The sequence below is a fragment of the Cinclus cinclus genome, chromosome 6 (assembly GCF_963662255.1).
Source record: "Cinclus cinclus chromosome 6, bCinCin1.1, whole genome shotgun sequence".
Lineage (NCBI taxonomy): Eukaryota > Metazoa > Chordata > Aves > Passeriformes > Cinclidae > Cinclus > Cinclus cinclus.
This window is the reverse complement of record NC_085051.1, coordinates 16,324,780-16,394,279: the sequence shown is the minus strand read 5'-3', so window position 1 is coordinate 16,394,279 and position 69,500 is coordinate 16,324,780. Positions and strand designations below refer to the sequence as shown.

At 48.7% G+C, this 69,500-nt stretch overlaps 2 protein-coding genes across 2 annotated transcripts in view; both read left to right on the top strand.

The window, feature by feature from the left end:
* The window catches only part of SYT8 (synaptotagmin 8), a 2,778-nt gene extending 1,165 nt beyond the window's left edge, over positions 1-1,613 (top strand). Inside the window, exons 4-8 of the mRNA XM_062494598.1 lie at positions 1-100; positions 293-460; positions 653-770; positions 1,158-1,291; positions 1,380-1,613. The exon at positions 1-100 is cut by the window's left edge and continues 68 nt beyond it. Coding sequence (XP_062350582.1) covers positions 1-100; positions 293-460; positions 653-770; positions 1,158-1,291; positions 1,380-1,613 — 754 coding nt within the window. The remainder of the gene's footprint in view (positions 101-292; positions 461-652; positions 771-1,157; positions 1,292-1,379) is intronic.
* Positions 1,614-17,245: 15,632 nt separating this feature from the next.
* LSP1 (lymphocyte specific protein 1) lies at positions 17,246-65,621 on the top strand. The gene is made up of 11 exons (XM_062494442.1): positions 17,246-17,374; positions 41,798-41,950; positions 44,071-44,160; positions 47,423-47,606; positions 48,547-48,678; positions 51,733-51,776; positions 51,950-52,031; positions 52,375-52,515; positions 53,134-53,214; positions 54,075-54,189; positions 63,861-65,621. The coding sequence occupies exons 1-10, from the start codon at positions 17,295-17,297 to the stop codon at positions 54,162-54,164; spliced, it is 1,077 nt and encodes a 358-aa protein (XP_062350426.1). The 5' UTR covers positions 17,246-17,294; the 3' UTR covers positions 54,165-54,189; positions 63,861-65,621.
* Positions 65,622-69,500: the final 3,879 nt, after the last annotated feature.

The following is a 69,500-nucleotide window of genomic DNA, read 5'->3' as shown; positions in this document are numbered from 1 at the left end:
TGTGATTGTCTACCTAACGTCTGATATGAGGAAGAGATATGAGACTAAGGTTTACCGCAAAACCCTGAACCCCATCTTCAACGAGAGCTTCATTTTCCAGGTACAAACCAAAGCCAATGATGTTTTTTTGGTCCCATCAAGAGTGTTGCATAGACACTGCTCCCTGGGCAAAAACCTCTCCAGACAGGGAGATGCTTGTGCAATCAGGACTGGGAATGTGAGAGAGGAATACCCTCACGGGGCAGGTCTGCCACTGAGGAGTGAGTCCAGGCTTTTGGGTCCTCCCCTGCAGGTACCCCAGGCTGAGGTGTCTGAATCCACACTGGTGATGCAGATCTATGATTTCAACCGCTTTGCCAAGCATGACGTCATTGGTGAGGTCCGGCTGCCCCTGGCTAGCGTCAACCTGCACCATGTCATCGAGCAGTGGAGTGACCTGGCAGTGGCCAGTAAAGTGGAGGTTGGTCCTGGTGGGTGGGAAACTGTTGGGAGGGATGTGCTCTTGCTTGGCTTCCACCACCCCAAGAAGCAAGCCCTTAGGGGCAAGCATGAGAGTTGGGGGGGCTTGGGAAACCTGGAGCCAGCCTGGTGCTCCAGCCTCAGGTGAGATGGCTCCTCTGGCTGGTACTAATTACTGGCATGTCTCCATCAGGAAGAACATCTGGGTGAGATCTGCTTCTCGCTGCGCTACGTCCCCAGCACTGGCAAGCTGACAGTGCTCATCCTGGAAGCCAAGCAGCTGAAGCGGATGGACTCCAATGGACTCTCAGGTCAGTGGGGGCTGCTTGTGCAGGCCTTCCTACTCCTGCCCAGGCCTCAGGGGTGGCACCAAGGGCTGCAAAGCCTTGAAAACTCTTAGTGTTAAGACCTGCCTCCTGCTGCCACATATTCAGCCCTTGGCTGACTCCCAGTCTCCCCCAGCACAGATACTCCAGCTTTGGGCAGTTCTGGAGATATCTCCCAGGAGGAGATGTCATGGCTGGATTGTACAGGGAGCATGGCAGGAGCAAGTGAGCTCTGAGGTGGCTGTCTCACCATGCAGAGTGACAAGTGGGATGCCATGGTCTCCTTGGGAATGGCTCAGGAAAGCTGTTTTGTAGCTGAGTTCTTCAGTCAAAAACTGTCACTTGTGCCAGGTGTGCCCTCTCTCTCTTTAGATCCTTTTGTCAAGGTGCATCTCATACTGAACAGGAAGAAATGGAAGAAAAAAAGGACAAGTGTGAAGAAAAACACCTTAAGCCCTTACTTCAATGAGGTGTTTGTTTTTGAGGTGCCTTTCAGTCAGATCCAGGTGGGTTTCTCTGAAGTGCCCAGGGCTGAACAGGTCCCCACTGCAGCAAACCCCTTCCCACTGACCCTCTTTCTTGTGTCCCTTCCAGAATGTGGACGTGGTCATCTCCGTCTGGGATCATGACAAAGTGACCAAGAATGAGCCCATTGGCAAACTCTTCCTGGGCTGCCGAGCCACAGGCAACCAGCTGCGGCACTGGTCTGACATGCTGTCCAACCCACGCTGGCCCCTTGCCCAGTGGCACATCCTGCAGCCCCCAGAGGTGGTGGACAAAGCCCTGGGACTGAAGTCCCACCTCAAGCTGCCCCTGCACTCCAGATAGTGGGGGTCTCCTTCTCCACCCAGGGAGCAGGATGGTCGGCTTGTAGAGGAGTGAGAGGCTTCTGCTCAGCAAGATCTAGACATGTTGGTCCCAGCTCATTGTCAGCAAAGAGGGGACTGGGACTCCTGGGCAAGACACGATCTGGCTGCTAGTGCAACTTATGCTCTGTGTAATGCCTGGGACAGGGCAGCTTGGCATTCCAGCAAGGCTGGACATGGAGCAGAGGGTGCTAGAGGGGATGGCACGGGCACAGGAACCAGCTCATCCCAAATGCTCATGGGCTGTGGGAGGAAATAGACAGAACTTCAGGCTCATGCAAAACAGAGTCCATTGATATTTATAAAGCAGAGGGTTAACATGCTGGTGGCACGGGTGGGAAGTTTCTTTAGGTGTGAGTAACTTGACAAGAAGTGTGTTCTTGGAAAGGCTTCATGTGTTCTGTGAAGGCTTTTAAACAAGACCAAGGTATTGAAGAATGTAAGAGGCTTGAGAGAAGGAATACAAGTGGATGAGGAAGGTGTTGGAGATGTAAGACTAGCTCTTTAGCACCTCTGCACTAAATGTGTGCTCTGCGTCCTGGCTAGAGGCTAAATGAGAAGCAATGTGACTTCACACTTAGCTCATTCTCAGCCCATGATGATTTGTGCACACGAAGGTGTGACTCAGGCTCTGGGACTCACCAGTGACCCTCCCCATGGACCACACGGATGAAGATGCACAGTGTCAGCTCCATTCACCTCACGTGGTCCTACAGGAGTCCTACAGGCACAGCAGCAAGGTTTGCACCTCTGGCACCTGGAGGTCTTGCCAGGGTGCAGGGGCTGAGGCTCTTGCTTTCACACTCTGATCACACCACCCTGGTAAAGGCTGGCTTGCAGCCCTCAAGTCACTTCTGGGAAGGTTTCATGTTTAATCTGGGAAATTTTTTGTGTCCACATGTCCTGCCCCACCCTGCTTTGTGGGGCCTTGGTGTGGGGGCTACGTAAGTAAAGATCTCTCCGAGAAGGATGAGGGCATGGGAGTGATGCCCCTACATGCCCTTGAGTGTGCTGCAGTTTGGGGTGACTCCAGAGCAGTTACTCTGAGCCATCTGCAGGAGGAAACTCCCTGCACTGGGCTAGAGGAGGAGGGAATTGCTCCTGTTCTAAAATGCTTCTGCTACAAAGCAGCCACAGAACACAAGATCTGGGCTCATGCTGTGGAATTTTGGCCCTCAAGACAAAAGTCTTTTCACCACAGGGAGCTGCAGGCACGGTGCTAATAGCTATTGCCTGGGCTCTGGAGGCGAGAGAGCCTGGCACGTTAATGAAAAGCTATTAATATTAAAAAGCAGTTAATCTGTGATTACCCAGAGCTCCACAGAGTGACTATCCAAGAGTTAAACAAACATGAAGCTGAGGAAGATTATGAAAAGTCTCGGTAGAGATTAATGACCTGAGCTTAACCATAAAAAGCTGCTGCTGTGTCTGCCTCCTGATGAATATTCTCCAGGCTTCGCTGTGGCCATGAGGAGGGGAGAAATGACAGGGTGGTTTTGAGATGACTGTAACAAGTGAAGTGTGGCTTCTGCTGGGGAAACAGCATCTGCTGGCAGCCGCTAACGAGATGGAGGAGAAAATCAGTCACCTGAGAAAGACTTGTAAAGGGATGTTTTAAAGCCTCAGCCTTCAGTCTCAACTTTAGAATCAGCCTAGAAAAGGCTGTGCAGAAGGGAACATCACTGAATTGGGTTTGGGGTTCCAAATCTATTGCCAAGTTGGTTGTTGATGATGCTGTTGTGGTGATTTAGGGCCATGCAGCACCCAGAAAGGGCTTTTGGAGGTGTTTGGAACAGGCAGTTCTTCCTTGTGTGTGTGTGTATATGTGCTTTGTCCAGTGCCCCCATTTTAAAGTCATAGCCTCGAGGTTCACTGCATAATTTATGAGGATGGGCATAAAAGTATGTGCATATTAGTCCCAAAACAGATGTAGTTGAAGGAGGTGCAGAGACAGCCCCACCATGAGAAAAGTTACTCCCCACACCAGTGCCTGCCCCTTCTCTCTGCAGCTTTGGCCTTGCTCAGTGCTGGTGAGCAGAGCTGGAGAAGGAAGCCCATGATGCTTTTAGGAGAAAGGCTGGGGAATGTGGGTGTGAGCACCCAGCTGGGCTGGCTCTGGGTAACCTGGAGTGAGCCTTTGTGCAGTAAAACTCAGCAAACTGAGTTGTTTGCTCAGGAGGGAGAGGCGAGCAGGCGGGGATGTTCTCCACCCAGCTCCAGCTTTTAATGCACCGCCAAGGCTGCTTTTTCCCTCCGTCGTCATTTCTCCTTCTCAGTAAGCCTTGTGTGCTTACAGCATGGCTTTGAACACACTCCTCCCCTGGCAGGATCCTCTTAGTACCTGCTGGCAGCTGTTTGAAGCAGGGCTGGTGGATCTGGGCTTCATTTCATGCCTTATTTCACCCCAAATGAGCACAGCCTGTTGGCAGGAAGGCAGACAGCCCTGTCTTGTGTGAAAGCCATCTCCTTTTCACCTCCCTGTGGCCTTCGCAGGGCTGGCTGTCCCTCATCCATCAAAGACAGATGCCTGAGCATCTACTGCTTTGCCAATGCTCCTCCACCACTCGGAGGGTGGAAGATGTGGCAAGAAGAGAAGTAAAGGAGGGGGAAAACCAGCTCGTCCTCAGCTTGTGTCTGTGCTGTATTCCCGTGCCTGCATCTAGAGGGCAGGGCAGTACGTGCTCTGGGCTGTGTCTCTGTCATCTGGTCTGTAGCCCCCATTAGAGCCTCACCAGCCAAGACTTCTTCTGGAGATGGAGCCTGTGTTCAAGAGGGAGAGAAAGCAGAGATGCTGTGCAAGCCCTTTCCCGTGGCTGCACAGCCCTTGGTAGCCATATGGCAATACTGGAGGTGTCTGAGTGCCTTTTTCCAGGAGGCAGGAGCCAGCCCTTGCTTGATCCTGCACCACAGGGGCAAAGAGGGTTTTGCTAGTAGTTACAGGGGGGCAAAAGCAGGTACCCAAACCATGCAAGGTGTCCAGGTGGTGGATGGGGAGTTTGTCTCTGCATTTAATTAGCAGCTTTGCAGATCAGTGGCAAGGCAAAAAGCAGGGCTTGGGCCAAGCAGAGGTCTGTTAAAAGAGATGAGAAGCAATGAAAATTGAGATGTTTGCTTCTTATTAGCATTTATAATCATTTACATCCAGATCCAAGACTTCTGACCTCCAGAAGTCCCTCCCAAAGTGAATTATTCCCTCATTCAGTAATTTTTTTTGTTTTGTTACTTGTCCCTGCACTCAAGGAAATCAAATGGGAGGGCTGCACAAGGAGAAGGTTGAGCCTCATATGTGCTTGTCACCAGTCGTCTGCAGTGAGACAAAAATGATTATGGGCTGTCATCGTTCGGCCTGGGTATGGGCTGGCTGTCATCCAGCCACAGATTTTTTGGCTAGTCTTAAGAGTTTTTGAGAGCTGGAGAGCATCTAGGCTCCTCTCGCTAGGAGTAAGCATGCCTGCTTTATAAATATTCCTTAGCTAGCATCTTTATGCCTTGCAATTTTATGGGCAAAATGTGTACTTCTGTCATGCATGGCCTTATTTTTTAAAAGCTTCAGCTCCTGGATCCTTATCCTTAGTTCCCTTTCTATATCCTCTTTCTCCTACCCTTTTCTCTTTCTTTTTCCTTCTCCCTTTACTCAGCCCCTTTCCCCTGCTCTGGCTGCTGCTGGGGTTCTGGACTGTTCCTACCCCAAGGTTGGGCTTGTTTTGCTTCTGGATACAGAAATATTGTTTGGACTACTTTACATCTCAACGCACCTTGCCCTGCCATGGACAGGAAGGGAGGGGTAGAAACCTCAGAGAGTCCAGTCTGAGAAACAGGAATAATAATGGGTGCACAGAGGTGCTTCCCAAAGTTCCAATTTGAACTTTGTGGGAAGACCTGGAAAAAGCAAACTTTCCACTTTTTCATATTTCAGGTCTAGGTAGGATGGAACCAAAGGAGAAGCAGCATGAGGATTTCACAGTTTTCATGCTGCTGGGCAAAAACTGCTCCCTGAAGAAGTTTGGCATTCCAGGTGAATGGGTACCCATCAGTGATGACTTGTTGCATGTCAGCAAGATGGGAAATTCTCATCCAGCTTTGCTGACTTCACAGAGAGGTGATGAAACCCCTGCAGGCACTTATTGCCACTCAATTTGAGCAGAAACAAGCACAGAGCCAGGAAGAGGAGTTTAACTGAGCTGAAAAGAGGCTTTGACCTGCAAACAACCCAACCCCTATCGTATTTTACATTCTGTGAGCAGCATCTGGGAAGATGGTGGGTTTGCAAACAACTGTTTCATCACCCTGCTCATGAACGTGGACACTACAGATGTCCCTGTCTGAGCCTGAAAAGCTCCGTGTGGGAAATGGGTGCTTTGAGTTGTGAATCAGTCATTGCTGACTTAGTAAAAGAAACACTGCCCCCTTGGATGAGCCAGGGAAGAGCCCAGTACCCGTGAAAGAGGTGACTGTCTCATGTGGAAACCTGCCCAGTTGGCATCTGGTTTTGCCCTGGATAGAGAGCACTTTCCTCTTAACTTTTACATACAAATCAAAGCAATTTAGACATAGAAGCCTGAATCTTGGCATGAAGAACCTTAAAGTCCAGTTAAAACACTTGGCTTTGATGTTCACTCTGGATTTGACAAAGGATGTGTTCATACCTGCAAAGGCCTCTGCTGAAGGTTTCTCTGCTTTGGATGCACTCTTCCCACACCACCCCCAACTTCTGCACGTGTGCTAAACTCAGGTCTGCCTTCATAAAAAGAAATTCATGTCTCAGACAGTCTGTGAATTAATTGGCTTTGGGGATGTTCTTGAGAGACACTCAGTGGGGCTGGGTGTTGAATTTTCCTGGCGCAGCCCTTTCCTACTCTGAGCTCATCTCCTCTGTTGCCCAATCTGAATGAGAAGCACCTCCAGAAGAGCTTCCAGAGGCCCATCTCCTTGCAGCTGTCTTCTCCCAAGGCTTTCTCAATGTGTGCAGGTAGGTGAGGCTGCTACGGGTCTTTGCAGATGACAGCTTTTTTTTTTTTTTTTTTTTTGTAAAATGAGGTGTCTGGGCTCACACAGCATTTACAAAAAGCCAGTGTGCTTGGAATGGATAAATTCTGGAGAATCATTCCTTGCATGGTTTGTAGAGGAATTGCTGATCTTGGGGAGAGAAGAGCTTTGTGATTTATCAGTGTTTCTTGAGCTCTGTGACTTTTTTTTTTTAATGAACATCATGTTCTTGCTGCTGCTTTGTCTTGGCACGGAGAGCCTGAAAGACCTTTTGAGAGCAAAGACATGTTTCAGCCATACTCATTTGAGCACACAGAGGTCTCAGCTTGTTCCCCAGACACGTTCTGGGTCATACCCTGGTCTTAACCAGGCTTTGAGGATGTGCATGTACATGAAGGATTGTGATCAGGTGTTGGGTCACTTCAGTAATACTATCCAGGGGTAAGCTGGGTGGAAATTCCAGAGGGATCACCTCCTGTACACATTAAAAGCTGAAGGCCTGGGCACAGACCAGAGCTGGTCAGAGGTGTTCACTTTACAGGGGGCTGCCAACTCAGCCTGGGCTCATGGAGGGAGGGCCACACTGTGGAGGAGTCCAAGGCTTCTGGTCCTGGGCAGAAGTGAGAAAAGCTCCTGAGAGGAGTGAGATTTGTGCCCAGAGAACTGAGTGACCCTAACCCACATGGCTATGAACACAGACTCTCCATCACTGGAGACTAAAGCCCCTGTGTGCTACCATGGTCAGAAGGGACTTCATTGAGAGGTATTTTCTTGTTTTTACCCTCTCCCTGAAGCCTCTCTTCACTCCTTTGTATTTTCATTTTGAAATGCCACCCTTCCTCCAGGTTCTAGCTTTCAGTGAGCTGCAAACTCTTCCAGAAGCCCACACGGAAGAGTGTCCCTTTGGAGTGGAAGGGATCATTAAAATACCTTGTTTCTCTTCAAGGTCAGTGTTTATATTAAAAGCAGCCATATATGACTACTTATGTGTGTCCACAGGGAGTTGTTCTGTTCCTATAGGCACTTGTCCAAGTTGGTGAGTATAAAAGTGAAGTGTATGAAGAGAAGGGTGGGGATGTGGTGTCCATAGTACTGCAGTGTGGCAAGATACCCTGGTCACTCTTCTTAGCATCATCAGCAGGAGGCAACAACTGCTTCAGCAAGATTGGTCTGCGTGTCTCCTTGCTCATGCAGCTGGAGAGATGAGTTTTTGTGGTCTCACCAGTCCTTTCCTTTATACTGTTTGGCAGATGGAAGAGGCTGAGAGCAGAGGGGCAGTCCACAACATGGGGTCTCTGATGAAGGCCCACAGATCCAGTCCCTCACCTGCCTTCTCCAGCAGAATCCCCTTCAAGGCCAAGCTCTCCTGTCACTTGTCCCTCCTTTTGCTGCTGTCACGGAGCTCTGAGCCCGATTTCAGCCCCCTGTATCACATGGTGACTGCATAACTGACTGCATCCACCTGGGGACACTTCAGGCACATGATGATGATGCCCTTGGGCTCCAAACCCACCCATGTTCCTTGACTCCCTGTCAAGGAAGATAGCACAGAGCTAAATGGATGGGGTGGCTGCACTGGTTGGCAGCCGCCCTGAACAGGAAAAGCCAAAAACCTCAATCCCATTTCATGGGCAAATGAGATAACTGTAGCTCTGGGATATAGGACAGCACTGGCACAAAGATGTGAAAGTGAATGGCCTTCCTTTGTAGAGTTCCTGGGGACTGGTGTCAGCAGAAGTAGAGAAATGGTGGAGCTCTTTTAGGGACCCACTGGAGGGCAGGATGGGAGCCATGTGCTTTGCTTTGGTGTGATGTGATTTTGGGGAAGCAAAGGGAAGTCAAATATGGGTTTCCCCAGTGATCTTGCCTGAACTTTTACCATGATCACAATTGCTGCTGAGTAGCATGCTTCTGTTTTGCTAACAGTGTCATCCTTAGAAATAAGGCATCGTATCATCTGGTGTTGCGTCACTCCATAGTGCCTGTCCACTTAATGCTTGTGGGATGTTGAAGAGGAGGCAAAGTATAAATGTGTAGGAGGGTGTCATGAAGGACAGCATGCATGGATTCTTCAGCCTTATCCTTCCAAAACGTGGTGATTCCGTGGAGGAGCCTGGCCCAAAAGAGCCACACCTGAGTCCCTAAAACATTGTGCAGAGCCTCCTGTGTGACAGGTCTTCCCTTTGTCTGACCTCACAGGATGGTGGAAGTGCTCTGGGAATGGTGGCCCACACCCATGGTACATTCTTCTAGCTCAGGTGGGGGAGATGAGGGAAGGAACAAGAAGATGCTCCACAGGAACCTGCCCAAATATGAACACTGTATCCATTCCTGGCCCCTGCCTAATTGCATCACTAATACCTAATATTCAGAGTTCAGAGCCAAGCACCTCTTTGAAGGATGTGCCTAGAGCTTCCTTATGTTTTCCTTGACCTTTTCTGCAAGGAACTTGTTCTTTCATCACTCAAACACTTATATAATTCCCTTGGAAACTTCTGTCTTTCCTAATGTTAACCATGGCCTCTAACTTTGACACAGATTTGTTTTTCCATTCTTCCTTCTCCTCACTGGGTTTCTTCCTCATGTCATTTAAGTCCAGTGCTTCTTTCTTTTTCTGGGAGAACTGGCCTACAGCTTAACCCCAGTGCAAGGCAACTCCATGGAAAGCCTTCTGCAGGCTTGGGGGCTCAACCTTCTGCTCATCCTATTGCCACAACTCACCATCCACTCCTCCCATATCCTACAAATACTTTTGTACTTCTGTTGGTCAATATTTCATTCATGGGACTTCTTTCTTTGAATTTCATTCTTCCACTATATCAGGCCAACACTTTCCTGTCAGAAGGTGATAACCACACACTTGAAATTCTGAGCAGATCTCTTTTGCTGTGCTCCGTGCCTGGACTGCAGGGGGTCCAGAATGCCTTCATCTCGCAGAGCTGAAGGAAACTCCCTGGTGGTGGGGAATTTTGAATGGAGAACTCCCCCAGTTTTGATTCCTTCACCAAGAGCTGAGCGGCTCTCTGGGGGACTGATGGGCCAGCAGAAGCCAGAATGTGTAGGTGCAGCATTTCAAAGGGATATATCCAAATTGGACCCAGCCTTGCCCATGCTATGGCTTTCTCCCTCCTCCATCTGCTACCATGGCAAACCCCTGCAAGACACCAGCCCCGTACCAAGGACTTGCTCATCCTTCAGCAGCATCTGCAGCACTACTTGTGTGGTGCTGAGGGTGGTGAAACAGGAAGCCTGCAGCAAGGGATTTGCCACTATCTATATAATGTCTGGGAGGTGCCTGGAAAATATTGTCAGGGCCATGTCTGAACCAGACTAAAAAACCCCGGCTGGAAGAGGAGGGAGCGCCTGGCCTGGGGGAGGAGAGCAGGAGCTGTTTGGGTCCCTGTCTCCATGGGATCCCCTACACACACAAAATACATGTGCTGTGACCAGGGCTGGGGAATATTTCCAGCCACGTTTCCACCTGCTTCTCCTTCAGATCCATGGAGATATGGGTCTGGGTCATCCCACAGAGGGGATTACCCTTCTTGCTGTCTCCACTGCCTCTGCCCAGCCCCTGGCTGGATTTGAGGCTTGAGGCTGCCTGCAGCAGATCCATAGCTTGTTTTTCAAAAAGATCTGAGTTGTGTTGGAATATTTGACACAAGAAAGAGCTGCAACTATTTCCTCTGTGAGGGAAATAATTCAGATTAAAGAAGCATGCTAGTGCTAGATGGCTTATTCAGGCATTGTTCTTGCATATGATGCTGGCAGTGGATATTTGGGGCACAAGCTCTTTCTCCTCTTCCTTCTTGAAGGACAGAGTTGCTCCCAAGCCCTTGAAGGCAAATTGAGTCATGCCCTTGTCCATGGACAAGGCACTCTGTGTATCCAAGGGGAAATTTTAATCAGAGGCTTTGCAGATGGATGGCTATGTGCAGGGAGCCTGGGCTCCCCACAGATTTGAAGCCGTATCTATTGTGACTGGTTGGTGGCAGGAGAACAGAGAGGAAGGTTCCCTCCTTAGTACTTCTGAGGAAAAACACCTCCCCAGCTCCTCCAGATCCCACGGGTAGATGTTCTCCTCCTCCCCTTCCCTCCTTCCCTGCGGGCTGCCCTCTCCTGTTTTCCTGCTGGCCTGGCCTGCCCCAGCCAAGGGAGGTGCACAGGGGACTCTTGCACATCATTGGTCTGAGAAGGTCTCCATGCCCTTAAAGAGAAGGTGGATTTTCTGCTGAGCCACCCGAGAAGCCCTTTTATACCTCCTTACTCAGCCAGCTGCCTGCGGCTCGTCTGTCCATCCTGTCCAGCCAGCACGACGCTGATTTTCTCCAGACTTGGGTGAGCCTTTTTGCCTATCTCCTAATGACCCAGCTTGCTCTTCGGGAGTGATGGGGGAGCAGATTTACTCACCTGAGTGCTAAGGAGATAAATACCAGGTGGGGGTGGCCTGCTGGGAGAAACAGGGGTGCTAATAACACTTTCTCCATCTTTTGCTTGTTGGAGAGGGTCCGTGCATTGGAAAGGCTCACTCTGTCTCTTGCAGTGAGCTTTTTTTCTTTTTTATTTCATGCTTTCCCCCGTCTTTGGCTAGTTTTGCTCTCAGCTTCAGCGGTGAGGGCAAGCGGAGCCTAATGTTGACATCCTCGGGGCCACAGTATTCAGGATCCTTGCCTGCGGTGACTCGGCTACGCTCCCTACTTACACCCCTTCCTCCAGCTCCCTACCCGGCCCTCGCAGCGCCTTCCTCCCCAAAAACACCCTCGGACAGGCACCGACATCCAAATTTACGGTGTCTTCCCCGCGGAGCAGGCGATGCAAAGCCCCCGTCGCGGGCAGCGAGCCGCAGCCCGGCGTTGTGCCCTTGGCTCCCCGGCGTCGCTGCGGCCGAAGCGGGAGCGTGTGTGCGGGGCAGGGATGTCAGGGATGTCAGGGATGTAAAAATAGCCGGCGTTCCTCGGCCGCCCCGGCCCGCAGCTGCGGCTCCGCCACCTGCGGCCGCTTGCGCCCCGCATCGCCGCGACCGCCCGAGTCACGGGGCTGGCACCGGGAAAGGCTGCCGTCCCAGGAGACAGCTGCAGCTCCTTCTGCAGCTCCCTGGCCATTTTTAGAAACACTTTCCCTTCCCCCCCACCCCCCTCCCCCCCAATCCCCTCCTCTCTGAAGTAATGTGATGGGCCCGCACATTTTCCAGGATAAAGTTTCCTTGGCCCTGCAAGCTGTGCCTCCTGCCTCGGGCGTGAGCCCCCGTTAACACTTCCCCTCCTGGCAGAACCTCCCGGGTCTGCGTTTTGGGGCCCTGTCTGCTCTGCAAAGGACGGGCGTAGGAGATACAAGCAGCAGATATTGCCCTGCTAGAAAAGTAAAATTCTATTTATGTGGAAATCATTTACGGAGAAGCAAACTTCCTTAATAAACTGCATTGTACGTGTAAAATTTCCACTTATAGCAAACGCAAGGAATCGTCTGGGGAATTATTTTGTGCCTGTATCAACTCAACCACAACTTCCAACCCTGCTCCACACCACCTGTGCTGATGTTGCTGCAACAGGCTCCCTTTTCCTATAGAATGAGTGCTTACACTGGCAGCAGCATCCTCTGAAGTCCTTCCTTGTCACCTGGGGTCACGGCCAGCCCTTTGCAGGCTTTGGGATATTTCTTGTTTATGAAGTGGAGGTTGAAGGTAGAATGGCAAAGTGAAGCAGTAAACTGAAAATAGTTTCTGCCTTTTCTTCCTTCATTGAATAAAATGGTTTCCTGGGGGTCAGACAAGAAACAAATCTGCAGGAATCATTGCCACAAATCTCTCTTTTTCTGGTTCAACCCCATGTGGTGTTTTCCAGAAATCCCTTGATGCTGTGGTTTATGTTACTATGAGGAAATGTTTGCCTCTCATCTACAAACTGCAGCCTAGTTCCCTGTATGATGAAAAATTGGTGAAGTTGGGAAATAAGAACAGACCTGTTCCTCTTTTTATTTTCAAGAGGAGTCTTGCTTTGTTTTTAAACCCAAGAAAGTGACCACAAGCATGAATAGTTGTAACTTTTTTTCTTGGTTTTCATTTCAGGCTCACAACCATCTAAACCAAGATGTCTGAGTAAGTTCCCATTTTTCTGTCTCTAATATATTATTGGAATTTAAAAACTTTTGTTCAACCACCAACTTCTATGCTTGTTAAGATTCTTCTGCTTGTTTCCAGTTAGAATCCTAACTAACTGCCTTTTCTTCCTCTTTCCCCTTTCTCTTCCTTAATTTCCTTGTCCATGTGCTTTTCCTGAACAGTGAAGAGGTAAGTGTATTTTGCTGAGATTTTTCCTTCAGCAATGTTTATGGCAACAGTCTTGGCTTCACCATTCCTCCCTAGGAAAATCAGCTGCTGTGTGTGTGTGTGTGTGTGTGTGTGTGTGTGTGTGTGAAGAATGGTTCATGATTATTTTCTTGCTGACTCCTCCTGGTAAACACGGGAAGGAGAAGAAAAATCCATTTTGAAAGACTTTGTTTTGCCCCCTGGCTTGGAGTTAGATGCTTTTTTCCCCTCCATTCCTGGCTCCCCAGCCGGCCACGAGATGGTGCTGGGAAGGCAGAGCTGCCTCTCCTCCATCATCCATCCACCATCCCGCCCTTGGCCTAGCATCCTCTCCTGCTTCCCCACATCTAGCCCTTCATTTTCTACCCACCGAGCACTGACAAATCCCTTCTCAAAGGCAATCCAAGGAGACCTGGGTCCAGGGGAGTGTGAGCAGGGTGGAGGTTGTATTCTTAGCAAGTTTTCCTTGGCTTCTGGCAGAGCCAGGTGGGGCTGGGGGAGTCTGGAGAAATGCAGGGGAAGGTGTGGGAGGATTGTTCGTGGCTTTGTCACTCCACATTTCCTCTTAGCAAATTGCTCCATCCTTCATTTCTGCTTGGCATCTCCCCATATGTCTGAGACACCACAAGCTCCAGCTTGTTCTCACTAAGAGAAAAGAGGATGTCGGGGACACATAGAAATGCCACAAAATGGTGCTGAAATCCAACATGTTCTTCTACTCCCCATCAAACCTAGACCTCCCAGAAAAAGCTGGGAGGACACTCTTTGCTAAGGTACCAGTTTTCAGATAGAGAATAAGCTGTGGACTAACAGCTCTCAAGGGATCTGATTACTCTGGTTAGTAGTGTGCTGCATCTCTGAGCTGGGTGCCTTTTTTCTGCAGAGCCCTCCAGCCCTGTCAGGAGGGCCTTGGCACCATTTACATATGTGAGACCTGTCAGATTTTGTCACATTTCACTCTGCACATCCTTATCCACTTCCTCCACTACGCAGCACAGACCCACACCCAAGCACTGCTTTCTACTCCATGCCCCTCAGCATATCAGATGTGTTTCCCCTGGGGGAGCCCAGCTAAGCCATGCCCAGTATCCAGGGTGAAATGCTCAGGAAACAGCTGAAATGCAGAAGTTGTGGGGCTTTTTTAAACAGGAGTCCTGCTGTTGCTGCTGGTCCAACATAAGGACAGAAGGGCAGCCTGTGGTCATGTCTGTCCAGCTGTGATGAACCCCTGCTTCAGCATCACTTGTACTGGGTCTTTTCAGCTCCAAGAAATTACACAGCCTTCATGGTTTCACCTGCTTGGCTGTCCTTGTCACCAGAGTGTGAGAAGGACACGTGTCCTAGACTGCTCAGAAAGCCATCCCACAGTTCCTGAGTGCCCAGGGACATGGGGGTCATTAGCTTGAGCGCACAGTAAAACACATATGAATGATGAGGAAATTAGAGAAAAGGCTAAAAGTCTCAAGAAACCAAGTCTGAAGCCATATTTTATACATATATTTTCAAGTTCATCACCCTTGTTATCTTTTCCAAAGGGACTTTGTAGGTTTTAGCTACCTGAGATTGGCAAAGCTGGGTTCAGCAGGGAGCCTTTTTCTTGAGTGCTGCTGGTTTGGGACCAACTGTGTGTCAAGATGAAGCCATTTCCCTGGCAGGGCTGCAGCTGCATGGTGGACTTTCTTGGCACTGCACAAGGAAGGGCAATTTAAAGGGGAATGGGTACCTGATAACCTTGTTTTCTCTTGTTTCTTCCACTTGCAGAAAAAGAGGAGGGCAGCCACTGCTCGTCGGCAGCACCTGAAGGTAGGTGGCACTGCTGTGGCTGTGTTATGTGTGTCCCGACCTTCCCATCTCCCATCCCAAGCCAGCCAGCTCACAGCACTCTCCCTACTAGAAGAGGCCACAGTGAACAATATAGGGGTCTCCCACTCCACTCCTTACTGGATCTCCATCATATCCCTTGCTTGGAAATGGTGGTATTGATGGGAGCTCCCCAGGCTGCCTCTCCATCAGGACTGCCACTCCCCTGATGACTCCCCTACTCTCCTTCATTGCTTCCACCCTGCACTGACCCTTCTCCTGCTGCCTTCCAGAGTGCTATGCTCCAGCTTGCTGTCACTGAAATAGAAAAAGAAGCAGCTGCTAAAGAAGTGGAAAAGCAAAACTACCTGGCAGAACATTGTCCTCCTCTGTCGCTCCCAGGATCCATGCAGGAACTTCAGGTAGAGGCTTCTTTAACCCTTTCAGTGCTGGAGCAGAAAATATTTATTCCATCAGTCAGACTGGTGGATCTATCTAGACTGGCCTTCCCTTATTGACCCTCTCTTCACCTGTGTTACCCTGGAGCTAGATGGACATGCAACTGGCTTGAGAAGCAGGTGGGGTCTCTCTGCAAAAATAGGGGTCTGGTTGGCAGGAAAGATGTGTACTAAATGATGTGTTGAGGCAGCATTTGCATGCATCCAGAAGCATGAAGATTAGGAACTTGCTGAAAAGCCCCTCTTCACCTCCATCCCATCTAGTCCTCTGGACTGAGGCTTTCAGAGCCAGAGTGGTCAGGAGAGAGGAATTGTGTGTGAGTCCCAGCAGTCAACATCCCTCTTTGCTTTCTTCCCAGGAGCTGTGCAAAAAGCTTCATGCCAAGATAGAGTCAGTGGATGAGGAGAGGTATGACACAGAGGTGAAGTTACAGAAGACTACCAAGGAGGTGAGTTTCCCCTGAAGCAGTCCTTCAGAGGAGTCTGCAGCCCATTCCTCATGCCTCCCTGCACTGCTTGGGTCCATCTCATGAAACCCATGCCCTTCTGTCTCTCCACCCCCCTCATTTCAACCCCCTAGCTGGAAGACTTGAGCCAGAAACTCTTTGACCTGCGTGGCAAGTTCAAGCGGCCGCCGCTGCGCAGGGTGCGCATGTCCGCTGACGCGATGCTGCGGGCCCTGCTGGGCTCCAAGCACAAGGTCTGCATGGACCTCCGAGCCAACCTGAAGCAAGTGAAGAAGGAGGACACTGAGAAGGTATCCTTCCCTCTTCCTCTTTTCCCTAACAGGAGTTACCTGCTGCTACCTTTCAGGGCTCACGCCTCCCTGTATGATAGACAGGGTTGAGAATGACTCTTTCGCCATAATGTTCTTTTTCCTGCTCAGTATTTTCTTCTCTGGTACCCGTGATGTTGAAACAGGAGGGTGCAGTTCAAAAAGATGTATAGCATGGGTGGAACTGGTTTTCTCTAGCTGACTTGGGGGTTTCCATGGGTGGGCTGGTGTGGGGCCCTGGCGAGGTGGGTTCTTACCCCAGCACCATTCACACCAATGCAACCATCCCTCCCCCAGGAGAAGGATCTCCGTGATGTCGGTGACTGGAGGAAGAACATTGAGGAGAAGTCTGGCATGGAGGGCAGAAAGAAGATGTTTGAGGCTGGCGAGTCCTAAGCACCTGTGTCTCCACACCCGTCCTCCTCTCCCCGCTGTCCCCGCTGCCCCACGGGGCTCAGGGGCACTGACTGGGTGCCATTTCTCTCTAGTTTTGCAAAGAGCTGCATCATGGCAGCAGTGATGTAAATAAAGCTTTGGTGGGAGAGGTGGGTGTTGCCTGCCTGGGTGGCCAGACCCTGACTTGTGCCATGGTGCCAGCAGGGACTGCCTCACTGTGTCAGTCCTGGTGGGGATGGGAAGCCTTTGGCAAGGGCTGTGCTGAGGAAATGGGGAACCTCTCTGCTGTTGGTCCCTGTCCAAAGCTGCAGATGCTTCCCCAGTGGTGAAGAGACAAAGAAATAACACTCCAAGCATCGGGAGGTGTTGCAGAGCCTCAACCCATGATGGCATCAGGAAGCTGTGAGAAAGAGCTGATGAGGGGGGAGAGGGGTGGCATCTGCAGGGCAGAGGCAGACCTTTTGGCGCCAGTGGGATTTGAGAGGTGCAAAGTCAGGACAACCTTGGACCTGCAGCAGCACCCTGGGACTGGTACAGTGTAGGGTGCTGTGGTTTAGAGATGATGGCTGTCACCAGAATGGCATGAGCAGCTTGGGGGCCAGTGGGTCGCTCCTCTCCCTGCCATGGTGGGGATGTCCATGCTGCCCACTTTTCTTTGGGGTTAGCCCAGGACTTCCAAATTTCTAGCTGCCAACATGTAAAATCTTAAATCAGTCTCAATGGTTTTTAAAACAAAACAGAACAAAACAAAACAAAACAAACCTCCAAATCCACCTTCATTCTGTCCTCTCCCATCCCCCCAAACCCTCAGCCCATGAAGTTTCCGGCACAGCTCACTTCTGCTGAGCACAGGAAAAGTGAAACTGTGGCAGCACCCTGGTGCTGGAGCTGTCTGTGGGGCTGCCGTGCCAACCAGGGGAGAAGATGTCAGATTCGGAGGGGTGCCAGGAGGGTGCAGAAGGAGCAAACCAAATGGGAGATGAATCCCCTGAGGAGAATGAGAGGTGAGGTTTGGGGACACCACAGCTGCCTTCCAGTCCCAGGATACTGGGGAGCTGGGAAGCTGGGAGGACATGGTGGGAAAGGAGAATGTGCAGCCAGAACAATGGTGACCCATGAGGCTGGAATAGGTCAGATGTTCTGTCAGGCTTTTGAAAGGCTTCTCCAGCTAGAAGGAGACTTAGTTTCCCTAAAGGTCTCATCCCCTTTGAACTTCAAAGCCCTTGGGAAGGGTTGGTCGAGTGGGGAACCCCAGCTCCAGAAGCAGGCAAGCTCAAGTGAGAGGTCTGGTGACCCAGAGCTGCTCTGTGGCTGAAATCAGCCCTGTCTCTAAGACCTCTAATGTGGAGATCAGCTGCCTCCTCGCCTTGCTGGGCACATCTGATTTCCTGCTGCGTCCCCTACGTTTCCAGCTAAATTAACCTGGCAATTTTTCAGGCTGGCTGCTGTAAAGTTATGTATCTCCCTGTGTCTCTGCTCTGCTTTATTGCTTCATCAGCAGAGACTGTAAAATTTGGGGTCTCTTCACTTGAATATGGACGGCTTGACATGGGGGCTAAAAGAAGACAGTTCACCAGCAGAGTCCACATCTGTCTGTGGTGGAGGCAGACAGATAAGCTCGGCCAAAGTGCAGCACTCAGAAGTACTCATATTTGGACTGGATTCAGGCTGAGCATCCAGGGAGCTTAGGAGGTTACCTGATTTTTCACCTCCAGCTTCAAAGCTTGCATTAGCATTTCTCCCCAAGGCTTCTGAGAGCCAGCACATCTAATGTTGACAGGAAAGAAAAAGCCCTTGAGTGACAATGAGAGGAGAAAGGTGTGTCATCTCCTGTCATCAGTGGTTGCACTAAGTGCTTCGGCTGACACCTGACAGCAATTAGCCTTGGCTTAAGATTTGACTGGAAGCTTCAAAAGGTGCTGGAAGGCTCTATACATGACTTGCTGCTGAAACAAAGGGGAAGCCTTGGCTGCTGGGGGAGCATAGGGGTTTCCTCAGCACTGGGATCGATGTGATTCCCAGCATTATTCCTGCTTGGCTGTGCCTCTGCCAGGCTCAGTTCACCTTGCAGCAGCAAGGAGCAGGTGCTGTGCATGGCCCAAGGCAAGCAAACCTTCCTGCTCCCCTCTTGCTCCAGTAAGTGCAGGTACTTTGGTGCGTGCAGGGACACCGGTGGCATCTGCTGGTAGGCTTGGATCAGCTTGTTCCCTTTTCTGTTTCCTGCTGGAGTTTCAGCTCAATAAAAGGCTTTCTGAAGGAGTCTGTTCTGTAGCACACAGACCCTTACAGCTTTGTTTAAAAAGAGTGTGAACACTGACAGCAGGGTGGCACATCCTTTCCTCTCTGGCTGTGTTTTACAATCTTAATGAAATATGAAAACTGATGACAAAAATAGCAAGCAGAAATTAGTTCCTCTTTGTTTTAAAAATATGAAGAAATACCTTCCCTTACTATTTGTATAATAGTTTCATGTGCAGCTCCGAACTTCTCTTGCATTTCCTTGTGCTGTGTAAATGCTTGCTAGACTCTAGTGATTTTCACTCCCAAGATGGAAAAAGGAAGTGTTACTCGCTGTTTGAGTCTACCTTTTCTCACCCTTTGGCTAGCTTATCTCCCTTATCTCTCCTTGATGAAATATCTCTTTCCAAGCTGACCCATGGATGGATGGAGGTAGGACAAGGCTCTAAGGACAGCCTAAAGCATGATGGATGGCAGAGCAAGCAATCTTGTGATTGAGCTTCCAGGAAAGTAAATCCCAGCACTCCTGGGTGCAATGTATAGTGGGAGATGTCAGGGGAAAAATGTCACTGCTGTGTTTCCATAGACAATGAACCTTGTCTATTTAACTGTGCCCAGTGTATATAGAAGAGTGCATTAGGAAATGTCCTAGAAATATTAATTTGAGCATAGCCTACTCTGTTTCCTCATACAAATTGGGACATACTGGCAAAGCCCTGCTGATGCAACACTGCTTAAACCACACCAATGTTATGCTCTCTTCCATGAACTGGAATTGCTGTATGGGAAACTGCTGTAGTGTGAGCCTTCCCAAAGAAGGGAGAAGCTGGGGGAGCTCTGGAGAGGTGGTTGTTTGGGTTGTCCTCCCTTGATGGAGGGAGGTTGGGAGCTCAGTATGTACAGGGTCTGTTAGAGTTCTTTCTGTAAAGCTCTGGAGGCTTCAGGTGACTCCAGCCCTTAGTTCCTACACTGGTGGCCACACGCATCTCTTGGGCTGTGTTCTGCAGACTATCTGCACTTGGGAGGCAGGTTGGCTTTTACCAAATTCCCATCTCCTTCCTCCTGGGGCTTCCCTCCCCATGAGCTGCAGGGCAGGCAGCCCATGTATGGTCATTGCCTGGGGAGAGGTTCTGCTGTGCCAGCAAGCCCCAGGCTTTTCCTTGCCACGTCCATCCCCAGCTGTCTTGAATACTCCAGATCCTTAGAGGAGTCTCAAGGGTCTTTGCTGAAATGACTGCTGTTGCTAAGTATACCCATGGTTGGAAGGAGGTTGTTTGGGAAAACTGATACTTGGAGAGTTTTTGGACCCCTCAGTACACCAGATTCCTTGGGGGTAGAATCGAGGGATGGATGATCCCTGTTCAGGAGTAACTAGTCACAGTTTGACCCAGCTGGGATCATTAAAGTGGAAAAATAGTAGGGAAATTAACAGGGGAGGACCAGATGGATTATTTAATGAAGCTGGGTTTTACTTCTGGTTTCCAAATTGGATATAGGTGCTCTGGCAGTGGCATTAGGCATAAAGAACTGTCTCTAATTATAGGAGGTATCAGGTGCCTTCACTGTCCTTTTCTCCTTGGGGAAAAAAAATAAATTAAGCCTGGCTTGCCTTTCCTTGCCTCTAAGCTTATTTTGCTGTGTAAAGCTATGGATTTGGAGGAGTGTGTGTTAAAGCAAGGGACTGCCCAGCAGCCTTCATTTGAATTGCACTTTTTTTTAAAAACACAGAAGACTCTCTGCTGGCTGGAAGGCTGTTTTTTTTAAACTCTTGGTGTGAAGTCTGGCTCTGAAGCTTGTGGGAATCCCTTGCCCTTGTATTTTGTAAAGTGAACTTACTTCAGAGGGTTTAGGGCTTTTCCCTAAATCTGAAAACCCTGGAAGGCCTGTCTGTGCAGCAGGGAAGTGCTTAATCTTGGCATGCCCTGGGGATCCTGGGCCCCTCTGCTCTGACCTTCACTGACCTTGCTAATCCAGCCCTGACTGATGCTCTGCCTGCATCCCCCTTTGCATACAACACCCCTGTGACCCTCATGCCCAACTGTGGGATCTGCCTGGGGCCTGAGCTGACTCCTTTGTGCCCTGGTGCTCTCTTTAGAGGTGTGCTTGCCCCCAGCTAGGCACCCATCCAGCCTGGCTGCTGCCTCTCTCAGGACACTGACTCACATCTGGACAGACCACCTGGCCAGGAGGTGCTCTGAGACTTTGTCAGTGCCATGTTTTTGTTAGGAACAGCTTTTCTTTGAGGGGGGTGGGAATCCTGGCCCAAGTAAAGTTGTTGCTCAGGCTCCAGGAGGCATTGGTATGACCACCAGGCTCCTGAGAGTGTAATCTGGCTCTGACTGACTGCAACCCTGCAGTGGTGCTCAGGGGCTCAGAGGGAACATCACAAGGATTTTTGATTATTGCTCTCACTTCATCCTCCCCATGCTGCTCTCCTGGCACGGCCCAGCTTTGCAAACCTGCCTGGGAGGGATGGTGCCTGCTCACCTGGAACAGGTGAGGGAGGGCTCTGTTCCCTCAGCTTGCACACCAGCTTGGACCTCCTGTAGCAGCAGTTCCTGTTCTCTTAATGAGTTTAATAAACTCCTCATCAGGCTGATGAGGCTACTGAGGGGATGCTTTGGTATCCTTTGAAGCCAAATGCATGGGGAATGGATCTTCATGGTGTGTCTCTGTTCTAAAGCCTTTCATGAGGAGAAGCCTTGGGGATGTACATCAACAAAAGGAAGAGATGGGGGTGGATGATAGGGGCTCAGGCATCTTTACCCAGGTCGTGTTCATTGCCATCTGGTATGGGTCAAAAAATATGTCCTAGGAGGTGCTGCACATTCTGGGAAAGCAGCTGTCCTGCATGACATGAATTTGGTATGATCAGTACTAGAGGAGCACCCACAGTGCCCGGCCAAGATCAGGGTGTCACATGGTGGTGTTCTGTGACTATACCCATGGCTACTGCCTCAGGGATAGAGGAGAGGTTAACTCTACTGCGAGGCTAGACAGCTGAGGTTGAGATGTTTAGGAAGGTGAAAGGATGCCCTGACTGTAGAACTTGCCCACAGGGGGGTTGGTACCCAGAAGAGGTGGTTTCCTATTGGACCTGTGTGACATCTGCCAGGCCTTGGCAGCTTAGGTAACACAAGGCATCCCACACTTGACACCTATGTTTAGGCACCTGACTTGCTCCCTGGTTTCCCAGTATCAGCCAAGAAGCACAGGCCACTGGTGAGATTTGAGCCCAGCTCTCCTGAGGCATGGCCAGGTGTCTCACAGTCCTCTGCCTGTCCACATGTTCCACAGAGGCTCAGTCATGAGTGGGTTAACCAGCCCCACTTGGAGCCCATGCATGTTTTCCTTGCCAATGCATCCATCCTAACACACACCAGATGTGTGAGGCAGCCTTTGCAGCATCTTAATCCCAGGTTTCAGCATTCAGAGTTGTCTTTCTCACAGGCAAGTCTCCAGTGGCTTTCTGGGGGCTCCACTCCTGCAGCCCCCTTCCCCTGCAGGAGAACTTGCAGCAAGGCAGGACAAAAAATCTTCTGTTACTTGCTACTTTAAACAAGTTCCTCCTGGGATGGGCTGCTGGGGCTGGTAGCAGAGCTCCATCTTCAGTCATACATGGGAGTGTCATACCTAGGAACTACTTGGGTTCAGCCTGTCTCACATGAGCAGTGGTAGTTCCCAGCAGCCTGGTGCATCTGGTAACTGTCCAAGAATTACATGGACAAAGAGGAAGATACACGAGCAAACCCAGCTGGATTTATTAATGAATGGAAATGGAAGTCAGTGGGCTTCCATTGGCTTAATTGGTGATTTCCATTCAGTGGTCTGACAAGATGGGGCAATCTGCAAGCAATTGATCTGAGAAGTGCAAGACTCAGATTAGCTGGAGCTCAGTTTATTTGGATTTCTCTTGCTATTGCACAGATGTGTAGGCCCAAATGCTTTTGCCAGTGTATGGCAGCACCATCCCTCTGCCTGCCATACAGAAAGCTCTTCCAGTTTGCATAAGCTGGAGTCTTTGGATCTTTTGCTTACATGCTCATTTTGAAAACAGATTTTTAAGTTTTTTTTTTATTAGGGATTCATTCTGCATTACCAAGGAAGCCTCTCTCCCAGCTCTAGGTATCTGTTGCTTGCTGCAGCTGACTAGACAGTTTGTGCAGTGCTTTTTATCAAGTCCTTGCCAGATAGCTTGGAAAATATGATTTCTTCTGTGCTTGTGCATGTTTGTGCTTTTCTGCTGCAGAAGCAGTTTCCTTTCCAGTGCAAGCTTACTTTGGAGTCATTAGCATTGACAAACTCTGAACTATTGACAGACCCCAAACAATCACGGCTTCCAGCTATTTAGGAGGGGCAGAGTTCTCTCCCAGTAAAATTGATGACAATAATAATTTTCCTCTTGGAGTAAGTGGCTCCTTGCAGTTGTCACGTAACTTCCCATAACAGCAGCTGACAGCACTGTGCCCAAACTGAGCAGTCTTGAAGGGCAGACTACTGTGATACACAGGCTGTGCACCCCTGCTCTTGTGGGACCTCTTCCTGGGAGTGACATTTGTCTCTTCTGCTGCTTCTCTATTCCAGTTGCCATCTTCCTGTATGTTGCATTAGCTTCCCTTTGTGCAGAAAGGCTCCTCTTAGCTTTTTTCTGGGGCCTCACTTAGGAACATTAATGACTATCATCCCCCTTGATGGACCCATGTGTCTTCAAGCTTTTTGAATACATGATGATGCTTTTGCAAGCCCTTTCAAAACAGCTCCTGTCTTTTGCCCAGCTTAGCAAGGGAAGCATGGATGGATATGGGCAAGCTGATATTAGATGCCTTTCCCTGGGACAAGGAGCAACTTGAAGTGAGGGATACAGGAACTGTCAGATGGTACTTGGGAGTTCCTTCTTATCCATTTAGTTTCCCCTGACCCCAGCTGGAGTCACAGCCCGGCAGCGTAAAGCGGAGATTAATGGTTGCTAAAACTGCTTGTGTTGCATAACAGGGTGCTGCATCAGAGCCTGGAGCCAGCTGCAGATGAGCTAATAAGTTTATATTGGGCAGAAGCTGTATTTTACTTCTTGAAAGCTGTGTGGTCAGCTGAGCAGCATGGCTCGACACAGGGCTGTGCTCGTGCACTGGAAGTCACCTACAGGCCCATCCACAAAATGTGCTGTAAGGCTTTGGGCCATGCTTAAACATGTCACACAGATGCCACCTGGTGAAGGAAGGTTGTGCACCTCTTATACCCAACATGGGAGATGTCTGAAGGCGTCTTCAGCTGCCCAGTGTCCGTCTAATCCACCAAGTCAAAGCAAAGACCACTCCATTTATTTTAAATGGACATTCAAAATTAAAATTCATTCAGCAGCTTTCCAAACCTTGGTGAGCAGAGACTCGTGACGAAGCAATGTGATGCTATAAAAAGGCCTTTTTCACATCTTTCCTACAGTGTCTGCTGGGGGAAGACAACCTCTTGCCAGCAGCTGCCTATACCTTATCCATGCTGGCTGGAGTCCTTTGTCCTGCTTCTTGGCCTTGTGGTAGACAAGCATCCCTAAGAGATGGAGCCTGCTTCCTCGGGGCCAATAGTTCTCCTCTTGTCCTGTAATGACCCTCCTGTGTGGGATGGGAGTGTCTTATCTGCAGCCATTGTTTTGTCTTCCTGTCTCTTTCCCAATGGCTTTGTTGATTTAACACAATATATAGATAGCAGTGCACAGTATCAGTAATGATGCTGGCTCGACATGCTGGACCAGCTGCACTCCTCCAGGGCTTGGCTGAGTCATTTGGCCTTGGCCCTGGTCTGGGAAACCCGGATGGTGGCTCACCACAGTGGCTCAGGTGGCCTCTTGCTGTTTGCCCAGCCCTTGGTGCAAGATCTTGGCCCAGATCTCCTTCAACTGTGCTGGGCTGCCCCCTTAATACTTCACTCCTTCCCCTGTTTTTTAAATCCATCCTTTGTCCTTGTGTGTGTCACCCCTGGAGCAACAGCATCTTCTCTTACAAGGCTTGTAAACTTGCATCTTCCCCTCTCACTGATAAATGAAGCAAACTTCATGATGAAACCTGATGATATTAGGTTTATGGATGTACCCCATAAGTTCCCCAGGGACTGTCCATTTTCCATTCTGTGTGAGGGTGAGAGGTGGTGGTGGGGTAGAGGAAGAGGGATGCTCCTTCTAGATCCAGCTTCTGATTCCCCCTCATTTCTGCCTCTTTGGATATCAGAGGAAGAAAGTCATCACTGATCCCATGCCAGATATTTCAGACTTAGTATGACACAGTGTTTGTTGGTTGTTTAGACCCACAATTATACATGTTTTTCATGATGCTCCTCTGAGCACGTCGGCCAGGCAACAACTCTGAGCCAAGACTGCTCCCGCCTACTGCACACCCTCCCTGAACACCCATGGGGTCAAGCACTGGCTTGGGAATATCCTCTCCTGACTCATGCCAGGACAGAGGAAGGCTTGCTGGGGAGTATCACTGGGACTGGACTCCTTGCTCTGCACCCTGAGCTAATTGCAGAGGTGGGGTGCTCTGCCCTCCTGGCAGCACACTTTGGTGCTTGTAAAGAGCTGTTCTGGTGGGAAGGAGACAATGTGCTGCTTTTGGCTCTAGTCCTGCTGTTTCCTCAGGATTATCTATTGTTTGCCTGGCTTGGTCTCTGTATGTGGCTGCCCAAAAGTGAGTGCTGGCAGTGTAAGATGGATTGAGTTAAGTGGGAATTCAGGGTGAAAGTGAGGTGGGCAAATCCTACCCCTCAGGCCAATGTGTAAACCACCCCATCTATGCAGCTGATTTACCAATAGTGTGCCCCTTTCCCTGAGCTAAGGCTCCTGGGGGGTTGGGCTGTTGCCTGCCAGGCTGGTTTCAAAGTGATGGATGCATGTGGCTGGTGGGATGTCAGGATAGGGGGAGAGGTTTGGCAAAGATGCATCATTTACAAGGAAAACCAGAGACACCACCATCTATTCCATTGTTCTAGGGGCTGGTGGAGGCACAGGGTCTCCAGTTGATATAGGGCTCTTAGTCCTTGCTGAAGATGTGAGGCTGTTCCTGTGAGAACATCTCAGGGTGGGATCCCACCACTGACATGCAGGCATGAACCTCTGGAAACCATGCTGGCAGATGGTGGTACTTGTAAAGGACTGGCCCTTGCAGTGACTGTGCTTTGGGGCTTATACTGACAGAGGCTGACATCCCAGCAGTATTGGAAAGAAATGCTAGGGCTGTATTTCCTCACTAGCAGGACTAGGGTATTTTTCTTTCTTTCTTTTTTTTTTTTTTCCCTTGACCATGTGTGAGCCTTCAACTGATTTTGCAACTAGTGCTGCATAGCAGAACAATTGTGTAATTAACAGGAACTGGTGCAGCCCTATCTCTCTGGGATTCCAGACCTCCTTCCCACAATGATGGAGGCAGACCTGCTCTCTCTCACAGCATCTCACCTTCCCTGCCTTCCCTGCTGCTGGGAAGAGCTTTGGGAAACTCTAGTGCCATTCAATGTGATCCTGGGGGCTCCAGTTCCTCTAGTGGGATGGTGTTTTGCTGGAGAGATTTATGGTGGTTCTCCTAGCTTAAACTGTGCCAAAAAATAACAGAGAAGTAATTATTTGTTTTTATTCCTGTGTCCACTGTACTCCTACCCACTTCCTGGTGGGACCAGGGGGTTTGTTTCTGTGAAAGGATCCGAGCAGCTGTGGGACTGATGCTGACCTTACTGTTCCTGGATACATGGTATGACTTACACTGATGCACTGGCAGTGAGGGGCAGGAGAGGAGAGGGGACCCAAGGTGCCTCTGCACTCTAAGGCAATGGTGTTGGATTTCTCCTGCACTGCTCTTTCTTTGTGGGCATGTCCTTTGTGCTTTTGAATAGTGGGTTTAAATGCTCCATGCCACAGAGATGGGGATAGTGACTCTGTCCATTCCCCTTCTTGCAAGCTGTGCAAAGAAATTCCCTCCTTCCTGCTCTCCTCACCCTGTAGTCCTCCAAGACCCTGCTGATGCTGGAGGAAGGATGAGTTTTCTTGTAATGTAAATATCTTTTTGAAACAAGAAAGCCAGGGAAAAGTGCAGGAAGCCTTCCCAGAGGTCGAGTGGCCCAACCGCCTTGAAAGATTTTTCCAGGCAGAGTTCAGTACCAGGAATTTCTCTCCCTGGGCGCAACACAGAGCTCGGCCTGCTGCCTGTTGCAGTTAAGGGACCCCCTTCCTCACTTCCTCACTTCTGGTATTTCCAAATTATCTTAGCACCTTAGACCAGTAAGAGCTAATGTCGTGACCTCTCTCCAGTCCTGCATTTCATCATCCAAGTATGGTTTCTGTCAGCCCCGTTCATTGAAAGCCCCATTTCTGAGAAGCAATCAGTCCTGGAACTGGAGTGGAAGTCTGCCAAGCGCTTTCAAGACAAGGAGCTCATGCTGGCATCCTCCGGGAGTCAAACCCGGTGTGGAGCCAAGGCTCTCTTGCTGGGGGAATTAACAGCTTTTCCTCTGCCCATTTACACAGAAACTCTTGCCTCCCAGAGGTAGCAGCTTTCTGTTACCTCCAGTAGGCTGCTGCCTTCTCCTGGTGACAGTGGCTGTATTCCTCCTTGCCCCTCCTCAGCTCCCTGAGGATTGTCTGGCATCTCTGCCTGAACGAAGAGCGCTTGCAGTGATTTCATCAACCCCCAGTTATTGCTGGCCCATGGCTACATCTCTGCCTGCCAGGGCTCCTTCAAGTTGCATCCTTGCCTGGCTCGGACCATGGGAGTCAGTGGCAGGTTTGGGCTGATTCTCCCCAAAAAGAAAACCCTGTAGGTGCACACTTCATTTCAACTCTGGCCAATTGTGGTGAAGTCAATAGGAATGTTCACATGCTTAAACCTAATTACTCCTGCAAGCACTTGCAGGGCTGGGACAAGCTCTTTTTTAGCAACAGAGATATTTTGTGGTGGATCTCTTGCATCTTCTCACTGAATTTAGAAAGAAAAATATGCAGTGTGATATCATCTGAGCAGCCCACAGAGTGAGGCCAGCATCAATGTCTGTGCTTTGTGGATTTTGTTGTTCATAATCACTTAGGCGATGCTTAGTAAATTCCTGCAAAAAAACGCAACCCCCCCCCCCAAGCTGTTTTGAAACGAAGAGACAGTGGAAATGAGGGCAGGCACTTCCACTTTTTTTTTTTTTTAATTGAGATTTCTTGGCGTATTACATGGGCAACTTCCCCATTTCAGCTTACCACGCATCAAGAAACATTCCTGCAGAAGCAATTGAAAGGAAACGTGTAAATGAGATGAGAGGGACTGAAAGCAGAGGGAAGGTGAGGAGGGTCTCAGCAGAGTGGCTCCATCATAACTGCTCCCATTTTGCAGACAGCCAGAGGAGTATTCCCACTTAAATTGGGGAACATGGGCAGGCCACGCCATGAGCACCATAATGTGCAACTATAAGGCAGGGCTGAAACTTGCTAGGTACAAGTCCAGGCACCTGTTGGTTTGGCATAGTAGAGGATCTCCACCCAAAAAGCACACATGGACCAAGAGATGCAGTTTAGGGGAAAAAATGCTTTTGTTTTTTTCCTCCCAAGATGACTCCCATGAGGAGATAGCATGATGAACAACCGCCTGAACGTGTGGCAGATGGGAATTTTGTTCTAGCACGTGACAATCATAGTCCTTCATCAAACACTCACGCACTTCTTTAGCCTTCTGAAATATCAGTGTTTCATGGAGGCAAGCCAGATTTAGCCAAATTTTTTGCCTCTTGTCCAATTTGATTGCTGGGAAAACAGGCACGGGCGAGTTGGTCACTCAGGCAGGTGAGGGGCAATGCTTGAGAGCAGAGGCAGGGTGTAGGCTGCTCACCTGCCTGAGGCTGCAGCTCTGTGGCTTCCCCCAAAATCCAGTTGCTATCTCCATTCCACAAGAACATTTTTGTCTGGTGTGGCATTTCCCAGTGCAAAGCCCCTTGCGTATTAATCTGACTCTTGGCTCAGTGGGAACTAACAGCGGGGACTGTTAGGAGGTGAGACCTTCATGCAAGACTTCTCCTATGAATGGAGCGGGAGTGATTTAAAGCCCGTAGAGTGCAAGTTGCCAACCTGGATTTCTGCTCCCTTGTTGCTTTGTGTAACCAGAAAATCAGTGGTATAGGTGGGAAAAAACAGAAGGGAAAAAAAAAGGCGGGGGGGGGGGGGGAGTGGGGAAGAGGAGGGTGCTGGAGAAGATGAAGGGGGGAGAGAAGAGTTAAAGGCAGGAGAGACTCCCCCTCGCAGGGGAGCGGGGAGCGCCGGGCTTTGTGCTGCGGGGCTGCGCCCTCAGAGATTCTCCCGTGACACTTCCACGAGGCAGAGGGGGAGGAGGAGGAGGAGGTAGAGGTGGAGGAGACAAGCCGGGGGTGTGGAGCAGGGGGGGCTAGCAGAAACAAAAGGAAACCAGCTGCAGAACTTCCTGAGGGCGGAGAGGGGGCCGCGGAGCGCGCAGTGCCGGGCGGCTCCTGCGGCGCTGGGGAGGGGGCGGCAGCAGGACCCTGGCTCGGCCACCATGACCAGCGCGATCCTGAGGAGGAACTCCAGCAAGCAGGGCCTGCAGAACCTTATCAGGTAAGCGCCCACCTGCCCACGGGGATGGACCCGCTCTCGGCTCCCGCTGGATGTGCCCGCGGTGGGGGAGAGGGAGCGCGTTCCGCACCGATAGTCTTCGTGTCTCTTTAAATCGGCTGGATTCCCTCCTTACCCTGGTTTTCCGATGCCCTGGAAAGAAGGGTAATAGCTAACTCTCCCTCTCGTCCCCAAAAGCTGTATGAGAAAAGCAGATTTAAACTTACTGATGGCTTTTCCAGGAGCTCCCGACTGAAATAACTGAGCACAACTGTACTGTGACGCTCACCTGAGCCGCTGGTTTCCCCTCTCCCTGCAAGGGATGTCTCAGTACGTGGCTTTTTGTGTCTCCCGAGCGCTGAACGCTCCTGCCTAGAAGAAGGATTTTTCTTTTTTTCCCCGCAGGAACTGTACGTTGTGCACGCTGTGATGCGCGTTTATAATTCAGAAATCAGTAAAGGGCCGGATCCTCCCAGGGCTGCAAGCTGACACTGCTCATTTTTCGATTTAATTGATCACAACGGTGCTTTGAACCTTTCTCTCAGACTATAATTGCCAGGGCAGGGGAGGTGGAAGGCTCAGTTGGGCTTATTCCCGTTTGTCATCCGGCACTGAGCCGGGAAAGAGGGCTACATTGTCTGCTGGCTTTGAGATTCCCTGCCATGCGGTCACTGTGTTCTTCCCTGGGGGCTGGAATTGCTGCTTCCCTCCAGGGGTCTCTGGGATCCATCTCTGGATGATGGTGGTGTGCCATGCTGATAGCCTTGACTGGGCTGAGGAGAGGCACCTCTCATCTCTTCATATTTAAGTGAGCAGCTGGATGGGTGAGAGGTGGAATTAGGGAGTCCTGGCCTCATGTTCTGTGTCTTGGGTGCCTCTTGGCTCCCTTGTGCTCACTGTGACTCCAGCTGAGAGGTGGAAGACGTCATGGTGGGGTTTATTTCACCAGGCATTTTCCAGTCAATTTGGCATCTCCTTGATTGGTAATGCAGCCTCTAAACCTCATCTCTCAAATAAGTTTCTTGCCTGGGAAGGTAAATGGGTGCCTACAACCCATCCAGTCTTTGCTGCTTTCCGCCCTTCTGGACTCAGGGAAGTTGGCAGAGAAGCTCCCACTGGTTGCACAGGCCCCTGGGGTGGAAAGTGGGCAGGAGAGGCTGACTCCTCTTGGTTCATCTTTTGTTTGGCCCGTTGGACCCATTCCCTGGTCTCAGACCAGAGAGACTGGGATCTGGGTTACACATCCCTGTTTCAGAACAGGGCTTTGTCAGGGGCTTTCGAGGGGTAGGGAAACCACTCTGGGTGTGAACAAGGCAGTGATGAGCTCAGATTTGGGGCCAGGCAAATGAACTGAGGTGGGAGTTGCCTGCTTACAGCTGGGTAGCAATTTATTGTGCAGGGTGACAGATGGGGGGGAGCAAGGGGAAGCATATGTGTTTCATGCAGAGAAAAGGGCTGTCCAAAAAACTGTCCTCAGCACAGCCTAAAACAGGGGTCTTTTCCTGTCCTGAGTGACAACTCCAAGTTCCTTCTGCTGTGGATAAGGGACTTCTGGTGACCCAGAGACTCACAGGGACTTTTTTTTTGCAAGGTGGCATGTTTCCTGAGTGGAGTTAGTACACTTAACCTGATTGTGGTTTAGCTTTGTGGCTGTTTTCCAGTCCTGCTTACAGATGAGGAGTAGGGTGGGTGGAGTATGAGGGATTTCCATGATTTGCACACAAAAAGCTTAACTTATGCTCTCAGGATTCAACAGCAGGATCTGCTCCGTGCACACCATAGCCTATTTTGCAGTTGCATTTTTCTCCTGGAACAGTTTCTCCTGGAGTTCCTGAGATTGGCTGTGGGGCTGGCTCTGCAAGCCCTGCCACCTTGACTTCAGGAAGGAGCTTCTGTAGTGAATGGCTTGAGGTTCCTGGCTTGAAGATACGTTGCTGCCAAGATTGTTGTGCTCTGCTTTTTGCTGTCCCAAGGTGACTGCAACAGAGTGGTTACACTCTGTGTAGGTCCTGGGCTCTTCTGGTGTGTGTCCAAGTGCTTTGGAGATCTGGAGCACACCAGTGAAAATAGCTGCTCAGAGCCATATTCATGGGCACTGGGGATATCAGTGTGGTGTCAGGATTTACCTGGCTGCTCCTGCTGCAGGGCAACAGTGGGGATAACCAGGGAACTGCCTTCTCTGAGCATTGCTGAGCTATGGGAGCTGCTTGCCAGCTGTCCAACAGCTGGGTTAAGGGTTTCTGAGCTGAAACCAGTCTAAGTCTTTTGGATATGGGGTTGAAGAGCTGAGTCACAATGCTTTATGCATCCTGCCTTGTGCTTGACACAAAACCCCAGCATTTCAGACAAAGGGGCCCATGGGTAAAGCATCACCTGAACATCAGTCCCAGGAGTCAGAGTTTGCATAAAATGGCTTTTCACTAACTGCTGACAGACTTGGTGCATGTGCTGCCCTGGAATGGTTTGGTGTGCTTGGGATCACTAGAACATGTTGGAGACACCTGGAGGCTGAAGCACTGAGCCAGTACTCTAGGAAACATCTTCACCTCTGCCCAGCCAGGAGGTGGACTGGAAAAGTTAGCCCTCCTCTTCCTCACTGGCTTTGCAGAAGGTGCAGGCAGGGACGTTCCATTGACATCTGAAAAGCTGGAGGCTGAAAAGAGCCCAGGGTTAGGCCTTGCAGCTGCAGAGCACGAGTGGCTGAGTAATTACCTGGGAAAGGTATGAGAAGAATGGGGGCATTGCAAGGCTATCCACCTTTGCTGCTTTGGCCCGTGTGCCCAGGCACTCCCCTTGTCCAGCATAGTTTCTCTATCAGGATATCACAGGGGAAATATTTCTCCCTTTGTAGCACGATTACAACAATGATCCCTCACACACCCACAAGGCTTTGTATTTTTTTAAAGTCCTCTCCAAACATGAGCCACTTTATCTTGTTATCACGATCTCTTTTTCCTTATCCTTCTAATGAATTCCTGTAAATAAGATAGGGATCCAGCACCTGTCACGTCGATTCATTCAGTTCATTATCTGCTCCTGCTGGAATTTTACTCTCCTTCTATTTATCGAGCCTGAAGTGTTTCATGTTTCGAAAAAGAACATGGCTGTTTAATTAACCTACAAATCAGCCTCTCTGTAAAGCAGCTGTGCTGCTCATTGTGACTGGATTATTGGTCCTCGTGGTTGACACTGCTGCCACTGAGTGCTGTGGTGGCTTGCTGGTATCCCCATCACTGGGCTGGGAGTGCCTGGCTGGGACGTGTGGCCCTGGGGTGGAGTGTGTGGGTGTATGATGTGAGTTGGAAGCACTGCTGCTCTCATCTCTTTTATCCGGCATGTGGGTGAATCTGGGGTGCCATTAGGAAGTGAGCTGTGATTTGTTCTTGGGGAAAAAGGACAGAGCTCTTATATGCTACAACACCCCTTTGCTTCCCACCACAACTGGGACCTGGTCCAGAACAGAGCATGGCTGCACAAGCAGCAAATAATCCAGTGTCTCTAATTATATGTCTTTGCAATGCCACAGAGTCTGAAGTGCAAATAATCCTGTGGGAGAAGGGGGGTGAATCTTGAGGATGTAAAAGCTCAGGGGAAGAAAACAAGTCGGAAAATTTGATCACAGGGTAGAGCTAATTATTTACTCCATAGGATGGGATCTTCTGCTTTGTTATCTTCTGTGGAGTCTTTTAACATGGAAAGCCAGAATGTGAGATCTGAAATGAGTCTTGCATGATGTGTTTTGGCCTGCTATATGTGATGAGATGCTTGCCACCTCCTGGCACCCATGAGAGGGCTGCAGGGCCTCTTCTTTCTCCCTACAACACTGCATTTTCAAGTAATGCTCTTGGTGATGCTTAGAATTCCTCAGCACTAAGGGTAGCTTTAAAATTTCCTGAACTTCTTGAATTTTGTTGCATGTCATGCGTGTAATATTTAGTTTGATCAGGATATGGGGCTCTGCCCAGCTCTGCAGGACGCCTTCCTTTCTGCCTGCATTTGATGTTTCCCAAGGCTTGCCAGGATCTTTCTCAGCAGGGAAGATGCTACTCCAGTATTTTTGTCTTGACCTCCTGAGTGCTGAGCTGGGAACAAGGAGCTTGAAGCACTTGGGAGGGCTGGATGATGCTTTGAAGAGGAAGAACATTTATTGTGGGATGGGGGAGTGTGTGGTTGATGGCAGGACATGGTTTGGGCACAGTTTGTTGCCTGGGAGATAGCTACTACCTCCAGGGGCTATTGTAGCACTTGCAATAGCTTCAACTTCCCTGGCTCCTAGATAGGTGTAGGGAGCGAGGAATTCTTGCTGTGAAGAAGTGGGGCAGCTCTTTAGGGGAAGATGGGGAAATTGAAATGTGTAGGAATGAGCCAGTAGCAGAGCTGTTGTGTGGGAAGAGGAGGGAGGGATACCTGCATGGAGACAGCAAGGGACACAGGGCCTTCATCAGTGTGATTCATGCTTTGCAAATGCTGCCTCAACATGTCATGAGTAGCCTATGGTGCTTCCCTTCTTCAATCTTACCTATTTTGATGTTTTTATTAGTAGCTTTCATTTTTTTTACCCCTCTGTGCCCCAGAGGGACAAAAAAAAAGGGGCAGAACAGATGGGCATCTTTGTGAACCCCTCAAAAATGGAGGGTGGCTGGAAAGAGAGACATGAGCAGAGGCTGCTGGCAGGGAGAAGTGTCCAGGAGAGCCCTTTGGGCCAAACTGATGGCATGCCTCGGGGATTTCCACATCCCAGGGTGGCTTCTATGGTGCCAGCTGCTTGCAGAGTGATGCCACCATATTTTTCAAGCCAGGAAGAACTCGGAGATTTGCAACCCAGCTGAGCTGTGGGGCAGGGTGAGGGTAAGGGCTAAGTCAGTGCGTGGTGGGTAAGTCCCTCCCTGGGTGCCTTGTGGGGTGCCCATCTTTAGCTTTCACCTCAAGGATAACAGATCATCCTTTCTCTCCAGTTGAAGCAGCTCATCTGTCCCCTCTGTGGATCCATTCCCAGACTTTTTCTAGCCCTGGAGTTTGTTTTGTCAGAACTCCATCTACCACTGACCTTTCCCAGAAACCAGTGCATGGGTTTTGTTTGCCTTTAGCCTGGTCTGACTTGGAATTTTACCTGCTCTCAAGCGACTGGATGTTCAGGACCTGAACTTTGAGCCCATGGAAATTTTGGGAAGCTGTAGTGCGTCTTTGAGGCCATCAGAGCTGTAACCACAGGTTGTTGGCATGCTCTGGTGGTGTGGAGAAGGACCACCACGTGTATCTGAGCGTGGTTCAGCTAGAAAGAGCACTGGATGGAGAAACTCAGGCCTGAGACTTTGCAGCTGGGATGGTGTCTAAAAACTGACTTTCAGCTTCCAGATTTTTTTGGTTTCTCCTCCTCCCTCCATTTCTAACTCTTTTGATGGAGCGTCAAATAGCATCAGCACCATCCCTCAGCTATGTGGTGAGCAAAGGGGCAGCTGGAGCTGCCAAGTGCCTCTGTCCCATAGCAAGAAGATGGGGTGCCATGCCCTCAAACATGGGATTTTGGGATCAGTACTTTGGGGCAAAGACATTTTTCTCATGAAGATGCTCTGCCCTAGCACAGCAGGGTCCAAGGGCTTGCTGCTGCCTCTGGTTCTTGCTGCCTCTGGTTCCTGCTGCAGCACAGCTCGTCAGCGATGGCCGTAAACGAGGAGAGCCTCAACTCTCCCAGGGAGTGGAGCAAAGTGTTCCCACGGCCTCCCCACTGCCTCCTGCCCGTGCTCAGACAGCAAACTCCCTTCTGCTGCTGGGGGGACTGCCTGGTCCCCGGGGCTGCAAAGTGAGGGCCAAGTCAGCGTGCTGTAAAAGCCATCATGCTGATACAAATCTTGCTCTTAATCCTGGTTTGAAGAAGGGATAAGGCAATTGCTCACCTTTCTAGGTTCAGACTTGTTTTCCAGCAGGAGTGTATCAAGAAGGATGCTGGCTGACTGTAACCAAGGCAGGGAGGCTGTGGAATATTGCTTGCCTATTACAAGGAGGAGAAAAATAAAATCTAAAAGCTGGGTAAGGTGTTCTGCATCTCTTTGACAAGTCTGTTTTCACCCTTGCAAAAACAGAGTCCAGACTTCCTGCCCTGTAGAAAAAACCTTCAAATTCCTTGAACCTTAGGGCTGAGATGGAGAGACCGTGAGAAAGAGCCATGGTTCGAGGTTGTACACAGCACTGATTTCTCACACCTACTGAATGCAGTGCAGTGCTGGGAGGGCTCAGGCTCCAGCCCTTTCCTCCCCCCCGCCAAATTCCTGACCGGTGATGTTAATACATTATTGCACCAGCCTGTATTTGTGCTAAGGACCCACGGTCCCAAGGGTGCAGTTCATCATCTTGGAGGTGATTCGTTTGGATTCTGTCTGCCATGATTAAAATCAATAATAATAAAAAGAAACAGTTGTTCACACTGGTTGCCTCATGCCTCTGTGAGTGTTTGTGCATCACCTATGGTGTCTGGAAGCATGGAGCATTCCATGTACCTTCTTGGAGCCACAGTCCCTGTGAGTGGCAGGAGGGGACAGATGAAGCTCATAATGAAGGACCAGCCCTGTTTTCGTCCCTCCTCCTGCCATTTGCCACCAGCTTTCTCAAGTGTGGCTTGTTTTGCTTGTGGAAGCAGTAAATTACCATCTTGGGGCTTTCCCTGCCTGTGATGCCACAGTGACAGGTCAATCTTTGAAGGGGATTTAATGAAGGCTAAATTAGGCAGAGTTTTGTATGTGGCACATGTGCTGCATATCTGCACCTCCTTCTCAGGGGCAGAAATGGGATGTGCTTGTGCAGAGGAAATCCAAGATCGGTTTAAAAAAAGAAGAGTTGCTTTTATTTTTAATAGGGAGATAGGTCTCTGTGATGCTGAGTGTGGTTTTCCTTCTATTTCTGCTTGATGGAAGTTTGGGATGTATCATATTCTGTTCAGATCCCTTGGTGTGTCCTTATCACCCCATACGTGCTGCCTTTCCACACCCCTAGTTCCAGCAGGAGGTGGAGATGAGCTCTGTGGCCACTCCTGGGTGTGAAGCAGCTCTGTCCTGCTGCTCACATCCTGAAGGTGACCTGTGATTTATGGGAGAAATGAGGAGACATGGCTGAGACTGCACAGCTATGTGTGGGGTGGGGAAGCTGGGTATGAGAAAAAGGCTGAGGGTGAAGCACATAGATGCATTTTTTCCTCTCCCCCTGCCCCCCTTCTTGTTCAAACTCTGTAGCCTGGACTCTGAATGGAGCAATGCAGCTGAGGAATTACATGAATGTATGGGAGGGAGAGGCTTGTGGAGTATCTCTGGCTGCCTTTGACTGACACACTGCTGTTTCAGAACTAGAGTAACTCTCCTGAGGCAAGGCTGAAATAAACTTCAAGCTGTGACATAATAATTCTTGATTTTATTTCTTTTCCCAGTCTCCCTGTATTGTAGTTCTACTCACACCCCCTTCCTTATTCAGTGGGGTGATGACCCAGCTGTAATCTTTGCTGTCCAGCCACGTTACTCCTAAGGCATGGAACCCCATGATTTCTGTGGTGGCCTGACACCAGTGGTCCTGAATGACATGAGTGGAGGCATTATCTGTGTATTTCAGCATACTTGACTCAGTTACACAGAGCCATTATATGCCACTAATAAGTGATTAATTTGTTGGCAGAAGGTCAAGTGGGTGAGGGAGTTGTAGCCTTTGGAGGATGTCCCCTTTCGTGTGGCAGGGTGAGCTGCACATCTCCTGCCAGCAGTCAGGGCCCTTTATAAATAAATGTGTGATAAATGCAATATGAAATAAAGCCTGGCAGCTCTGCTTGGCAGCAGATGAACTTGTTGATGGTCCTAGGCCATATTCTGCACTGATGTTGTATCTGGCACTGTGACAGGACAGTGCAGGCTGCAGTGGATTGCATGGAAGGGGAAGGTCCTTGCATTGGTTTCTGGCATCTCCCTTTCCCCAGACCACAAAAGAGTAGAGATGGGATGGCTGCTGGAGGAGGCAGGGCTGCCCTTCCCAGTTCTTTTCTAAATTCATGCAGCCCCATAGCTTCCAGGGCATATTTCCACCTGTGGTGGATACTGGGTTTTTCGAAGGTGATGGGACAATGTATCTTCTGGGGTTGCCCGTGGCTCCTCCTAGATCCTGTTCCCAAAACCTCTTCCATCTTATACCCTGGCTTTGTGGGGGCAACCTACCCAACAGAGGCAGCAACCACAGCCAGCCTGGCCTGATACCCTGGTGAGCTCAGGAGACAGGAATGTCCAGTGTGCTGGTAGAGGGTTCCTGAGTTTTTCTGGTGCAGATCTGCAAAGCCCAAAGCCTCTGGGAGGCGTTTGATTTTCCTTTCTGGAATTAGCTTTAGTGCTGAAGGTTGGGTTTGGGCCAGCAAAGCTTCCTTTGAGCCGTCAACCATGCAAAAGACTCCTTGAGTCTGCAGAGTTTCCCTTAAACACAGCTCATCTGGTGCCAGAAATTTCCCTTGCCTGAATATTAAAATCTCCTCAAGTGCCAGTGAGGAATTGCCCAAAGGAAACGTGACTTTCCCAGCCATGCTGGCTTGTCTGGAGTGGGCCTTTGTGGCCATGTGGAGCAGGGCAGCCAGAGTGTGGGTGCCTGTATTGCTGTGCTGCAGGAAGGGGTGTTTTGTAGTGCAAACAGAAATAAAGCCCCTCCCTTGGCTGGGGGTCCAGAGGGAGGTGAGGTCAAAAGCTGGATGTGAAACAGGCAGCTGGCCCCAGCCAGAGCAGAAATCTGAGCATCCCCAATGCTTGGCAGGCAATCTTTCTGTGGGCACAGCCGAACCAAGGTGCTTTCAGCTCCTCCTTACACCTGCAGGATGTCCCCAGGAAGAGAGAACCCCATTCCACAAAGTGTGTTTGGTTCTACCAAGACCTCCAAAAACTGTTGGCAGAGATGCAGGGACCATGTAGGAGAAATGACTCAGCCCTGTGACAAGCTCTTGCTGGAGCAAATCTTGCCACAGCCCTGGGCTGATGGGGCCACTGAGGTCTCTACCTTTTCTTCTCCCATCTCCAGTCACACCAAAGATTGTTTAAAGGGATGCATTTCCTTTCACATTGCATAAAAATCCCTCTATAGAGGGATTTTATAAAGGCAGGTGCCTAGATGCAGGAGTGTAGCATGCTGTAGCTCACCTTGCTGTTCCTCAATCTTCAAATCTTGCCTTCCATTTCCCCATTCTGTGATGGGTGAAATGAAGCTGAGAACTCTTGGTCCCAGTCTTCTTCTATGAGTCTTCTCAGCTATGAGTCTTTTTCTTCCCGAAACCTCCCCAGCCTGGGACAGTGCTGGCTGGAGGTGAAGATACGTGGGATCAGCCTGGTCCTGAAGCCCTGGGTAATTATTTCTAGAATTGGGAAAGACAGTTGTGAAATACCACAGTGGGCTGAGCATGTTGAGTTACTGAATGCAGTTGTGAACAATTAGAGCAACCGGGAGACCATGGCCCCGTTTTAGTAAATGGAACCATTTGGAAATTAAATCTTTCCACCTTTTTGCTTTGAAAGGCAATTTAACAGCTGACCCCCTGCTCACACTTGTGCTTGTCCAAATTGAAATGGCACATTTTGTCTGGGGTCCAACAAACCCCTGTAGCTGACCCAAACACAAGGACTTTGGCAAGGTTTAGTTTCTCATTTGCTTGGTTTTTTTTGCTTCATTTTGTTTTGTTTGTTTTTCACTAAAGACAAATATTTGTGCTGCTTGGTCAGTTCAAAAGTAATCCTCCTTTTTCCTCTGCTTGTCAGTGTGGTTACTGAACCCCAACGCATCACTTATTAAACCTCACTCCTCTACCAGCCTGTTTGAGCATGACAGAGAGCTCAGAATCTGAAAATAAATTCGGTTTAGGTGTTTGCTAGAAGGTGCAGTTTTTTTTGAATTGGTGGGGGTTTTATCTGCAGCTCTTACTGCTGAGCAGAGGCATACTGTTCCCAGCATTGCAGCCCCCCCAGGATGCTCAGAGTGTATGAGACACATCCCAGCACAGCAGTGGGCAATCTGGAAACTGGAATTGCCCTGTGACAAAGGGAGCTGGGAAAGTTATTTCTCTGCTTTTGCAGAAAAATCCCCTTCTCCCCAAAACAGTCGCCCCCAGCTCTGTCCTCAGCCTGCTCGAAGGATGCAGGGACAGAATAGCGAGCCGGTGAGGTCATGGGGAGAGAGTTAGTCACATCCAACTGGGAAAGGGAGAGGGCTGCCAACCAATGTTGCTCTCACAGCGTGGAAAGCTCGTGTGGTTCAGAAAGGACCCCCCCCTCCAGGCTCCCTAGAGCACCCTGGCCAAGCTGGGGGTGTTGGTGGAGCACGGCCTCTGCAGCAGCTTCCCAAGGAACTGGAGGAGGGAGTGAAAGATTTTAATCAAAATCTAACTTGTTCTGGCATAAACATGGACTTTGCTTCTCGTAACTAGGGTGATACAGGCGAGAGGGGGTTAAGAGCCTTTCCAAATTGGAGACTATCTGGAGCTGTCGCACAAGGGAGGGAGATCATGGCAGAGTTTAATGAATGACTTCATTTATATATTAAAAAAAAAAACAACAAAAAACCCAACAACATGGTGGCTTCCTGCCAGGTCCACAGACAAGGGTTTCTATGGGAACCTGAGGAAAAATAATAAATAGGAGTGTGGGATGAGTAGGGAAGGGAGGAGGGGAACCCAGGCTCTGGTCTGGATCTGCTTTGTTACTCATGGAGACCAAGGTATCAAGGGGCGATGAGGGGGTAAAAAGGGAAAGAGCTGAATTTGGTGCTTTCAGAAAGACCCCACCCAAAATATGGCAGGCAGTAACTACACAGCAGTGGAGCATTCTCTTGGGCTCATCCTGGGGTCTGCTTTGTTTCCTGCTCCTCCGTGGGCACAACAGGCATGGGCAACCTTTCTTCATTGGGCTCATAACCTGGCTTTGCTGCCTTGGGGCAGGTGGGAGTGTGGGAGGGCAGTGATTTGGAGTCATCACCAGCTTCCTGACAGGGTGGTGGTGGGACCACTGTGCAAAGGGATGCTACTGGGGATAAGCTCAACAGTCCCACTGGCACTGCAGAGTAAAATAGGCTCTGAGTGAGTCTTCCCTGGAAAGACAACAAGGTTCACAGTGTAATTACAAAGGCTATATTGTTCATCAGTTAATTCCAATGGGCTTTATTCCCCCACATTGCTAGGATAGGGAGGTATCTGTCCTGAACCTCAAAAGAAAACAGTTTTTTGGCAAGACCCATGTTGAAATGAGCCCTCTCACGTGCTTCATAGTCCAGACTGAAGGCAAAGCTGGGCAGGCTGGCAATCACACTCCCGAGGCCAGCTGTAACCTGTCCCTCATTCACTCAAACTGGGCTGAAACAAGTCTCAACTAAGGCATTTCTATTTGGGCTTTTTCCCCATTTTCCTTTCCACAGGCTCTCTGTTCCAATCTGAATAATGTTGCGCTGTATCTCCCATTGAGTAGGTTCATGCTAAGAGGACTGTGGTCCTCACGGTGTGCCTGAGGTGGGGATGTGCAGGTGGGTCTGGGTCCTCCTGCTGGTGGGAGACCGACTTCCCAGCTCCCATGCGTGTGCCTTCCTGAAAGACTTTTCTGTAAACAGGCTTGAAAATGCCCGGGGAAACAGCCTTTGTGTCTGTTTTGGACCTGGCTGAGCCAGGGGTGAGTCGGGTGAGGAGGCATCTGCCCCAGCAACAGCCCCAGCATCAGCCCTGGGTACCACAGATCAGAGCTGCCCAGCTCCAGCTGCCATCACAGGCCCTTTGGGTGAGTGGTGGCCACCCCATGGCGTGTTCCTTTCTGCCTGAATCTCAGCTGGTGCTGTCAGTGAAGCAAGAACCCATCCCACGTGGGGAGCCACTGGACTGGCGTTATCACCAGAGAAGGAATGTGGCATCCACCTTATCACTTCCTCGGGGATGCAAGAGGCTGTTCTGCTGTCAGAGACATTATTATCCAGCAGTTGAGATGTCTGGGAGAAGCCAGGACAGGTTTTTCTTCTCCGCAGGGGTGGCAGGAAGCCAGGCAGGGCAGAGCAGGACATAGGCGCTGCCCTCTGCCACTGTTTCCTGGGCTCTCGATCAGGCAGGAGCGGCTCAGCTGCCTAAGGAAATTCATCCCCAGGGTACAGATCTTGCCTTCCATGGGCCAAAGCTCGAGATGGTTTTGGATACCTTGCAGCACTGCAGGACCCTTTACAAACTCTTCAGACAACTTGCAGCATTTGCAGGACCATTTACAATCCCTTCCAGGGGTGCAAAGCTGTTTTTGCAGGCAATGGTGCTTTCCAATGGGCTTTAGCCCACAGGCAGGTGGCTGATCTGGTAGGAAGAGGATATGTACAACATCTTCCTTATAGAGACTTGCATGATCTCCTGCACCACTCTCCCAGTTGCTGTGTCCCACCTTATCCTTGCCCATCAGTCAGTCCCACTGCAGCGCTGTGCTGATGGAGGTGAGGATGCCACTTTGAGCATCGATGCTCATGGTGGGAGCACGCCTCTGCAGAAGGCTCCTGCTTGCTGGGGGGGGGGCCCCGGACACCTCAGAGAGTTGCTACCAGGTTTCACAGGACTGCCTGATGGCACTAAAAATGGGTTTTCCCTCTGTCTTGGCAGGCTGACAGCACAGTGGAGTGTGGAAGATGAGGAGGAGGCGGCGAGAGAGCGGCGGCGACGGGAGCGGGAGAAGCAGCTCCGGTCCCAGGCAGAGGAGGGCTTGAATGGCACCGTCTCCTGCTCGGAGAGTGCAGCTCTGGCACAGGAAAACCAGTAAGAAATACCCGGGGATAAATCCTCCAGCAGCAACTTTTTCCTTGCAGCAAACCCCTCCTGCAGCTACCGAGAGTGTGTCCCTGTTGTTTGGGGTGGTTTGGGGAAGATGGGGAAGTTATAGGTTTGGGCTGGGGGATTTAGTGCACACTGGCAAATAGTGTGCTTTCTTGTTTGGGCAGAAAACCCCAGAAGTCCTGTTTCGGTTGCTTTCTTGGCTGGAGGCTGGGGGTTTTACTGCCCTGAGAGTTTACACTGATACAGCTTGGGGCAGGCTGCACTCTGGCAGGGAGTCCCCATTGCCAGTGATTTCAGTGCTTGGTTAAATTTCAACTTGGGACTCATCCTACATCAGAAGTAATGCAGTTTCCTGATACATGCAAAGACACAGATGCCTGAGTATGTGATGCACAATCAGTACAAGCAATCACCTATCCTGGCTGAGCTTCCAATTCCTCCCTCAGAGGATGCTGCCCTAGCACTGAGAAGCATGAAGCAGCACCTGAGTTGGTGCAGTTCACAGCTCCAAAATTAACTTTGTGCTTTAATGAGGCAAGTCCTAAATGGAAATATCTCAGGAGGCATTTATGGAGATGGCGAGCTATCTGCTGTCAAAGCAGAAACACCTGGAGAAGGGATGGGATGACATCCCCAGCATGCCACACCACATCCTACTGCAGCCTCCCCACATCCATGGTTCAGCAGCCCAGATGCTGTGCAGCACTGGGGCTTGCATTAAAACAAGTCTGCACTCTGAATTGCCAGATTTTCGTCTCAAAGTCCTCAGTCTTACCCCTATTTATGTGTTCAATTTATTTCTAAATCTATTGAACACAATGGAAAAGTGGTGACAGGATTTGGAGTTACAGTCACAAAGAAGCAACATCTTCGTTTTACTGGAAAAATAACAAAAGTTATTTATGAAAACCTACTCTTTTTCCATTAAAAGATCTTTTTTTTTTTTTTCCCAAGATAATTCCAAAATTATTCAAGACTTCATTGTGTTTTTTGGTTTTTTTTAGTATATAAAAACATTGCAAAACACCTTGACAGTCTTTTGTGGAAGTACCCATGGTGACATTCTGCAGACAAAGCTGCTGCAGTCTGCTCTAAAAGCAAACAGAAGGTCTGGAAAGTAATAATACTTATTAACTTTTCCAAACCCCCCTTCACGTGGGGGCTAGGAAATAATTTGAAAAGGTCTTTAAAACAGCAGATGAGCTCTCTGGTCTCTGCTTTGCTGGTTGATGCTATAAGCAGCCTCAGGCCAGAGCAGTGTGCAGCATCCCCAGGAGCCCAGGAGCTTGCAGGACCATTGGCATTGCCCGAATTTAGTTGAGTGCTTAAGAGGGCAGTGACAAGAACAGCTCCTAAAATGAAGGGCTTTGGTCCCTGCTTCATCATGCCAAAGCTTGCTGGGCCAGGCTCAACCACGAGGATGTTTCTTCTTCTCTGGCCATTCCCTGGTTTTGTTTACAGCTGCTGACAGCCACCTGGGCTTACTCATGCGGCCAGGGTCAGCCCTGGCTATTAATCTTCTGAAAAGCTTCATTTTCTCTTTTGTAAATCCTGCCCCCTCCTTCCTGTGGCTCTTCTCAAGCTGGGACTCATCCTATCCATGTCACTCCACTTAGTTCAAATCCACCCCTGCATTTCCTTGCTCCAAAGGGACAGAGTGAACCTTCTGTTCTCCCTTACCCCCGCTAAAGAAATAGTCAGGAGAACAGAGGGTTTGCAGGAAAGACAGGAATGTTCTTGGGAGCCAGAGGGATGGATATCAGCTAAATTGGTGATGATGGAGCTGTCCTGGCTTCGTGCTTCTCCTGGAGCTGTGTTTGCAGAGCGACACAGGGAAGTGGCCAGTTTTCTAACAGCATTCAGCCAGTGTCCCTTGCTCCCTGGGAGCCTTTCTGTTAGCCTGAGCACACATTTGTGGCCAGGGCCACAAATACTGGAGTGATTTTGCCATGGCTATCTTCAACAGTGCAGCTCACCTAAAGAAGAATAAATGGAATAACTGGAAGGAGAGAAGGACTGTGTCAGGCTGTGGCTCTTTCAAGCCAGGTTAAGGCCTTTTTGCACGCCCTTCAATGCTTATGTTTGTTTTTATTGTGTTTCAGCTGTGACTTCAAGCCATCTGGGACTTCGGAGCTGGAGGAAGATGAGGGGTTCAGTGACTGGTCCCAGAAGCTCGAGCAGCGCAAGCAGAGGTGGGTAGGACACAGATGAACCAAAGGGAGGGGTACCCATGTCCCCAGAAAAAGGACTGTCCCTGAGGAGGGGTGACCAAACCCAGGTCAAGTTTGGCATGTGGTAAGAATGAGGCCAGAGTCTGGAGCATCAGCAGGACAGAGCAGGCCCTGTACCACTCCCAGACACAGATGCTCTCTGCCTGCCATTTGGGCTAGCAGGGAGGGAATGGCCCAGGGGTGGCTCCAAGCTTTGGGGATGTTTGGATTGAGCTTTGTGCTCCAAGCAAGGGCAGCCTGCCAGGACGCCTGGGTTTGGAGGAGTGACAACAGCAGATTTAAGCCACCTGAGCTGCTGCAGGGGCTGAAATGGTCTCTAACATAATCCAGGCCAGCCTGAAAAGCTGTTCTAAGTTATTGCTGCTTCCTGGCTCATGTCAGCATAGTGGGTGTTATGGCCCCAGCCCACCTTGTGCCTGACTCTTCTTGGAGCAGGAAAGAAAAAGGAAGCAAAGACCCTGAGAGGTGCTTGTGTGCCAGCTGTTTAGTCCCCATCTCCCATTACTCCTCCCTTACAGAAATAAACCAAACTCTTCCCTTAACCACTTCCCTTGGATACCATCTACCTGCATGTGGACTCTCGGCAGCTTGATTTTGTAGGCAATTTTTGGCATAGCCTCTTCTTTACCCTGAATAATTCTTTGCACAGAGAGGTAGTGGATGGCCCTTCCCTGGAAATATTCAAGGTCGGGTTGGACAGGGCTCTGAGAAACCTGATCTGATTGAAAAGGTTCCTGCTTATTTCAGAGAGATTGGACTAGATGACCTTTAGAGGTCCTTTCCAACCCAAACTATTCTGTGACTGAAAAAATGCTTAAGATTAATATTTACTGCTGAATAAATAAAAAGAACTCGAAGTTTTGTTACTTTTCCCCAAACATTGTGGCTAAACCGTGCTGCAAGCTGTACCTTTGCAACCCTGACCCCACAAGCACTTCTCAATCACCTCTAAGGCCCAGCACAATCATGATGATCATAACATCTGTGGGAGCAATAGAAATCATCTGCTTTTTGGTTTGCTGCCTCTTTTTCCAGCTCCCCTTGCAAAGAGCTTTTTTTGGAAAGAAAGGCTAGTGCTAACTGCTGCTTAGCCTTCAAAAGAGAATGAGTTGGAATTAACATTATCCTCTCCAGGTATTTCTCGTTGGGTTTTTATGTGATGCTTGTGTTAGCCCTGTAGGGAGGGGAGGGTGCTGAGCAGGGGTGTTCATGGCAGGTGAAGCCCATCAGTGGGGGCTGATGCTTTAAAAGCAGGAGCTGTAGCTGAAGGCTGTTTGGTTAAGGGCTGGTTGGGAGGCAGCTGAAGGGGCTCAGGCTCTGTGGGCTTGCTGGGGCTAGGCTTTTTGCAAAGGGCTCTGCTGGCCTTGCTTCATAGCAGGGGCTGTGCCCTGTAAAGTCTTTGAGCAACTTTGTCCTTGGGGACCTGCTTCATCCAAAAGATAAGTTTGGAGTGTGCTATGAGCACAGGTAGGTTGTGTGTCTACCTATGATGCCGTGTGCTGGGACAAGCAGTGCTGTGGTCAGGATTTTCTAACTCCCTTTGTTCCTGTTTGCCTGAAGATGAAGCAAATCTTGGGGTTTAAGTGGTAGCTGTGAAAGAGTAGCTGGAGACAGCTACCCTCTTTTGGATGGAGCTAAACCAGGTCCTGCATCCTCTGAGGGCCTTGGTGCTAAGGCACATTTTCTTTTTGGTCTTGGTTCCCATCTTTGAGGTAGGGGAGCCATGCTATCAGCTCTGTGGAAGAAGGTGAAGCTGTGCCAGCCTAGCTGCCTCCCATACAACATTGCTGTAGTGTGAAAGGCACCTATAGGCTGCACTGTGTTTGCTGGCCTTAATTTTTACTATGAGCTTGCACTTGAGCTGGAGACATTGCTGGCTTCCTGGTGGAGAGCTGCTAGCTTCCTGGGCCTTCAGAGCCTGTTTGCTCTTGGTGTGAGGATGGTGAGAAACAAGTCAAGTGAGCCAGCATATGCATCATCTTTCTTTCCCCATGTGGTCAGTGTGGAGGGCTGGCTTGTAGCTGACCTGTGAGCTGCCTTCCCAGCAGCAGAGAGGTAGGTGGAAAGGTCTTGTTGGAACTTGTTTTTTGTGTTTTGGTGCTGCCTGTTGAGGGAGGGGCAGTGATTCAGCCTTGCCCTTTGGCAGCTGCCTGCTAGCCAGCTCTCTAACCCTGCTCTCTCAAGCCAGGCAATTTTCTAAGAACTGGGTGGGAGGAGAAAGCTCTTTTGGCTGGGGACAGTAATATGGCAATAACAGCTTGGTGCATGGCTGTAAGCCAGGGAGAGTTCTGGGGTTCTGTACTCCTGGTGTCCCTGTGCCCAAAGGCATGGGCTGCTCTGTTTTTGCGAAGCTAATTGCATGAACGTACTCCTGGGTTTCTTCTTGTAGCCTCAGAGACCTGGAACAAGTCTCTTGTACCAAACCCATTGTGATTTTTTTAGACTCCCAAGCCAAGGGGTGACCCCATCTGCTTTGGAATTCCTTTGTTTTGCTGGGATATAAGATAAGTGATGTGAGTAGAGGTGTAATTTTTTTCTAGTGGGCAAAACTGAGGCTTGGAATCAGGTGTCAATATAGCATTGCTTGTATTTTGCTTGTGCCTTGCCTGTGAATTAATTCCGGGGGGGTGGCTCTGCAGCCTTGCCCTAGAGTTTAGTTTCAGCTTGAGAAGCATGTTCACATGTTGTTGGTTGGATTCTCCTCCAGCAAGAGACTCTATTAATATGGAAGATGAGTTTAGGTAGAGAAGGGCTGTGTTTGGTGCCTTACAGTGAATGAATGCTGGGAATCATGGGGGCAGCATCAGATTTGTGTTTGGCAGCTGGCTCTTAGCAGGGATTTGAGCTGTAGCCAGGCAGGGAATTGAGCCAGCACTATATCATGGTAGCAGTGTCCTCTCTGCCAGGGGTTTGAGCAGAGGGCTCTTCTCTGCTTGCCTATGGGTCTTGCCCATCATGATGCTGGTAATGTGCAGGTACCTTCAGCTCTGCCACAGTTCTTAGTTGAGCTGAGTTGTGAAGACTTAAATTGGGGAAGTGAGATGTGACTGATGTTACATCTGTGTGCCTGGAGCTGGCTGTGAGCCCTAATGTGGAGTACCCAGCATGCTGTAGGTTTGGGGAAGTGATAAAATTGCATTTCTAGAGGTCTGAGGTACGTAATGGTATCTGTAGGTTCATAACTGTGTGGTTTTTTTTCCTTTGATCTCTCCCCCATCTCCAGGTCTCCAAGACAGTCCTATGAAGAAGAGGACAGTGGTGTGAGAGAAGCTGAAGTCAAACTGGAGCAGATTCAGCTGGATCAGGAAAGCCCAGAGGAAAATATGGTTGTTAGAGAGGAAGAGAGGCTGTGCCAAGAGGAAGAAGATGTTCAAGAGCAGGAGAAGCAGGAACAAGCTGAGCAAGAGGTGGGATCAGGAGGTGCTGATCCTCTTTTTCCCAGAGGACTTGTGGGAGAGCTGATGCTGGGGGCTGCTCTCCCATGCTGTGGCTCACCATTGCTGCTGGGAATTGAGTCCATGTAGACACTGATGTGGGCTGGTGCCACTCTTCTGTGTGCTGTGCCTTCTTATGGTCAGTGCAGGCAACCTCTGCCCTTTTGTCAGGGAGGTGTGTTTGTTCCCAGAGCTTGTGGTGGCTTTGCCATCTCCCTGTCATACTGAGGAGGAAAGTGTTAATTCTCCTGTGGCTTTGTGGGCAGTGAGTAGCTTTACAGGAGAGCTCAAATCTAAATTATACTGCTTGTTTTTCTCTCCCCAGCCTTTATCACACCTTCTGTGTGCTTTGTTTTGCTAGATCTCTTAGCCTTGCATTGCTCCCAGCTGTGTTTTTTTGTTCTGATAATTCCTGGTTAAGGGGGGAGGGGGAGAGAGAGAAAGCTGAAATTCAAATGGTATACAGGTTAGGGGGCTGTGCTTCAAATATTATTTGTAAATGGATTTTGACTGTCTGGGGCTAGTAAGATTTTTGTATTAGAACGGTGTATTATTCTTTCCAACCCTTTATTCTAAAGGCAGCTTCTCTCCTTCCTTTTGACCTCTAAATGAGAAATTAATGTTTTTCTCAGTTGTGGTTAGAGATCTTTATAACTGATGCGAAGACCCCTTTTAATGCCATTTGGGTATCTTGAACCTACAGAATTTCTGATTTCTGCCCTCCCTTCCAAATGATATATGAGCTTCTTCCTAAATGCTTCCAAATTAGATAGTGTTAACTCAAAGTTTCTGTGCTTTTGTGTTTACTTAATGTAAAGCGGGAAGCTTGGGAGACGGGAAAAATCACTGTTGTTGCATAGTAATCAGCTTGACCAACTCACTTCCTGGCTTGTTCTTTTTTTTTTGCACTCAGGAAAAGAAGAGAAGGCGAAATGATGAAGAGAAAGAAGAAGAAACACCAGAGAAAAGACAGAAGGCCCCAAGCCTTGCCAGTCTGGAAGAAGAGGACCTGTGCTCTGACCACACTGCAGTGTGCTCCACAAAGGTTTGTGCTGCTGGGGCCCCTCTGGGTGCATGACAACTGTCACAACAGAGGACCCAACTAATGATGAGGAAAGATTATCCAGGGCTTACAGTGATGTGGGGTGTGAATCCTGTTATCTGTCCTGCTGCAAGCTGAGACAAACCACATGAGCAATTTGCCTCATCTTTCATGGCTGTCAACCCCTCCTCTCCTACTTTGCCTGCTTGAGCTGTTGGATGCTGTAGCAATAACTCTGAAAGTCTAAAGTTCAATGAGGGGCTCCAGGGAATATTGTGATACTGAGATACTTGTGTAGTCTTTAATAAAATTCACAAGAACTTAATAAAATTTCCCTTCCAAAGGGGAAAAAACCCAGTAAGTGAAACAGTGGTGTTTCTCTTACTTAGAACAAAATGTATGACTTAAGTTGTTTAAACTAACGGGGATTTCTGTTCTCTGAAGCATTGTGTCCTTTCCAATCACATCTGTTTGCATTGATGCTCTTGTGAAACATCCATTATTAACACCACCTGAATTGCATCTTATGACTTGCATTGCATTTACCACAAATCCTCAGTTCTGTGTGTGCTTTTAAATACAATAGATACAGATAAGTGTTTCTGTACTGAATGAGGTGGTTTTTTTTGTCTTTAAGCCTTCACCTTTTTGATTGTAGCAGTGAGGGAGCTGGTGAGGAGTCTGTGTAGCCTGCTAATCTGCTATTAAATAGAACTGTCTTTGCTTTTTTATTTAATTTAGTTTTGCACTGTTTGCTGTTTACTCAATATTTCCTGACTGGGGTTGATGGTATGAGTACTTCCTTTTGCATCAGTAGATACATGGAAAGAGAAAATTTTCATCATCTACAGCCATCACATTCTTGCTCTTAGTGGAGAATCTATTTTACAGTCAAGTTAAGAGGGGAGACATAGTGGGTGTGGATGCAGGCTGAGTGCTAATGCCAGGGTGAAAAGTGTGGTGGGAGTAGCCAAAGCATATTCCTGAAGTGAGACTGGTGGGAAAATGGGGAAAACGCTTTCAGCAACTTTTATGTGCTGAAACTTCTGTCTTTACAACCCCAAAACACACATATATTCTTGACCTCAGCTTAACTGCTGCTGCTAGGATTAGCCCAGGGAAAGGTTTAGAAATACAGTCTCTCTCTTTTATAATGGTGATGTCAGAGCTCACTGGCACACTAAGCTGGATGTAAAACTTCAGGAAAAATCTGAGCTTGGAATCCTTCCAAAGAAAGGATGATCTTTACACCCCAGCTAGCAGGGCTCTGTGAACATTGAAAACTAAACACACTGGCCACCAAGAAGTTGTTTTGGCACAGGAAGCTCAGCAGAAACCCTGCTTGCAGTGAAAAGACAAAAGCATCTGCAGTCAGTGGTGTGCTCCCTGCCAGATGTGGCTGGTAGAAGGTGGGTGCACATGTGGGGCAGGCTGATGTTGGGTTGTAGGGGGATGGGGTGTTGTTTGGGGTTCAAAGGGCCATTGTGGCCTGAGGGCTGAAGTGTGGAGGCAAGGGGGAAGTCTTGTCCCAGTCCTGTTTTGTCACAAGCTGCTTGTGAGCCTGGAGTTTTGAGGCTGGCTGAATGAGCAGCTGTGGATTCTTCTGGCCTTCAGAAAGTGCTTGGGACCAGGGAAATGCACAATTCTCACTGCGAGGAAATTTCAGGAGTGGGGGGAGGTGGTCTCCAAATAGCACAGTGAAAGTTTGTTCCTTGTTTGTGACCTTTCGGAAGTGCCTGTGTATGGTTTGCACCTGCACACCATCTCCCTAGCAGGACTGGCAAGGCTTTTTCCCATTGCCATCTACTTCTGTTTGGGAAGCTGAGGCAAAGATCTACTAGATTCTCCTTTTAGATTGGTGCTGTGCCCTGTCAGGTACCAGCCTGCCCATCAGTGAGCAAGGGGAAATCTCTGAAGTCATGGCTCAGAGGCAGGCAGCAACTCCTGCAGCAGCAAGGAAAGGAGTGAGCTGACAGCAGGTAGACAGCCTGCCCAGCAGACAGAGCTGGCTGATGGGCTTCTGTCCTGCTGCTGTGGGGGGACCCTGCAGAGTGGCTCTCCCCAGGTCATCTCTGTTAGCCAGGCTTGCACTATTTGGTTGTTCTCTAATGGGCCTTGTGCTCTTGGGCACAGCTGGTAAATGTGTCCTCTGTGACACTGTCTTGTCTTCTGTTTAGCTAAAATTTAGCACCAGCATCCTGGAAGCATCTTAAAGGATCATTTAGTGCTGTTTTTTATCTGCTAACTTGGTAGGTGATGTTTCCTGTGGCACAGGCAGCAGTTTTGCAGGGGGAGAAGGCTCCTTTTACTTGGTTGCTGCTCCTTGACTCTGTGGGAGCCGGTGTTAAGAAAGCCTCCCCTTTGGCTTCAAGGTGATTTTTCTGTGTACTTCTTTTCTGGGGCATGAAAGAGTCACAAGGTTTAGCAACATTTCAGCATTCCTTTCCTGCAGTGGTTGTGAAGTGTTTGCTTGCCTTCCTGCCTTGACCAAAGAGTTATTGCACAGGAGCCTCTGGTGCAAAACTCTTTCCTGATGGCTTGACGTGAAGAATTGCCTCACAGGTGGCTTCATGTGCTGATTTGTGCCCTGTCTGTGTGCTTCTCTGTCATGTATAAGTTGACCTAACTCATGCCTGTGCTGCTCCCATGCTTGGCTTCTGTTCTGCAGATGTGGCTTCTAGTTTTCCCCGTTGTCTTTCTGTACTTGCAATTTCCCTTTTTGTGTCTGGCTAGGAAACCAAGGGCCTGAGAGAGACCTTCTTCACCAGAGGGAGTAGAGAAAATGGTCTTGGTTGGTGTTTCAGCTGTCAGTCAATTTAGACATTGTTGGTTTGCCCCTGAAATTAGTTGGGATTCTCTTCCCCTGCTTGGAAAGAGGGAAGAAAGGGATTGCTCACTTTCTCTTTGGTCAATAGGGGAACATGGGGGCTGACTGAGGGATTTCTAACCAAAATACGGGTGAGAGATCAGGGCCTAGCAATGGTCAGCTAAGGTGACTCGCACCCATCCAAGGTGCATGGACTAAAGTTAAATCTTTGTCTTCTTTCTCCCTTTCAGATCACGGACAGAACTGAGTCTCTGAACCGCTCAATACAGAAAAGGTATTTCTGGGGTTGGCCTCAGGGTAAGGCAGGTCACTTGCTGCAAGTGGAGATTGTCAGCAGGCCCTGCTGTGTGGGGAAAGGCAGGAGTGACAGGCTGGCTGTGGCACACAAAGCCCTCCCTTCTGCCTTGGCACTGGGGGAACACCACAATCCTCCTCTCTGTTCTGCAGTAACAGCATAAAGAAGAGTCAGCCTCCTCTCCCTGTGTCGAAGATTGATGACAGGCTGGAGCAGTACACACAGGCTATTGAGGTGGGTTGCTGTGTTGTCTCTGCCCTCACCCTCCCAGGAGCCCTCTTCGCTGGTGTTGTTCTCCCCCAGTGCCTCTTAGCCTTACCATCTGTGAGATGACAACTACATTGTCTTCACTTGGATGGGAGCACTCCTTGCTTCTGTCTGTATGTCCCTCCACAGCATGAAGTAGGTTTCTTTAGCAAGCTTGTTTTTTCATGTTCTCTGCTTAAAAAGTGGGAGTGTCTGACAGGAACCAGTAGGACCCTACAAGTCTCCTTTTACAGCCCCTTATCTCCAGGGGCCTTCCAGGGTTGGAAAGAATCAGGATACAGACTCTGATGGCAAACTGTTTATTTTCCAGACTTCCACAAAGGCTCCAAAACCTGTCCGGCAGCCTTCTCTTGACCTTCCCACCACGAGCATGATGGTAGCCAGCACAAAAAGCCTCTGGGAGACTGGGGAGGTGACAGCTCAATCTGCTGTGAAGCCCTCAGCCTGTAAGGTACTGCCCTTGGAGGACTTGCCTTGTGTTGAAGGCAGGGACTGGTTCCTTGGTGGTACATCCAGGAAAACATCTGTGTTGATGGTTGAGGCTGTGATTTGAAACAGGAATAAAATCAGCAGGTGGGGAGAATGGATGTGTCTCCTACTTGGGCTTGGGCTGAGCTCCAGTTGTCAAGCATGAAGTTGCATCTAGTACCAGGGTGATAAATGCTTCAAACTTGAAAATGCAGGGAGTATTATGTGTTGCTCTGTGATTTCACTTTCTGGATGTTGTGGGTAAGGCTGGTTCTGTAACATGTTGGTTGCAAATGTGTTTGAGAGCAGAATTCCTTACAGTAGAGAAGCCTTGATGTTTGTATGTCCTAAATAGTTTACAAAGTTAAGAAAATAAACATTTTGGAGCTAATTCAGACTGTTGTGGAAGAATGATAGGAAAACAGCATATGCTAGGAACAGGAAGATGTTTTCACAGTCATGGGTTTTAGCAGCAGCTGTTATAGGTCAGATAATGTGATATTATAAAAAAAGTCAGATGTGTGGGTTGGAAATGGATGTGAACAAAGACATATTCAGCAGCATTAGCAGTGAAGGGTAATGAAAACATAATTTTTCTCAGGACATTGTGGCTGGAGACATCGTGAGTAAAAGAAGCCTTTGGGAACAGAAGGGGAGTCCCAAACCTGAGAGCAGTATCAAGGTGAGTTGGTGTCTGTGGGTGTGAGAGCACTTGCTCTGCTGAAAAAAAGAGCTGCTGGCTGGGTTGGAAGTATTGAGAAGATGATGTTCTGTAGGGACAAGGGCTGCCTGTATCTATCAATGCAATTGAATGCTGAAGAGCTTTTCCTAACAGTGAATTGCTATTATTTCAGCTCTAGTGAAAGCAGAGGTAAAAATACTTTTATATCCAGTAATTCTGAAAGGTCTCTTGACTAGAATGTTGTTCTCAGCCTGTGAGCTGGGTGTCCCAGCCTTCTAGGGTCCAATGGAACTGCCAACTTGAGTAATTTTGCTCTTATGTTTTTTGGCACTGAGAGTAAACAAAATGTGCAAAACTAAGTTGAACTGAACCTAAGACAGTATCGCTTGCAGTTGGATCTTGGGTTTTGTGGGAATGTTTGTGGAAATGTCTTCTAAAATGCAGCAAGCAGATATGGCTCAAAGTGTCTAGGCTGGGAGAGGAAGATCAAAGTATCTTGTCAGTCCTTGTGTCGAAACTGTCAGTATCTGGTAAATCCTACAATCTCTTGCCGTGGATAAAAGCAACCCTGGCTTTGGAGTCTGGGCTCTTAGATGAGCCCTCCCTCACAATGTCTGTGTTGCGTCTTCTTTCCTATTGCATATCCTGCTCTTGTTTTGTTACCTTGTGCTTACAGAAGGTGGTGATGGATCTGTGCAGGGAGTTTGTGTGAAGAAGGCAGTACAGAGTGGGCTGTCTCCAAGCCCTCTGGGATTAAAGGCAGCTGTGTCATGTGCTCTGCTGGCTTCAGTTATTTGATTTTTTTGACTGCCTATTTAATGGAGAAAAATTCTGACTTTGGCTTTTTCTTTTCTGTTCAGTCCATTCCTTCTGGCAAAAAGTATAAGTTTGTTGCAACAGGCCATGGCCAGTACAAGAAGGTGCTGATAGATGATGCTGCAGAGCAATAACATGTCTGGAGAACTCATTAACCAGGTAGGTGGGATATGACTCTGCTCTGTGTAGCAAACTCCTGTGCTGTTCTGGCAGGATGCTGGTATTATTTCTGCCAGCAGCACTTAGGGTGAGTTGGAAGGTGCTGTATGGGAACAGCTAGGGCCTTGCTTCTGGGCCTGACTGGGCTGGAATGGAGTGGGTACACAGCAGGGGTTTGTTTTGGTCTCTGCCGTTCTGATGCTGCCAGGAAGCTGGCTACCTCTGTTAGTTTAATCTGCACGGCAAGTCCCTGAGCTACTGCAGTTTGGGTGAAGATGTGTTTGCCTTTGCTAGGTCAAAGGAATGGTCTCTATCTGGGGTCCTTCCTTATGCTCTCTTGAATTGCAAGAATTAGATAGCTGGAGATTATTCTGGCTGAGCATTGGGGCTGAAGTACTTATGAAATTCAAATGTTTCTGGGGTCTAATTCCCAGATTTACTGAATTAATCAGGGAGAAAACTTTTAATGACTTCAGTAACCTCTTGGAATCAGTTTGTAATAAGGTTGCAGCAGGAAGGATGTGAACATCTGCTGTACTGGGTAGACCAACAGAGCAGAAAGGACTGTTCTCTGATGTGCAGCAAGGGGAAGGCAGAGCTGGGTTGCTCTTGAAATGGTCTTTGGATCTCATGTTCCTATTGTGTTTGTGCTCATAGATATCCTGGTGTTATCTTGAGTGGATGATAGTAGAGGGTTGTGGTAATAAGAGGAATGGCAATAGAGGGAGGTGATAACTGGTTGATCCAACTGGGCAGCATCTGGCACAGAGTGGAGAGGAAGTTGAGGGTGAAAACAAGCTCATTCTTTTTTTTTTTTTTTCCTACTGTAAAAAAGAAGCTTTATTTCATTGCCAAGGTTAAAATAGCTCTGCCTGCTACAAAACACCTTTTATTCTGAACTCTTCTGGGGCCTGTGTTCCTTCTTTTCCCTACCTCCCACCCTTAAGGAGCTGGCTTCTGTGTGTTGCATATTGTTTTGTTTGTTTAGGCTTTTTTCCCTTTTGTAGTGCCCGTTAGAGCAGACGCCCTTTGAATGCTGCTTTGAGATGGGCAGCGGTACAAGCCCAAGACTGCCTGAAGCCGTTTTTAGTCCACAGGTCTTGCATCCTCAACTTGCTTCTCTGCATATGACTTTGGGAAACCTATCGTAAGGTCTCCCCTTTCTCCTGAAATCTGTTTCAGTGCACCAGGTGGGAACCTACTGAGCTTCAGTTCTCTACAGCAAGCAGGTTTTGCTAGGTTGTCAGCAGGTTTTGTTTGCTCTACCTGAGTTTCTCTAAGCAGCTCAAACGAAAGTGCCTTTGACTCTGGTCTTTGTCCAGCATCCTTTCTTGAAAGACAAGGCACTGTCACAGGGTGGTCCTCTAGGATCCATGCAGCACTCCAAGCAGCCATGGCACAGCACTGTTGCTCTCTGGGTTTGTTCACACTGAAATTATTGGGGTTTTTTTCCACTGTGAATAGCAAAATGGCTGTGAAAACTGAAGGAGTTTGCATTGTTTCTGTTCTTACCCATTTGTTTTATACGCTCTGAGCTTCCTGCTCCCCAGTTCCTCTGCATCACCTTGAACTATGCTCATCCTTTTTCCCTACTGCTGAATCATTGTTGTGGCCTTCTTGCTCTCAAACCCTCTGGCTCACCCCTGTCACTTGCTTTATACCACCTTATCAGCTTTCTTTCTAGTTGCTTAAACACAGGTGGGTTTTTTTTTTTCCCCTTTTTCCTTCCCTCCTTTCCTGGGCTGCAGGACCTCATTTGCAGGCTATGGAACAAAGGTTTTTCTGTAAGTGTCAATTTGGGTTCTTAGCAGCTGCCTGATGCCATATGGCATTGAAAAATAGACAAATTCTGTGCTCAGTAGCATCCTCCTCTCTTCCTCAGTACAGCAGCTCAGGCTGGAGCACACCACAATGACTTCCTGTGAACAGCCACTGATAGAAATCTGTTGCCTACAGTGATATGTCCTCTGTCTGTGGTACTCTTGTGTCTGGGTCTATCTCTGCAGGACTTGCCATGCTTGCTGTGTGCCTCTGCCCTTTGCTTTTGGGTAAAAGGGCTAAACCATGCATCCAGATCTGCCGCCTTCTGTTTCCTTTCTTCTTGTGGGAATTGCTCTCCCCAGTGGCATCTCCCCATCCTTCATCCATGTGCAGTGGGGCTGGGATGTGGATGCAGCCTGATTGGAAGCCTAGCAGATGCAAAACCGAGGCTTTAAGTGAGAGTTGCTGGTTTGCTCTGGGAGGTTGTCCTTGGTGCACAACAAAAGCTATTTTGAAGTACAAGTGATTGTTGAACCACCTCCACTTAGCCTCCCAAATGTAATCGACGTTGGCAGCTTTCATACCATTACTGTGGCTCTTGTGCATACAGACCTTTGTGTGGAGGCACCCATCTGGCTGTGCTGGTATGAGGTGCCATTTATCACTCTCTGGTAAGGTTGCCTTTATCTGTATTACATGTTTTATGCTGCACTCTTTAGGTTTTTGTTTGTGCTGCTGTGTGGATGTTTCTCTGTAGCCTTCTCTTGCAGCAGTGTTAAATCTTCCTGCAGAGGCTTACCTAGGATTCACTTGTGATTACTGGAACAATTCCAACCTCTTTTTACCTTTATCTTTGAAAACTGGGGGTTTGACAAAATCCCCACTTTAGATAATTGGGTTATTTTTCCTACTTGGTTTTTGCATTTTGAATAGGGAAGGGGTTACAGAATAGAGATGAGACAGGTAAAGTGAAAATGTAATTGAAGGTTTGCTAAATGAACTGCTCTTATAGCATCACTGCAAAACAGGAAGACTTTAAAAAAGGCAAAAGGGGCTCTTTGTTTTGTTTCTAAGTCTGTTTGCAGTTTGGCTTGAGGAACTGTTGGGCAGTTCTCTATCCTCTGCACATGGAAAAGGAAACTCTGTACACAGCTCTTCATATTCTATTTGGACTAAACATAGCACTCCTGTATTAGCTGTATAGGAATACCCCAGCATATGACCAAGTCCCTTGTGGAACAGAAATAACTGATCTCCCAGCTTTTATGCTCACAAGCTTGCTGGCAGTGGAGTTGCAAAGGGTAATACTGGAAAGCCCAGTTGTCTGTGGGTGGGCAGAGTTGGGGATTTTCCTTTAAATGCCCTTTTTTCAGGACATCAGGGACAAGCAAATGTGCAGCTGTCATGATGTTCACCCTGAAAATGACACTCCATGTGTTTAGCAGAACCCCTCAGAAACCAGCACCTTATTAAATACAGAATTGGATACCCACATGCTAAAGTGGGGTCTTGTTGGTTATTGTGGAAACATTAACCATCAGCTGTTGTGGAGAACACATGGTAAGATGCGTAACAGAACTTGATTACTGAAACAATTATTATTCTTTGCATTATTATTTAGTAGACTGGCTTAGGAGACTGTCAGATGATGCCCATTTTGCTAGGCATAGGAACTGCTTGGTGAGAGCAGGATATCTTACTCTCTTTTCTTGTCAGTGCTTTGGGTGGAAGGATGAGTTTCTATTCTGTTCTCAGCAAATAGGCATGGGGTACACTTTCTGTAGAGAAGATAGATTGTATGTATCCCCTTTGAATTTGGTTTCTAAGATGGCTGGAGATGGGGAGCAACCCAGATTCCTTCTCATCTGCAACTGCTGTTGTTCCTAGGCTCTACCTCTGTCTGAGAGAAATGCAACAAAAAAATTCCAATGCCTTTATCCTACTCTAAACTGGTCTTTTTTTTCTATAGGTAGCTTGTCCTCTTCTGTGTGCCTTCACTCTGTTACTGCATCCAGTGATTGTTGTTGACTCTTTTTAAAACAAACATGTTTGTTTTCCTGTGACCTGTGAATTTGGTAGTTGTGTATTTGAGCTTTTGAATGTACGGCGAGTAACCCTTAACCCTGCAGCATGGGGCTGCTGGCTTGGAGGGGTTTTATTTTATTTCCTTTTTTCCTTACACTTGGCTCTGCTGGGGGAGTAAACTGGGTCATAGGTGCCCCTCTCTGTTGGTGCACTTCCCAGGGCATGGAGCAGCCTGGCTTCAGTTGACCGACCATCCTGATGCTGTTCTGTTAAAGCTCTTGGCGTGCTCCTCAGTCCCTTTGGGTCGGAAGCGGCTCACCTCAAACACGGTGCTGATCTTTGTCATGGGTTTGGCAGCCAGTTCCTTCAGTTTCCGGGCATCAAAGCGTGGCTTGTGTAGAAGGATGGGTAAGCGGCGGGGGGCAAAGATGCTTTCTTCCTTCTGTGGCTTCTTTTCTTCTGCTTGTTGCTTCTTCTCCTTGGTGAGTGCCACCTGGTATAAAATGGCATCCCACATCCTCATGGCTTTTGATTTAACCAGCATGAAGTCTTGCTTGATGACTACTTGACCATCACCCTCTTCATTGCCTTCCTTCTGTCCCAGCTTCTCTGGCTTGGATTCTGGGAAGTTGGTTGCTTCTGGCTGCACCATCAAGTGCTTCTTGAGGCGATGCCAGCCACTGGCGCTGGCTCCAGGAGGTCTTGCTGCTTCTACTGAGGATGGTGCTGGCTCAGCTTTGGGGGGACAGCTGCTGTTGGGTAAGCTGGGAGTCACCTGGGGTTCAGGGATGTGTTCTGCCTTGGTGTATGTGGAGGTGGATGTGGTACCATCAGTTTGTGCTGGAGTTGGTGTCACTGGCCGTGCTTGCCTCCAGGGAGCAGTGGATGTTGATGGTTTTAGGATGTCCCTGTCCTGCTTGGGTAATTCAGGAGGTATCTTGGATCTGGGTATTTCGGTGTCACTTCCATGGGTTGTAGGCTTATTGGTGTGGACATCAGAGGTGCTGGGCTTCTCAGTAGGAACAGGCTTGGGAGCTTGATCAGGAGGCTGTGTGCCTGCAGCAGGGAGGAGGGAAGGTTTTGGCAAGGGGGAAGTGGCATTGCTGTCTTTAAGTGAGGTGGGTGTCTGCTCTGGAGATGGTTCAGAGCTGCTTGTTTGAGGTGCTGGGGAAGTAGGCCTTTTATCTTCGTGGCTGTCAGTTCCTTGGGTCGGGTTTGGTGTGGGAGTCTTAGCCCTGGGTGGCTTGACACTGTGGAAATAAGTGTTCACCTTGGTGATGTAGGTGAGCTCTGGTGCCCTGTCTTTACTGGGTGTACTGGAAGGAGGAGGCTGGGGGAAAACAGATACTGAAGGGTCAGATGGAGAGGGAAGGTGGGAGCCCATGCCCTTAGGCTGCTGTGGAGTCTCAGGAGCTCCTGGCTTCTGTAGCAGGGGCATGGCCGAGGAGGTTGTGAGCTTGACATGTTCAGCAATGCGCCGCTGCTCTGTGACCTTCAGCGTGAAAGGCTTCCCCTTCCAGAAAGGGGAGAGGGCGCGGTGGTGGATGGGCCTGATGGAGGGGGGGGCTGGCAGGGGGGCAGAGGTGGGTGCTGTGGTCTCAGGGGTCTCTGCTGGGGCAGAGCTCTCAGCACGCTCTTGGTCGGGGCTGGCTTCGTTCACGGGTGAGAGGCTGGAGCGGAAGGATTTGCCCTGCTCAGAGATGAGGATGGTGTTCTTCCTGGCTGCCTTCTTCAGCAGCCGCTGCAGCCGCAGGTTGTCCTTCCCAGGCTTTGGTAGGGTGGGAGGAGGAGAAAGGGGGTGGTGACTGGAGACAGGCTGGGTGGAGGACGATACTGTTATCAGCATTGTCATTTCCTGCAAGAAAAGACCAAGTTTAGAGTTGGTGTGGGCTTAGCCCTGGGCTGGATTTTGAAATATTTATATACAAGTCCTCCTTTTCCTCTCTCTAAAAGCTATGAGTATGTAGTCAGTATTGTGGGGGAAGAGCATCAGTCCTTGTTGTTCTGAGGTAACATCAGCTAGTCTTGAGGGTGGGTGTGGCAGGGCAAGAGATGTCCTGGGGAGAAGCTGTATTGCCAAACATGGAGCCCTCATGCTCCTGGGATTAGCACAGCAGGAGCTCCTGGGCACCCTAGACGTTTGTGTTTTGGCAAGTCTTAATGGGATTTAGAAGGAAATGTCGAGGGAAACAAAGTGGGTTTGAAACTTTGAAGCTTTGAAACATCTTCAGAGTCAAAAAGCAAGAATGTTTAATGACTTTCCAAATTTCAGTTATTAATACTGTGATACAACGTTACATACAGCAGAGCAGCCATAAACTACGTGTGTCATTTGAATCAAAGTCAACACTGGCCTTGATTCGTTTCATCTGGCATGAAGGCACCACTGTGAAATACAGGGCTTCTCAGAAGCTGTGTTTATCAGTGAGGAAGTGCTTTGTCACAGCACTGACTCTGGCTGGTCTTTCCTTGCTGCATGAAGTACAGGGACATTTTCCTCCAGGATAAAACCAAGTTTTCTCTTTCCCCTTGGGAAGCTTTACCCCTGTCTTGCCTTTCTCACTCATTCTTGAATGAAGCAGAAATGGCTTTGTGCTCTGTGTCAGGTCTGATCTCCAATGGCAATTGCAGCCCTTTGGCCAATTCTGGGCTGCTCCTGCACAGATGCCTGGCTGCTTTTCCTGCTCCTGCTCATCTCTGCCTCCTTTGTGGTGAGTGCTGGTCAGGTGAGCACAGTGGAGCTAAGGGTCTGTGTTGGGGATACAAAGATAAAACTAGTATCAGTTCTCTCCTTTCTTTTCCTGGGCAAGCTGGGGAGCACCAAACAGCCTCTGACCTGCAATGACTCTTTGGCAGCCTCAGGAAGGAAATCTGATTCTGTGGCTCTTGCTCAGCACAGAATTGCTGAGTTTTGCTCTGAAATAAGGCATAAATCACTGAGCCCCTTAATCCCTGGTGCTGGATGCAGCTGAGTATCCTGAAACAAGGAAAAGGAGGGCAGGGTGATGTCAGGCTTGCTCGGGGGGGCTGTTTCTTTGGTGTGCTGTGTTCTGTTCCTGGTGACTCCTAGCCTGCTCTGGTTAGTGTGGGTCTGTAACATGATACCTACTGTGCGGGAAAACTATCCTGAATAGAACTCTGGAAAAGTGCAGAACAGCTATTTGTGCTTGAGTGCTCAGTGCTGGCTTTGGGCTTGCAGTGCTGCTGTCAGCACTAGGCTGGGAAGGTGCTCTGTACCCAGCAAGCAGGTGGTGTGTCTGCCAAAACTGGCTGGGGAGGGGGGGAGAAGGATGACTTATTTTTTTTAAAGGCAGCAGCAAATAAAAACATGGCATGTTGAGCTCAAAAGCATCAAGGTCAAGCCCTCACCATGGTGGATGAGTTGCCCTGCAGGGCAGAAGCTGTGGTGGGCCAGGGTACAGGCAGTGTCTAGCAAGTGGTGCATCTGTTGGAACAAGTCCTGAGGAGGACCACAAAAAGGATCAGAGGGGTGGAGTACTTCTCTGAGGACAGGCTTGAGAGAGGGTTTTGTCCTGGAGAAGAGAAGGCTCTGGGGAGACTTTATTGTGGCCTTTTAATACATACAGGCCACTCATAAGAGAGATGGGGACAGGCATTTCAGTAGGGCATGTAGCAATGGGACAAAGGGTAAAGCTTTTAAAGTAAGAGGGTAGATGCAGACTAGATATAAGGAAGGTGGTTTTTTTTTTGTTTTTGTGTTTTTTTTTTTTTTTTTTTTTTTTTTTTTTATGATGAGGCAGTGAAACACTGGAACAGGTTTCCCAGAGAGAGGTGGTGCATACCCTGTCCCTGAGACTGTTCCAGGTTAGGCTGGAGGGGGGGTCTGGGCAGCCTGCTTTAGTTGCAGATGTCCCTGTTCATTGCATGGGTGTTGGATTAGATGACCTTTAAAGGTCCCTTTCAACTAAAGGTTCTATTCAAGCTATTCTGTCATTCTATGATTTATGTTAGCTGTAGGCACGAGAGACCTGCTGTTTTCTCTGAGGGGGCTTGGAGGGGATTTGTCAGCTGGGGGTGACAACTGTTGGACATTCCCAGTGTCTTACTAGCTTCATTCCTTAGGCAAAAGGCTGTCATTAGGATTTCCTTTGTTTCAGGAGCTAGTCTTAGAGGCAAGTGTTGACTGTTCCAAAAAGAGGCTGAGAGCCCATTCCTTTGTCAAATACCTTCTTTCCTCCCCAGCCTCATGGGTATTTTAGGTTATTGAGTCAGAAAGCCAAAATGTCTCAGATGGAGTGACATGTAGGTACTTTGTGTGATGCTACTCTGGCTCTGTTTGTTTAGGAATAGGTAATTGCTTGTAGGGCTTTTTGTGCCTTTTTAAATGTCTGCTGAAGGGTGAGCAAATACATGCACCTCAGGGTAGGATTTATTGTGGAATGACTTAATGTGTTCCTGTTTAATGTGGTCCCATGGACAGCCTGTACTACAAGATGAGCTATGGTCCAGCAGCACTGGTAAACCAGATTTATAAGGTTCACCTGCTTCAGGCTTGTGCAGGGAATACTGAAGAGGCAGGGCAGTGAACTTCCCAGCTACTGATCAGCTCTTGGCAAGTTTTCCATGTCCTATGGACTGTTGCACTCCAGAAAAATGCAGCTCCCCACACGAGTCAGAGAAGGATCTTGCCTAGGATTTGCTGCAAGCTACCAGATGCTACTGAGGAGGGCATGGGGGCTCTCAGAGTGGACAGCTTAGTATCCACACACGGGAAAATTCCTCTGCTCCCGAAGTCAGAGGCTGCTTTGTGCTCTATAACCTCAAGATTTGTTGTCTCTTACAATAGTCTGCGCTCTTAAAATTACTCTTGCTACTATCTCAGTATCCTATCTGACTTGAAACCTGCTGTGCTATGGGTCTTGGAGTCCTTATGAGTGGTAACTTCCACAGCATGTGACTGTATTGGAATCTGTGTGCTTGACTAATGAAGCAGTGAGATGTTCAGAGACAGCAGAAGGAAATGAGCTGTTAATTCATTTGTCTTCCATGTCATGCCTGGCTTTGTTTTGAGTCTCCTTCAGAGCTTTGTGTGCTCAGTAGAAATTCTCAACAAGGAAGATTTGTCTTCCCCCTCTTGCCACCTAATGAAGCAAAAGTAAAGGGACAGACAGACTTGTTTCATTGCCAGTGGAAAGGCTGGAGCTAGAAACCTGGGGACAGTAGGGAAAGCACTGCCCAAGAAATATGTGTGGGTTTGTGATAAGGTAGAAGGAAGTTGAACCTAGAAGTCAAGAGGCTTTCAAAGGGTTAAATTTCTGTGCTGCTGGTTGAGTTCTCATGGGTGAATGGATGCTCACCCATTCTTGGACCCCAGCTGTTCTTCTGACTTGGCTCCATTTGTGATCAGGCCCAAATCAGGAACAGTGGGGAGAGTGTCAGCATGCAGGAGTCATTTATCAAGTGCTGGAGAAGTCATTTGTGTGCTGGAGTCCCTTGGCTGTACCAGCTGTTGTGCGTGGAGCAGATGGAGAGCTGCAGGAACCCAATGCTGCTGCAGATGGTCCCAAACAGAGCTGTGGCTGTCGGGGGCTGAGGGGACACTCTCTGCTTTAGTGTTTTTCTTGGGCTTGGGAGGAAGCCTGGGAATCTCCTTCTGGGGGTGGGAGACAGCATGGCAGGAGTGCAGCCATGACCTCTGCTGGGCATGCAGCCCTCAGCATCTCCTCTGCCATGAGCGTGGATGTTCCCAGCACAGTTGACTTATGTTGAAGGCTTATGGATGGGCTGATGCACAGGGCTTTGTGGAAATGGATGGGAGAAACCTGCCTATAATTGCTAGAGAAGATACAGTTTCTGTATAGCCCAGGGTATTGCTAATGAGAGGCCAGATGGTATCCATAACATTGTGTTTTCTTGTCTTGCAGCTGAGCTTGGTCCTGACTGGATGCAACCCTCCATGCCACTATTTCCTCTGCTCCACAGAAGATAATTGAAGGATGTTTCTCTTCTCCGGACTGCTGTTAGTCTGCTTTGGGTACAGCTTGAATCCTCTTGGGGTTTGAGCAATACCCCATGCTGCCTCCAAACAGCTGAAGGGAACTAGATCAGCTGATGAAACTCATCCCTGTTTTAACTTTCTATGTGACTCTTTGGCTTATTTTTTCTTTTTTTCTTTTTAATCTGTCTCTGCTATGGAGATGAGAGGCTCTATTCCCTCTTCTTAAGTGTTGGAAGAGAGGGATCTGCTACCCTGCTGAGCAGGCAAGGCTTTTGTTAAGTGATTAAGAATCTCTCCTTTTGTGGCCCTTGGTGGCTGGATGGAAGAGAAGGGAACTGCACAGAAATTAGATGATTTGGTGTTTGAAAGGAGGGCAGTGGGCAGATCCTGGGTGTAAAAAAACTGCAAGGAGAATGTGATGCGAGTGCAAGGACCACTTGTCACTCTGCTGGTATGGGTGAAGTCTTTCCCTGTTCATGATGCAGCCTCTGTCCCTCTAGATCATCTGCTTTGAGGGACTTCCATCTACTTGTCTCTGTGTACATCAAATTACATTCAACTTAGCTCTGGATTTTTTTCTTTAGTTCCCAGATCATTCATTAATCAGTTATGTACGCATGCCAAAATGTTCCTGCCACTTTTCTGTCTCAGCAGGGCAATAGCAGCTTTGTTTCAAATAGCTGCTGCCTTCCTCTGCCTAAGATGGATTGGAGATCTCCTTTCCCAGGTGAGGAGCACTAACCACTAGTGTTATCTCCCTTCTCTGGGGAAGTGATTTGCTTATTCTCTAACCTGTGGGCTCCAGTGCCAGTGAGTGAAACACTTCTAAAAGTTAGATGTGGTGGCACCTTTAACTTGTGAGCTATGTTCCTGAATTCTGAAGTGCAGGGTATTTGGGAAATGGCTGCTGCTGGAAACAATCTTGGTGAAATGGCATCCTAGTGAATAGTGTGTGGAGACCAAGGCTTCTGTGAATTTGAGGAAACAGAGTCCCTCAAGAGTGGCATTTCTGGCCTTGGGCCTGAGGTCTGCAAATCACCTTTTAGGGCTGTTTCTGAACTCTCCCACGTGCTCATACTTCATGGTGTTAACATGTCCCCCACCCCCTCTTTACTGTCCTTCCTCTCTTCTTCCTATGTCAACATAACTTGGCAACTTGTTTCTTCCCTCCTGGAGAGAGGGCATCTTGTTTTTCTTCTTGCCATCAGTGTGCTTTCTGCTTAAAACTTTGTGCCTCTGGATTTTTTTTTTTTTTTTTGGTAAGCATTTAATAAAATTTGAAGATGATGTTGTAATGGTGGCAACTCTGAGAATTTTGTTCATGTAGGAGTTTGCAGCAAAGCTGTTTTCAAAGACCTTGAAACTCTCAGCTTGAATGTGAGGTGGAGGAGAAGAAGCATCAGTCTGAGTGACAAGAAGAAAAGGAGCTTGACATATGTAGGAAAGGTGCTTTCTGTGTGCCTGCCCCATTTAGATCCATGTTCTTTTTCTGCATTTTTCATTGGGGGTAATTGCCTCTGAAAGGGGAAAGAGTAGTGCTTGGGTGAGCAATGGAGCAGCCTGCAGACTTCGTGGGGAGTGTGATTGGCCAGGAGAAGCACAGAACTTGTCTCCCTAGGTAACAGACCTGAGGAACATCACAGACTTCAACCAAAATCACTGGTGAAGTCAGCTGTACTAAAAGAAAAATTTCCTCTGTATCCTGCTAATCCAGCTTCAGTAATGTCATTGTAGCTGTCTGTACTGGAACCCAGCACAGTAATGAGCTGATGGCTCTATCTGGAACCATCTACCTTTTTATGGAAAAACCTTTTTATGGGGTGACCTTCCAAGTAATAACACTTTTATGGTGTAGAGACAATGAAGAGTTTCTGCTATCCTAACACTTCAGGGAAGTGTAGGTGAGGAAAGAGAGAATTCCAATATAACTTCTTGCACTTATCTTTCTGCTGATTGGTACCCTTGTTCTCTCCATCTTCTGCATCAGTTCTGGGAGGTAGAAATTCAAGGAGACCTGTGTTCTTCAAAGCACTGAGCAGCATGGCCCCATTTTCCTCCCTTCAGCCCTTTCTCTGCTGTGCTGGGATTTTCAAGTGAGGCTGGAGCAGCAGCAGTGTGGTGCATAGAGATGTTCTGGTTGAGGTGAGCAACACTACTTTGCATGTGTGAAAGCTGGTTGCACCAATTTTTCAATACAGTTCTGCAGCTGGCTGGTGGAAGTGATGGCTGAAAAGTTCTCCAGTTACTGTTCCTGTGCCCTGCCAGTTTGGAGAGGGTAGAGAAGGCCTCAAAGTTTGTTTGTGTGAGATTCCTTCTCTAAGGAGGGTTAATTTGCAGAGTATATTTTCTCCACTTAAAGCCCTCAGGGACCTAGATGTAGTTTCAGTAAACAGCTGCTGTAATTCAGGTTGTGGTGACAGCAGAGAAATGGGAGAAACAGGTTGTGGGAGACCAGAGCTCTCTAGTGGTGGTCAGGAACCAGGGAGAGAACTGACTTGGAGCAAATGTGTGCAGCTCTTTGAGGTACTTATATCTGCCAGGGGGAGCGTTTCCATAGCTAAATTAACTTTACCATGTGCTGTTTCTCCTCCCAAAGTAACATGTGTGCACATGGTGGTGGGACTGGCGGTGGGGGGATAGGAGAATGGTGAAATCTTCCTATATCTCCCCAAAAAGGAAAAAAATGGATGCTGCAGCCCAGATATGCTGGATTTGCATTTTGGGCAATGCTAGGAGGGAATGAGGGCATGGAGGGTCATCCCTTCCCTCTGTAGGGACCTGTGGTTGATTCTGTGAGTGAAGGAGAACAGGCTGGTGCCACTGTGCAGCAGTTAGTGGTCTGGTGTTAGGTGGTAGGTGACTGCTTCCTCTCTTCCCTCTGTTCATTTTTCACAGCATTGTGGTTTTTGCAGCACTGGCATCTCAGAGGCTTTTTGTATGAGACTTAGGCTCTGTCTTCTCCCAAGGCTGCATTTTGAGCAAGGACAAACTGTCACACTGAGTGAGTCTTGCTGGATTAGTCTTACCCTCAAAGCCTGGAGGAGAAGAGTGATGCTTTCCAGGTCCCTGTATCTGCTGGTTGCCTACATCCCCTATGCTGCCGTGCTTCCCCAAATTACCCATCCCCTTGGCAGGTTGGCAGTGCCCAAACAGGGGGACTGGGAAACCCCTGTGTGGGCTCTCAGTGCTCTGAACTGGAGGCATACCTTGAGGTGCTGCTTCAATTTTTCACTTCACAATTTCTTCTTTACCTATCTTGTCTAGATTATGCAGAAGGGGAACATCATTTTGGCAGCATTGGCTCTGAAATGAATCAGTGATACTGAAATGTGCTGTTTGTGTTTCTGTGGCAGGCTTTTTACCCAACAAGGTTTAGCAGATGAATTCTACATGGATGTATGCAAGGTGGGACTCAAAAATGCTGCCATAAAACAGCATTATTTAAACTTGGGTGAAACTTAATGGAAAACTTAAGTCTGTTTTGAGTATTATGTCTTTTTGTAGTGCTTGTTCTGCCTTGAGGCTGGGGGGTGGACTTCATCTAGTTCAGTTTCCAGGTATAACATAATTACAGGCTCGCTTTTACATCCATACTAATGCATATGTGTGCATGCTCATTAACAGATCTCTGCCCAACCCTTGCTTGCAGCTCTGCACTGGGCCTCTGGTGTGGTAATGGACACAAGAGTCTAGAGTTTCCAAATGACTTTGTTCCTTGAAATGTGTCTGTAGCTTCTGCTCTTTGAAGGAAAGGTCAGTCTTGGGGACACCTGAGCCTGAATGTCAGAGCTTTGCCTCCTGCCGCCACCACCTTTGGGAAAGAAAACAAACAAGCTCAAAGAGCAGGGTGGCTATAAATACTAAGGTGGCAGCTGATACGTTGCTGAACAAGGTTCTGTGGTTGGTGTGTTGGTAACTCCTTGCCAGCTCAAGATACTTTTCCTGATGCTGCATTATATATATACACACATACCTATACACACACACACATCTATATATCTGTATGTAAGCAGGTTAAGAGAAAAAAATGTATCTCGCATTGTCAAAAGTGCAGTTGGAGCTAGGATTTACTTTAGAAATTGAACCAGTCCAAGGATCCTGATTTTTGAGAAAGGTGATTTCCCTGGAATTTTTGAGTCCCCTGAGGGTTTTGGTTGCAGTGGAATGATTTGATTTAGGTCACAAATTTTCAGAAAGGTGCTTCATCTCTTCCTGATAACTCTTAGAGTGGCTTAGCAATGCTAAAGGCAGGCATTAAATAAACAGAAAAAAGTGTCATGGGCTTGGGACTTAGGAGAATGATGGGAAGAATGGGGAAAGGTAAGGGAGAGATACCACTGGGATTTATACAAGTAAGCACTTTAAGGCATGAAAGCAGCAAATTGCAAGTGTCATTATTCAGTGAGGTTCCTGGTTGGCTTGGCTTCCCCAAGGTTGTGGAATGGCTGTGAGTGATTGCTGTGAGCACTTTCACTGGTCTCCTGCCTTGCATGGCTCCTCTGGGGACACAAAACAGCAGCTTCAGGCATTGGACCTGACTCCCATCCTGCTGCTCAGTCATAATCCTCACTGTTAACCTGTCTTATCCATTTAGATATAAATAGTGTGAGGGTGAGACCCAGCCCATATCCTGAATGACCAAACCTGATCCATTTTCTTTGGAAAGATACCTTGCTTAGATCTAGGGTGTCCAAGCAGAATCTTCTGAATCCCACAGGGGTTGTGCCTTAGTTGTCTAAAGCAGATACAGCAGGGACATGTCCCAGAGCAAACAAATGAGTGATGGAGGAGCAGTCTACCACAAAAACCAGAAATCAGTATTAACTGAAGAAAGCCCCAAAAAGAAATGCATTACTTACTGATGTGTAATTTGTTTCCATCTGAAATCATTTGCATGTTGGGAGCATCATCTTACTCAGTCGGGATTACAAAATTAATAGGTGATTGTTCCTCTGAGATCATGTCAGGTGCTGGTTGCTTGGGACTTCTAGAGCCCTGCAGGTAAGTTCAGAACATCAAGGAGAAAAGTGTTTATGGTAGTCACTTAAGCACAAGAGGTTTCTCAAAAAGAAATAAAGGGACTTTTTAAAAGCATGGAAAGTTCTACCACCTAAAATTAGCATGAAGAGGGGCTATCGAGTAACACTGTTGCGTGCTCCCAACTTTGGCTCTGCGAAGTTCAGCATCTGAAGAAGTGGAGAGGTGAAGGGTAGAGGATGACTATGTTGCCAGGACAGCTATTCGAGCAGAGTAGCTCCAGGCGATGAAACCAGTTGGAGGCTTTTCAAGTTGGCTGGTAAGATTTACTGTTTTGCAAAAGTCAGGGTTGCAAAATGCAAACTGGGAGCTGTGCTTTGATTGTTACCTTCCCAAGAGAGGAAGAGAGCAAAAGAGCAAACTGGCTCTGTCTTTACTTGTTCCTGGCAAGGGGCGTGCTATCTGTAGAGGATGCAAGTGGAGAAAATGCTGCATTGGGAGTAGGGAGGGTTTGGAGTTGATTGGTGAATTTTGGTTGAAGGGTTTATCAAAATCTCAGCTAGGACTACTGAAGTGAGCTGGTAAGGAT

Bases quoted from the DNA above. Each gene is read 5' to 3' on its own strand.
- LSP1 (XM_062494442.1), top strand. From the start codon at position 17,295: ATGTCAGATTCGGAGGGGTGCCAGGAGGGTGCAGAAGGAGCAAACCAA. The intron at 41,951-44,070 runs GTAAGAAATACC...ATTGTGTTTCAG, and splicing joins GCTCTGGCACAGGAAAACCA to CTGTGACTTCAAGCCATCTG. The intron at 52,516-53,133 runs GTACTGCCCTTG...AATTTTTCTCAG, and splicing joins TGAAGCCCTCAGCCTGTAAG to GACATTGTGGCTGGAGACAT.